We start from the raw sequence: 53,878 nt of genomic DNA on the forward strand, positions 1-53,878 counted from the left end.
TGTGAGATGGAGTATAAAACTGAGATGTGTGAATTAGTGTCGGAATTCATGCCTGATGTTTCATTACTAGATGGAAAATCGGGTGGCGGAAAAGCAAAAAGTGGTATTATTGGGATTGGAGAGGTAAGATTGGTTGGGTGGGAATTTGATCGGTGTAGTGATCCAAGTTGGCGGCTCATCGTGGGCTAAAAAAATTATTATTTTGAGATTGAAAAGCGGTGGTATGGGGTTGTTCAATAATTTGTTCATAAGTATTATCATCTTGTGACTGATGCGTCATTATATGTTGGATGGGACTTTGTGATGTGGTGAGTCGAAAATTTGGATTATGTGTGATTGCTAAATTTCGAAAATTTCGTGGGACTAGGGATAGTGGATGGTTATTTGGTAGGGGCGGTAATTGTGGTGCCGTTGGCGTTGTGTCTACATTGTTATGTTCTTCGTCGTATGTGTTTTGTCGTGTTGCTATTTTTGTATTATATTCTTTTATTTGTGCGTCTAAAAGAATTTTATTTATAGATGTAGAAAAAATTCCAAAAAATCCTGCAAAGAGTATGCGTGCTACACTTGCTTGTCTGTTTACTTGTGTGTGTATAGCACATGTGTTGTAGATTCCTTTTAAAAGTGAGAAAAGAAATCCAATAAAGTTAAACCTTGCGTATAAAATAGTCAATTTTTCTAAGATGTAGTAGGGCCATCCTAGAAAATCAAGGATTTCATTTTTGAGTGTAACAAAGCTAAAAATGTTAATTGGTGATATATCTTGGGGACGGTATTTTTCACCGTTTAGATATATATAATCTTTAATGTCTTTAAAATATCCGCTATAGTCTTGCGTGTAGATATCGGCAAATCCTGCGGTTTCTGCAAGTTTGCGTAGATTTTGGTCAATTGATTGCCTTTGTATAGTGTCCATTTGTGTTAATAATTCTTGAAATTGTTGTGTTCTAATGTGATGTTGAATATCTGATTTTGAATAGATTCCTATTGATTGTAAGTCTATATTTGGGTTTCGAGCAATAGCGCGAATGCTTTCTGGTGAAAATTTCTTGAGTGATTGCATTAGTGTGGGATATGGAGTGAGAAGATAATATTTATTTTCATCAGGATTTAGTTGTACTACATTGTGGCTATTTTCTGATCCACATGGGACTGCGGTATCCCAGAAATAGGTTCTTCGTGAAAGTGTATCCACGAAATGTACTTTATTCTTATAAAAGATAGGGATTCTTTTATAACATCGTTTATCTTCAAAAACGTATAGTGGTGATACTTTTTTAGTGCAAGTATAAAACCATAAGATGTTTCCTTCATAGTCTAAAAAATTTGATCTATTTCCAGATAATAAGTATCCTGCATAGGGTATTTTTAATACTGCTAGTGCAAGTGATTGTAATATTTGTGTTCGTTCTAGTTCGCATAGTTGGTGTAGTGTTTCTAATTCGGAGAGTGACATTTCTTGAAAAATTCGGCTAATTGTATAGTCTAGTTTCATATCTAAATGAATATCATAGTGGATATTACCGAAATATGTAGTATTCATTAGTGATAACTCTTGTAAGCGTGTGCTTCTGTTGTCATAAGGTTTTAGATGTCCACCAGGTTGTCCGCTGCTTTTTTCAAAATTAACTGGTATATATGATGTTCCTTCGTTTGGAGGATGACCTGTGGCATATGGGTCAATTTTTATTTTTCCAGTGGTCATGTCGAATCCTTTTTCGTATTCAACTAATATTTCAGAGTATTGTGTTCTGTGAAGTGGATTCCTGTATTTACATGCAAGTTCTGTTTCTTGATATATTTGAAAACGTGTCAATTTATTTTCTATATTGTGTATGTTTCTAAAATTAGTACTTTGTTTTCGTGATGGATGTACTTGTTCATATGGAATTGATTGTATAAAGTATTTTTCGTGAAATTTTATCATAGGAGCGTGTATTCTTGCTACTTGAAATGTTGTACATGTGTCTTCGGGGAACCAAACAATTGTTGCTTGTGTTCTCGTTGTAGGGTCGCAATAACCTTGATCATTTTTACAAGGTAATCGGATTCCTTGATAGATCATTGTTTTATCTGATAAATCTCGTGTGAGTTGTATTTTTTCGAGTTGTATTTTCCAATCGAAAAACATTATTTCTTGGTATCCTTTATTTTTTGTGTCTGCTTTGCAGTTTGATGGGTCATTTATACCAATGTGTGGTATCCAATGTTTATCGTGTATATCATAGGTTAATCGTCCGTGTGCGCCGTTATATGGGTATTTGTCATCTAGTTTTTTATGTCCTTGGTGTCTTTCAAGTTGTGATTGATGTATAGAGTCTGAAAAAACTTGAAAGTATACTAACTTTCTTTCGGAGTTTTTATTTTGTGTGATGTTTAGTCTAAGTAATTCATTTTTACAATCGTCGGGATTGAGATGTAAAAGTCGTTCTATATTACTCTGATAGAATGATTCATGGTCAAGTCGGTTTTTATTTCCGTTCGAGACTTGTGAACAATGTACTTTCTTTTCGGAAAATGTTGCTGTGAATTTATAACCTGTAACTGTTGTTGCTCGGGCTTTTGAATAGAGTGTTGCTATTACATTTGTGGTTTCTATAGCTTGTGGTTCTGTTTCACATTGTGATAATTGATTTATTGCATATTTGTGTAGTGTTTTTTGTTCATTTTCTTCACAATCGTAATGGGTTACTAATAAATCTTGTGGTCCTGTTCGGGGGGAAGGGTTTATGTTTTGATTTGAGATTACTAGAAAAAAGAGTTGGAGAAAAATTAATAATTTTAGAATATACATGTGTAGGATAATCCTGAGTATGGATTGTAAAATGTAATGTAACCAATTGTGTTTTTGGTATATCTGTCGTATTTATATATTACTTCAGTAATTATAAACGGTGGTGGTAGTGATTGAGCTGTTATTTTAGGTGGGTTTAATGGGTAGGGATGTTGGGTAATATTGTTTAACTTAACTGTGATTTCAAACTTTAATTGTAAACTGTTTTGTTGGAGTATTTGAATATTGTGATCACGGATATCGTTGTGAATATCTTGGCGATATTGTAATCTATTAAGTGCCCAGTTATGGAGGCGGTTACTTTCTTGATGTTGTCCAAATAATGGTGGAGGTGCTGTAAATGTATTCCAATCTAATCTTAAAGGAATATTTGTTAATGATTGTTCTCGGTATCTTGCGTCGAGATTGTTCGGAAAAGTTAAGTTAAGGGGGGTTGGTGAAATTTGACTAATTGATGGTGTTGATGGGAGTGATAATGTTTCGGGTAGTGATGAAGATGTTGTATCTGTAGAAATGTCTATGGGGTCATTGACTAAATTTGGTTCACCTTGTGTGAATGAATGTGTAGTCCAATATGGAAATCGTGATGTTTGGTTTGTGGGGTTGAAAGGATTTTCACGTATTTGCTCAGATGTTGGTGTTGAACCTAAGTAATCTGAGGGTAGGCTTGAAGTGCTTCGTTGTGAAAAAAGTGTAGGAGTTTCTGGTGTATTACCAGTGGGATTTTCTGGAGTGCTTTGTGGTGGTGATTGAGGTATTTCAAAATGAACTCGGGGAGTTTGAAAATTTCTATTTCGTCGAGGATGTATAATTTGTCTATTTATTTCTGTTGTGTTTTGGTTTTGACTAAGGTGTCGTATTCTACTTAGTTCTTGTGGTAGTGTTGGGTAAAGATTATATGTTGGTTCACTTAGAGATGCTTGTCGTTGAACTGGTTCTAGTGGTTCAGATAAACGAGCGTGCCGTTCTTCAAAAGTGTATGGATTATCTTGAAAAGAAATTCGTGTAGATGTTTGAGGATTTTGAGTAGTTGAAGGTGTTGTTGGATTATCTTGGGATGATGTCGGTGAAGACTGACTTTGTGACTGTTGGGTAGCAATTTTTGATAGATTTTTGAATTATTACTTTAGTGAGAAAATTTATGTTTATTATAATATTCTTCCAAAAAAATAATTAGAAAAATTGTTGCTAGGGCAAATGTGATGATTGCTTTCTTTATACATTTGCATATTGTCAAAATGAGGGATGATAAAAATATTATGAAAATTACAAATAATAAAAAAATATCAGTTCTACTGAAAATTGTTCGTATCATTTAGACAAGTTGTATGAATCGTACCTGTAGATATAATCAAGGGTTTTGGAAAGATGGAGAAATAGTTCGAAGATAGTGTAGAAAATTAAAAAAATGTTACAAAAAATGATTAGGATTATTAGAAAAGATTCAAGTATATCAAAAAGAAATATTATAAAGGTTTCAAGTATTGTAAAAAAATGTTTAAGATTTATGAGTATTTGAGTAACTGTTTGAGAGAAGAGTATTTAAGAAATGATGTCTTGGTCGAATATTTTTTGCTGTTTGGGGCGATTTTCACATGTGGTCGCATTATTTATTATTTTTTTGACAAGTGGGTTGAGTTTTGTAAAAAATTGTTGGGGGCAAATTTTATGGTGATCGGGAGGTCGTCTTTTTCTTTATTTTTGTTTGTCAAATGATCCGGGGTATGGTGAGATTTTTATACTTTAGGCTAATTAAAATGTTCATTTTGTTACTTTAGGCTAAGTTAACAAATTTGTTTTGGGGGTATTCGTGGTCTGAGTTGGGGAAATATTGTTGATCTTTGGGTTATTAGATAAGGGAGGGGTACGGTATTATGGTGATATTTATTTTAGTTGTCAAGTTGGAGTGGTTTGCTTATTTTTGACCTGGAGGTCGTAAAGTTATAGTTATAGATGTGCCTGGAGTTCTATATTATTCGTCTAATTGGTCTTAGTTTGAGTTAGAGAAAGTGACGGATTGGATGAATCCTATTGGTCTATTTTGAACTAGAATTATTGCGTACTTGTCAGCATGTTATTTTGAAAAATGTAAATGAAAAATGTTTCGGAGATTTCAAGATCGTGAAGTATAATGTTAAAATTACTTCTGAAATTCTACTTTCTTTAATATTTTAGATTGGGGAATGAATATTTTATAGTTTTTACGTGGTTGATTTCGGAGTCTTGTTGTTTTTCTATGTTCTGATTTGTCGGTTTCTTCTTGGGGTATTATTTGTTCGGTCATTTTTCTATTTTTTCTTTGTTTTGGAGATTCTTTATGGTTTTGTGTATTGTTTTTGGTGGCGGTTGGTTTTGTTTGATTTTCGGTGGGGTTATCATTTTGTTCTGTGTTTTTCAGATGTGGTTCGTTTTGAATAATTTTTAATCCTGTGAAAGAATATAATTGAGTTAATTCGCGGAGTGCGTATTCTTTTGGGTAATAAGGTAATAGGTTGTTTCGATGCTGAACGATTTCTTTTTTGTTTGAGTCGGTAATTTTATATGTGACATCAGTGGGTCTTGCAATTATTTGGTATGGTCCTTTTCGAAGGGGTTGTAATTTTTTAGAAATTCCTTTTTGAGTATTAAAATTAGGTATCAAAACAAATGTTCCAATTTTTAATTCGGAGGCTGGTGTAAAACGTGAATTGATTTGTTCATTAATGTTTTGTCTTTGTAATAACTTTTTTGTTATTTTCTGATAAATTTCATTGTGTTTCTTATCTCTATTTAGAATCCATTCGGTGTGTGTACCGGAGGCTAGTTTAAGGATTTGTGGGTGATGAAAATGATCTTCATCGTGTGTATGTAAAGGTAGGTTATAACAAATTGAATCTTTATTTGGTTGACAATAACCTTGTGCGTTTTTATGAGAATTTGCTGTAAACATTATTGGTTTGCGTGGCTTTTGGTTAAAAAACATTTCGTATGGTGACATTCCTAGAGTTGTCGTAATTTGTGAATTATATGCTAAGGGAAATAGTTTTACATCTGCTGACCATTCGGTATAATTTGTATCATTTCCGTTGATGATACATCTAAGATATTCCTGTAATGAACGGTTCATACCTTCGACTAAGCCGTTTGTCCAAGGTGCGTGAGATGTACGTGGTTTGTGTTTAATGTTGTATAAATGACATAGTGTGATTATTTCATTATTTATGAATTCTGTACCGTTGTCTGTGACTAAAATTTCTGGTAGTCCAAATTTTGCTATCCAGTGTTCATAAAGTGTTGTATACGCATAATAAGCGTTACAATGTGGTACTGGGTTAAGTGCTACATAGTGTGTGAATGCGTCAACAATTACCATAATGTAGGAGTTTCCTTCTGATGAGGGTGAAATTGGGCCTTTAGTATCAAATGAGATACGGTGGTTAAAGTACAAGCTTTGTCCTTTAAAATCTTGTTTTTGTGCTATTTGTTTTTGATTTGGGTAAGGTTTATTTAGTTGACATACTATACAATCATTGCATAGTACTTTTATCCAAATTGGTGCATTTGGGAAGTAAAAATTTTGTATAAAGTTTGAATATGTTTTTTCTGATCCAGAATGTCCTTTAATATTTTGTGTATGTGAGATATTAAAAGCTATGAGAATCATACTTAAAGGAAGACAAGGGACTGTAGATTCGTTTAAGTTATACTCTAAAAGCTCTGTGGTTTCATTAATTGTTGTGTTATTAAACTTGCGAAAATATCGGAGGAGTGTCTTGTTGCCTAGAATGGTTGAATCTGCTTTGATAGGTTTAGTTTTATATTTATGCCATGATTTTAGTTGTCGAATTATTGGGTCAAGATTTTGATATTGTTTTAGTGTTGAAATTGTAATTGTTTCTGTTGGAGGGAGAAAAATGTTTTCAATTTCGAATTTAGATAAGGGTATTGTATCTAATGGGTCATGAAGGTCGAAAACTTGATTTATTGTGTATTTCGAATCGTTTGTTTGTGGTCCTGATAAATTTATTTTATCAGTTAAATTTTCTTTTTCAATTAGTGGAAAATGGTCTTTTTTAGTTTGGTGTTGTTTTGTTCGTTTTTGTTGGGTGTTATTTTTTATCCATTGAGAATATGGGATTGGTTTGAAAGTTGATGTTCCAAGTAGATCAACTTCATAATGATTATTTTGACAATCTAAATAAAGTGGGAAATGTTGTAAACTATTTATTTGTGATTGTTCAATATCAGTTTTTACTGCATATTTGCATTCTAATCGGGGTGATGTTTCGTTTTCTGCAAGGTAGAATTTTATGTTTTTGGGTATTTCAACTGTTGTTTTTCGTGTAAGTAATTCAGGTGGTGTATTTCGACTTAAGGTGTCTGGTAATGCAAGATTTTTTCCTGCAGTCCAAACTATATGTAAGTTTGGAAATTTCATTAGAATTAGTTGAAATCTGTAAACTCGGTGGTTTGGGTTAGATTTCTGTGTAAAGAGAAAGATGATTGGTTTATGGTCTGTGAATAAAACTGTGGGGTGTTTTGATCCAAGTATCAGAAATTCATATTCTGTCAGTGTATATATTATGGCTGTACATTCTCTCATTAGAGTTGAGAGTCGTAGCTCTGCTTGAGTGAATAATCGGGAATTTGCTGATATCAGGTTCATTTTATTTGTACCATTATGTGATTGTAATAGTGCTGCGCCGATGCCAAAGTTCGAAGCATCGCACATTGCATAAAATGGTTGATCAGGGTCTGGAATTGTGTTTGATATTTGTTCAGTTAAAAGTTTCTTTATTTCTTCGAATCGTGCTTGATGATCTGTATTCCATTCAAAATTATTTTGTTGTCTAAGGATGTTATAAAATGGTCGTAGATATAATTGCATTTTATAAACATATTTACTTAAAAAGTTTAACATTCCAAGAAATTCTTGGATTTTCTTTTTATTTGTTGGTGGTTGAAGTTTTTGAATAGCGTCAATGCGTGATTTCAATGGAGTGATTGTTTTTCTTTCTATATTATGTCCTAAGAATTTAACTCTTGTCAAAAAGAAGTGTGATTTATCGGGGGCGGCCTTCAGATTTTCGTTCTGAAGTATTTGGTGATATTTTTCTAAAACATTGATTATTTCGTCTTTTGTTTGTGATTGCATAAAAACATCGTCTAAATAGGTGATTGCGTTTTTCTTGAGTATTAGTGGTCTAAAAATTTTGCTCATAAAAGCTGAAAATGCTGCTGGTCCTATGGATATTCCATAGAATAAGCGGTTGAATTCATATTGTTGGTTTCCGATAACAAATTGTGTTAAACGTCGTGATTGTTCATCTAGTGGCATTTGATTGTATGCACTATTCATATCGGCGGTTGTAAAGTATTTGCCGTTTATTTTTGTTAAAATAACTTGTATTGGTTCAATGGGCCAATTACATTTTGATTCATCTATGAGTGAATTGAGGTATCTAGCATCGAGAACGATTTTCAATGATTCTCCTTTAGCTAGAATGATAACGGGGTTGATAAATGTGTTGCCTTTTGGTTGTTCTTCTTTATTAACTGGTGATATAATATTGTACTGTTCTAAAATATCGAGTAATCTGTTTACTTTATCATGTAAGTGAATTGGTACTTTACTTGCTCTTTGTTTTTTGAAAACTGCGTCTGGTTTTAACGGGAGATGTAGTAATGAACTGATTTTGCCAACATCGAATTTTGATGTTGCATAGACTGATGAATATTTAATTAGCTGTTTTGCTAACTTTTCGAATTCGTCTTGTGTTATTTGTGAATGTTGGAAATTAAACATTGTTAAAAATTTCTGTTGGTCCTTTGTGTAGTTACTTATGTTGAATGTAGGTTTGAAATATGGAGTTTTTGTGAAATAATCCGTATTTCTGTTTTCGTTACTTATTATGTTATTTATAGATAATTCTTCATTAAGAATTGTAGATTGGCAAATATCTAGTAATTGGAGTATATTATTTACGCGATAGGCTTTTTCGTGTATTGGTGATATTGTAGCGTTGGTTTCACAATATCCTAAAAGTCCTAAAGGTAATGTTACTTGGTAAGGTGTGTTGTTATAGACATGTAAGGAAATGATATCTGAATTCGAATTTTTCAAATATTTTATTGAAGAAATTGTGATTTTGAAAAATTTATGAATAGGTTTGAATTCAAAATCTGACATGTAAAATTTTTGTTTGTTTTGTTCCTTATCATATTGGTGAACTTGTTTTATTGAAAAGTTATAGATGTTTCCAGATAGTGGTTTCAAGTGTTTTCTTTGTTGGTTAAATATCGGGTAGAATTTTGAAAAGAATGGTGGTTGTTTATTTAATCTCTGAAAAAATGTTAAGGATGTTTCTTTTGTTTTTGTATATTTATCTTTGATTAATATTTTACTATTTAGTATGTTAATTGTTGGTATATACTTTGAAATAAATGGTATTCCAATGATATTATATTTAATATCAGTGATATGGAATATTTGTTTAAATGGCTTATTTAAAATTTTGCTTTGCTCCATTGTTCTGGTGGGGAGGAGAAATAATTGGATTTTTCCGTAGTTTATCAATGTTGATCCCTGTGCTGTTGCTAGCTTACTGGAGGTTTCAAGAGGTGTTAGCTTTGGGTGTAAAGTTTTTATTTCATTCCATGTGGGAATGTTTATTATGTTTGATTCTGCTCCTGAATCAATTAAAAAATCGATTTCAAGGTCTGGTGGTTGAAATTCTTTGTTTATTGGGCTTTCTAAAAGAAATGGTATTGTCCAAATTTTTTCTTTGGGTTGTTCTTTTTGTATATTTTGATAGATGTGGTTTGTATTCAAGCATTTTGTTTTGATATTTTTATTGGGTTGATTTGTAGTGGTAATTGCATTCGTTTCTTGCGTCGTTGGTGTGGAATTTATGGGTGTAGTGTAATAATTTTGAAGAAATTCTGATTGATTTTCATATATGTGTGATGAAAAAGGTTGTTCATATATGACAGATTCATAGTCATTTTCGACTTTTATCATATTGATAGAAAGAGTGTTTTCTGGGTCGCTTTCTGAATCTGATGATGTACAGTTTATTTGATTGAGTTGTAACGTATCAGTTACTGTGTCATCAATACCTGGAGGGTCTGATGTTGTTTCTGGATTAGACTGTACTTGATTGATTTGTCTTTGATGTTTAGGTGTACTACTTCTGTGACGATTATTAGAGTTATTATAGTGATTATTATTCCGGTGTGGTGATTGGGAATAATTTCTATAACGATTATTATAACTTGAATGTCGATTTTGTGAATTATTTCGCGATCTATTTTGATAATTGCTGTTTGGTCTGTTATATGAGTTATTTCTTGATCGGTTATTTTGATAATATGGACTTCGATTGTTTGAATAACTTCTATTTCGATTATTGGAATAGTTTCTATTTCTATTGTATGATGAGTTTCGTGATTGATTGTTTTGATAGTATCTATTTCGTGATTGGGAATTAGATTTAGAAGCAAACTGTGTTGTGTTTGAATTAGATCTGGAGTAGTTATTTCTACTATTTGGTCTATTGTAGTGATTTTGTGATGAATTTTGTGTGTTTCTTCGTTCTGGCGATCTTCCTCTATAACTTGAGTTATATGGGGATTGATTTCTTGTATAGCTTGTATTGTTCGGAAGTGGTTTTCCGGAACTATTGTTGCTATATACATTTTTGTTTGGTAGATTTTGATCTTTTTTCATATATTGATAAAATGACTTATTTGGTTCTTTGTATTTTTGAGGTTTATTTTGACTATCTTGCTGTTTTTGTCTACATTCGGAAATACTATGTCCGCATCGTCGGCAATAATTACACCATTTTTTGAAAGATGGTTTGCCTTTAAAGTTCGGGTTCTTTTCATAAATATTGAGTATTTCAGTGATTTTTTCAACGAGGTCTGTATCTGATTCCTGTATATTGTTTATGTTTGTGGAAGTTGTTTCAATTCTGTTAACGTATTGTAATTTCAGATTTTCCGTTTCTTCTAGTTTCATTGTGATTTCTGCTTGTTCTAATTTGTCTACTAGTTTTCGAAAATCTAAATCGGGTTCTCGAATTGAAGAAGGATGGGATGCTCTCTTTTTTATTGCTATTTTCCTTAATTGTGGTGTTAAGGTCATCATTAAGATTTCTGTCATCTTTGTGTTTTTATAGTCGTGTGTATTTAGTGAATATGCTTTTCGAACTAGTGTTTCGATTCTTACTGCTAATTGCTTGATGGTTTCGTTTGGTAATCTGCGAACTTCATTGCATAAAACTCTTTGTTGTTGTTTGTTTCTTTCGGAGTCAAACATTTTTGAAAATTCCTGTGTAAACCTTTTCCAGTTTGATTTTATTTCTAGAGGTAGTACTGAAAACCATTTTTGGGCTGCGCCATCTAAGGTTGTTTGTATCAACGCTGTGCGTCGATGTATCCAGTTTTGATGTAGTGGCGTATTAATTGGTTCAGGTCCAATGTTTAAAATTAGGTTTGCTGTTACTGCATTTAAATAATCTTCTACAGAGTATTCAGGGTCTGTTCCTGTGAAAACCATTAAAGGTTTGTTTGATGTTATTGATGATCCACCCATAAGGTATGGATTCATTGTCATTTGTAATGATTCTGCTGCATTTGGCATTTGAGAAAAATTTGAAAGTTGGTTTCTTGTTATTTCATGTTGTTGGAGATAATATGGGAGTGGTATTTCATTTTGCGTTTGTGATGGTTGATACGAGTTTGTCATCATTGGATTTTGTTGTTGAATTGGTTGAAAAGATTGTGTATTAATTAGATTTTGTTGTTGAATTGGTTGTTGATGTTGTGCATCTATCGGTTGTGGAGAAAAATTCCTATGATTTGTACGTGTTTTCTGTATTCCTTGTCCACGATATTCTTGAGTATATGGTGCAAATATGTCTGGTTGTAAGAAATCATCATCTGAGGATAAATAATCCATTTGATAAGATGTTTGTTTTTTATTTTTATTTTGTTGAAAAAATGGGTAATTTTCACTGTGATCCTGTGGAGGATTTGTTTGGAAATTTATTGAATTAGGTTGGGCCATTGGGTTATCCCAGTTTCGAGATCTTGTATATTGGTTAAAATTTCTTCGTGGTTGGTAATTTGTTTTTGATGGATGTGTATAATTATAATTATGGTCTGCAAAGTTATTTCTAGTGAATGTTTTGCGTGTTTTTGATGGTATTGTCATGGGTCTGTATGTTTGGTAATCCATATGTGAATATTTTGGAGCAACCGAAGGTTTAACGGTTGATTGTAAGGTTACTTGTGTTTGTGAAGGATTTGTATTTCTTGGTGTTGTTAAATTTGGGCGTATTGGTGAAATACTTTGTTGTGTAGTTGTTGTGTGTACAATTTCTTCATTTATGAAGTGTGATGGTGTCTGGATATCTTGTTGAGTAAGATTCCTAGTTCCATTGAGGTTTTCGTTGTGTATGACTGTAGAGTTTAAACTATTATTTTGTGTATCGGGCAAAAATGTATTATAGTTTAATGGTGTTGCATCAATGGTGAATGGTATTACTTTTACATAATCTCTTATGTAAGATATTGTACTTATTGCTTGAATTGATATTGATTGTGGGAAGCTTATAAATGCGGGATGAGACCATTCGGGGTCCCAAACATAATCTGATTGTTCTGTAATAGCGGTATCATCGTTCGAATTTTGGGGTCTAAAATTTTTTCTTGCTTGTGCAATTAAATCAATATTGTGTGTGAAATAATCTATTATGAACCATGCCAAAATTTTTTGTAGATCGTGTTTTGTATGTTGTGAAACGTCGTCTTTCGTGAAAATTTCTTTAATAATGTTTAAATAACTAGAGAGTAGTGTTATTTCATGTCGTACTCTTAAATGTTTAGATGTTTCTGTCGGTGAGACATTTGTTATTGGGATTTCGTTTTCTAATATCGAAATATAACTATATATTATTGCGAAAACTTCATTAGTGAAAATGGAGTTTGCTCTTTGTGAGTTATGGTATTGGATGCTTTTTATATATTCTGAAAAAACTTTTGAAAATTCTAAATCAAGATCGTCTGTTTGAATTGTATATTTCCTATGATTATGGTTTGGTGAGGTGAATTCTATGGAGTAGATTTCATACTGTTGTGTTATGTTGCATATATCTTTTAGGTAGTGGTCTATGATTTGTCTTTTGATTTTTACATCTGGGAACTCTGTTTTACATGGACTGATTCCGGGTTCAAATAAATTTAAAAGTAAATTTTTACAAAATATGTGTTGTCCTCTATCAGTAGTTGCATCTACTATAAAAGGAAAGATTTCATCATCATCTGGAGTTTTGTCACCTGGGGTGTGCGTTGAGCTCATTTTTTCGTTCGATGACTGTTAATATGTAATTATTAATGTGTCGAATTGGTTAATTCCAATTGTATAAATGTACTGGTTTGTGTTTATACTGCTTTTTTATTCTTCTTTTTCCTCTTTGTGATGAATTTGAAGTTGTTTCCGAGTCAGAGAAATATAATTGATCGTGAATTGGGCAATTTTTATCTATTGATTCTTTTAGTTTGTAAAGTTCGTCTAGACTGTTGGTTTCTGATTCTGAAAATGCGTTTCGATTTTTTGAAAATCTTTTTCGTGTTATTTGTCTTTGTTTCGTTATTATTTTTCTTTTTAGTGTTTGTCGTTTTGTTCGAATGTATCCTACTGTTTGTGTATGAGGTGTGATTACAAGGTCGTATTTTTTGTTATCTATTTCACAATTGTGTAAAACGATTGTTTGTTTATTTCCTAGGTTTTTAAATGACATAAGGTTTAGGATGACGGATGCAAAAAGGTGTTAAGTGAATTCTAATTGCTTAAACTGTTAGTCCTTACGATTTTTTGGTTAGCTTAACCTGGGTCTATTTGTTCAGGGTTGAAGAGAAAAGTATATCTATTCCGGAGAATGATTTTTACTTTCTCGTGACTAATATAAGCTAAGGTGTTAACTTACTTAATCTTACTTAGGGGTAGTGATTGTGTTCAAGGGTTGGAGAATAGTAAATCGATCCACAAGGTTCAGGTATAATTAGAACGCGAGTAGTTCGTTAGATACTATTTTAAACTTACTAAGTCTAAGATTTATCCTGGGTCTGGTAAGAGGGGGGGTCAAGTGAAGGATGAATAACCGAAGTTCTTCACTGTTTATCCTAATTTGAATGATTAGTTTTGTTCAAAAATTTCTATTAGTCTTGGGTGTTTAGAAAGGGTTGGATAGTGGATCGACGTTTGAGGTCGTTAGACACTAATTAAGTGGGTGGGGGAGAACAAAGTTGTTCTGTTTGATCCAAGGATAAGCCTTGATGATCAAGTTTGAAATTTATTTAAGTAGAAAATGATTTAAGATCCAAGGATAAGCCTTGATGATCTGATTTTAAAATTAAGTGAATTTAAGTTTTAATAAAATTTTAAATTTGTGTAAAGGAAAGATTTAGTGTTTTATGATATTAGTGGGTTTATGATTGCTGTTATGTTTTAGGTGATGAAGCTGGAACAACAGGATGATTTATGATTACTAACCATTTATTGTCATGCTACTAATTTTTTTTTTTTCCAATAAATATTTTTCAAACATGTTTTGTATAATACTGCAGAATTTAGGAAAACGATCTGAGATCTTTTTATCAATCGTTATTGTATATTATTAATTTTGTTTAGCGCTTGTTATGATTTTGAAGATTAACTTCAAGGTTTTATGTTTGCAAATGGAAATCTAAATTCCTTGCGGGTAGTATTCTAAATATAAAAAATTGTTCTGGCTTTTGCCGAACTATCATATAACTATATGGCAAGTTTCTACTTTGTCGTAAGTCGTCTCTGGTTCGAGGTCTTCTTCCAATTCCGGGTAGTTCTGTTATGGTTCGGAATATTGGCTCTGATCTATTGAGTCGTAGAGACATTTCGATTAAATTATTGTCGTATAACATTTTGTAAATGTTTTTGTCTAATTTCTAATCTATTTTGGTTAATTCTAAGCTATTAAGGTCTTGTTCGAGACTTATGGTCGCACCAGATGAGTTATGACTGGAGTGTATAACTCATAGAGTAATTTCGGATAGGGTACACCGTCTGCTCGTCACGCTATCTTATTTTCGGCCGGATAGATTCGTGCAACTTCTTAGTCTAATACCGATCCTAATCTTACTCTTATACTATCTAGTCTCAGGTTGTTTAACTAGTCTCTGCTAGGCTCAATAGATCTAGGGTATACTGGTTTATTGCGGCTGCTGAAGTACTCGGGAGAGTCCAACTAATTTCTAAGTTAAATTCAAATCTCTCTGGTGCTGAAATTACAAGTAACTTCAGCACTTACAAATAAGTGGGTTGTTAGTTAGATGGATCATGATTGGTTAATATTAAATACTTTACATTGGTAAAACATTTAATTTATCCAATCATAATATATAGTTTAGATCAGGTTCCAGTATGCCTGTTTTCTCGGTTTTTTTTTGCAGTAACCTCAGTACGCTTAAATCGGAGTATCAAAAACAAGAAACTGCATAAATGTAATGAAACAATATAAGTTCAAACTAAGATTCAAAACCACATTGGTAAAAACTAATGAGAAACTTTTTTGCAGAAAATTGTTATCTGGTATTACTTAGTCTCACCGGTAAGCCAATTGTTCATTTATTCATAGCTCTTTTTGATTTTTTTTTTCGAATGGCTTACATGTTTTTCTTCAGATTTTTCCAGCAAATGATGAGCACTGGAGTTTCATGGATAGCAATCGATCATGTGGTTATTTTATTATTGGCATTCTTTATGAAATTACAAAATAACCTACTTTAAGCCAGCAAAAACGGATTACAATGTTAATATTTGGAGCCTCCCTTCGGCACGCAACTGGATATCTATTTTCAAACCTAAATTTTATCAAAAACTGCATTTTGCGCCAAGATATACTAAAATTTTGGGTAACCCCGCGTCGAAACAACGCATTTGCTTAGTCAAAACCTTCCGAAAAGTGCCCAAAACTAACAAATACTTTCAATTGTTTTTTTTTCGAAAATCTGCGCCCTCGAGAAAGCTCTAAATCCGCTCCTGACCGGAAGTATAAACCTAAAAAACATCAAATAGATTTTCATTGCATAAACTGAAAGGGGTTAAATTGCGCTCAAAAATATTTTTTCTACCATTTTAAAATTCTGCGCGTTTTTTTTTCGACTACTTCCGAAGAAATTGACAAAATAATTGTGCTCGGGATAGTTTTTTCTCCTTACTTTGACTTTTTAACTAGCCGTTTTTGACGGATTTTTGTCAAATATTTTTGTCAGATATAATTCAAAAAGCATTGTTTTCTTGAGCTCAAAATTAGACAAGACTGCTCGTATCAGGGCGAAGCCCTGAATGTTCCAACTGCCTTTTAAGGTTTATGGAGCAGCAGTAAAAACATTAAAAAATTAAATGAAAAAAAAATAAAATAAAAATTGAATTTTTATGAAAATTATCCCCCCACACGCCATATTAAGTACGAAAGGATAGATTTCGCTCCTTGTAACAAATGAATTATGGCAAACAAGCTTCGTTCAATCAATTTGGAACGATTTATAAGACGGATTAAATCTCCGCTCACGCGTTAATAGCGCGAATTATATCACGCGTTAATTGTCCCAAATTGGTCAAAATGGCAGTCTTTAAACCCTCATTATTTTACGAAAAATGATCACAAGTAAAATATCTTTTCAAATTTTAGCTCAGGACAACAATACCTTTTGAATGATTTTTAAAAATTTTGTCAAAAATGGCTAGTTAAAAAGTCGAAATTTGTCTGAAGAAAAAAAACCCACCCGAGCCGAAATATTCCGTTACTTTCGTATCGAAAGTCGGAACAAAAACTTTTTCACCTGGGATCATTTTTCTGAAACTATGTGGGTTTTAAGATTTCCAATACGACCAGTTTGAGACAATTAACGCACGATCTATAAATGGTGATTTTTTTAAACTGATAAAACGGCGTTTTTTTATTTTTGGTCCCCACTCAATGTCGTCTCGGGAAACTTCGACTATTTAGGCCCAATATATCCCTTCTATAATGTCCGCTAAGTCCCTTCCCTAAATACCAGAACCAGCAAAGTGGTGAGCTATGATCCGGTATTTGGCGACAATTCCTTCGTTTGAAAGGTTGAATTTGGTGGTCGATCGATGTACTACATGGGTTGCGTCCCCTTTACTCAATTGCTCTCGACTGTTCTCTTCCTCGGAAAGAATCGCAAGAAACTGGATAGTAATTGAATTCAGAAATAAATATTAGAATTGCTGAGTATAAGGGCCGCTAAGTGGCCTGAATACAATTTATTAAGTATCAATGAATTTATTCTGCGATAAGTTCCAGTTAACTGCTTCTTGCAGTTCACTTTACAAACAATTCTAAACAACTCTTCAACTTGCTTCACAAAGCTTCACTAAAATCTCGCGTCGAGAACTCACTTTAAAAATTTCACGAGTCACTCTCAGGACCTGTCTGAATTCTATAAGTCTCAATCTTGTTCTCTAACTCTCTGAGAACCCACTACTCTCAATCGTAGTTATCACTGTTCTCTAACTCTGACCGAGAACCAACTACTCTCAATCGTAGTTATCACTGTTCTGTTTAGTTCGGTGGTTGTACCCTAATCGCGTATCGTTATCTTTAATTACTTTCGGTTCGGTCAGAGGCGTACCGTTCCCTATCCCTACTAACATTCAATTAACTAGCTGCCAATCAGTACTTATCAGCTGAATCAACCATTAGGTCAGCTTTAATTAAACATCGGGGTTGCACTTAGTTAATCAGGACATACTGAGGAAACATTGAGTTCAACTACAAAATCAGCTCCCAATCGTATTTGACAAATGACCCCTTGCGTGATTTTATTTTAGTTCTTCCTAACTTCTCCCCTTTCCTATGAATTGGGTATATCTCACACAACCGGGAGTTTAACTTCCGTGATACTTGAAAAGTTTCCATTTTTGGTCATTTTTAGTTTTAATCCTCTAAGTCCAAGGGCTGGGTAATTCCCTTCCCCGTGTCGGTTTTGATCCGAAAAAACACAGCAAGAATTCATTTAATGTGCTAGGGCTGTTTATAAAATCTTCATCCCGAATTTCCCATTTCCCCCCATAGATGTTCCCAATTTTTGTCCTGGGGCTGTATTTTTACTTGTTTGTCGTTCTTATCGAAAGTCCAAGTGGAGTGGGTTAAGCTGACCCCAATGTTTGCTAATTACAGAAAATCACTTTCGCTCGGGTACAAAATTCAAAACTAATCATTCTCGATTTAGGGGCCTCCCCTTACCTCCCCAGGTGAGTATATACCCCTTACGGGTCCTTACAATGCTAAAATATTGCTTTTCAAGGGTTCCGGGGGTCTTGGGTTCAAAAATGCCAAATGACCTCTTAGAGTTCATCCGAGGTCAAATGAAGTCAAACGCGTCCAAACGTCTTATTTTCGATGGGAGATTATTCCCACAAAGTTTCATTCATATCGGACCATCCCTTCCCATATTTTCGGAAAATTTGGGTCAATTAACATTTTCCCCTAAAACTGCCATTTTCACCCCATAGGAAGTTCAGGAGAGCATTGGATCAAAGGGGTCCCCCTACTGGGTTGGGCCCCCCTTCACTTTGGTGCATTGAAATCACAAGTCAATTATCGTTATCAGGTGTTAATAGCCTAATTCATTTTCAAGTGCTAATAGCTTCCGACGTAGCCGTCGCATTGGGTCTAAACATAAACACATTATAGGTCTTCTCCCAACCTACCATCCCCCAAATTTCAACCTCTTAGCATTATCAGGGGTCGAGAAATAACAAAAAGTGGGTTTTGTTTACATAGGGCGTAAGACCGAAAGTAATAACCGGATGCGTTCAAACTTCCGGTGGTGAACTTCCCTCGCCTATTGCTACAACATATTGCAATATGAAGTCAGTCTGACCATTAGTTACCGGTTTACAAAAAGTGCTAAGTGCATTTTCGGAAATCCTTATCCCTCGCCCCCTAGGGTCCCAGGGGTCTGGAAATTTGCATGCCCGCCTTAAATCATCTCCATTAGTCACCACTAATTTTCATAAAGATCGGACTAGTGGTTCCTAATCCGGGGGGGGGGGGGGGGGATTTCCAGAATTTGCGCGCTTTTCCAATTCTTCGCCCTAGAGGTCAAATTCAAGCTTCAAAGTCCGGTTACGATTGTTTGCTCTCAAACTAAGCTTATCTATCACTGAATTTCATTGCTACAAGTTCATACAGTCGGTTTACGTTAAAATCAAATTTCGAAATTTTCAACCATTTTCATCATGAATTACCAATCCTAGGCTCAGGTTACCATAGCATGTAATACAGTAGAATCACCAATACTACAGTCTTCCCTTCTAGTCTATTATTCTCCCGAATAATGCTACTAACAATGATTAAGTCACCGTTTTGCTATTAAGACAAATAACCAATCTAACAACTCAACTCGACTCTTTGTGTAATATCTAATCCCTCTTTTAACACCATTTTTTTCTAAACTCGACTCGTTTTTTGCTGCTATACTACACCGCCTTGAACTACTCTCCAGTTTTCGACACAACTTAAATGCACCATCGTTTACGTGTTACGACGCAGTGAACCGCGGGCTTCAGTTTCCATAGACTATTACGTAATCAATTTACCTATGTTAGCACCAAGGGTTGCTTCCTTGAGTGAAGCAACTAAGAGTCTAAGAAAGATTTGAAACGCGTTGTGAAATACCTCCACCATTCTATCGAAACAATGAATTATACTACCAAGATTTTCACTGAGTTTCTATCAGTCGTACTGGTGGAGATGTTTCTAAAGCACTTATAAATATCGCAAATGAGATTAGAATGTGAGATAGGGAGAAAGAATTTTTTAGTTTTACTCACTGAAATGAACTGAACCCCGTACTATTTCACCGATCTCTTGTTTACGAGGTGCCGTCTGTCTACGAGGTGCCGGTAGTCCTGCTGCGGCACAGTCCAGTTATCCGACTCCCCCATAGCATCTGGAGGACGCCAACACTGCTTCGGGACCTCGCCCTACAATGCGGCCGAGCCCTGGTCAACTTCATCTTCACCGAACAAAGACAGCTTTTTCTATCGATCGATCAAATTGTGGAAGTAGGCGGACTTTACATCTCTAGGCCCCACTTCCCTTCTACCGCCAAGCCACTCTCGGTCATCCTTTGATCGGAATCGCTTGGATGACCTGAACGATCTGCTACTCGTAAGCAGACTTTGAAGTTCGTCCCATCGATTCGCGTCGTTGTCGACTACTTCGTCCATCTCTGTCTCTGGAACCACTGCAACTCTCTCTGTTCGGCCTCCTCCGCGAGGTCGTCTCAAAGCTTCATCTAATGAAACAGGCTTTGGGCATCCGTACCTTTCGTATTCCTCCACTTTTGTTTCTTGAACCACATTTATGCTGTGATCGTCATAAGTCGTCGGCCACCCTTCCAAGATTTTGTCGGGAGACTCCACTGCCGCTGTTATCTTCGCAATCAAGCTCTTCCGCATGTCTGATCTTGGAAAATGATTTCCTTTAATCTGTCCGCCCGGTTCATATGGCAGAGAGGGCATCCGTTCCGGAGAAGGCCTATGAGTCAAGTGCCGTATGGGTACCATTGAACCTTCACTCGCCCCTGTCCACAAGAAATCTTCTCCATGACTGAAAACCAAAGAGCACTGATACTCTTTCATCGATGTTAGTCCTAGGACCATCTCAGCTTTCAGTTTCGGGACCACAAGCGCTTCGATTTCTTCGGCAATGTCACCAAACTTGAAGCGAGTTCTGACAACTCCGTCGACAGCCATTATTTTTTCGTCTGCTGTCTCCAGTCGACCTACATAGCGTTCCATTGTCGGTGCGTCAACCATTCTCCGCGCAACATCTGTCCTTATGAGATCGGTGGTGGCTCCGGTATGAAGCAGCACCTCAACATGGGTTCCGCCTACGCAAGCATTAACGACTGCTCCGCGTGGATCGCTGACATCATGACTGATCCAACACGCTCAATGCGCGTCCGCGAATTCTGTTTCGTTTCCAACTTTGGGTCGCTCTCTTTGATCCTTGGTAGTCGCTTCAATATCGATAGAACTTGTTCCTGCTCCAATATCTTCTCGCTCTGCCCTTCTCCATCATTATTTGCTTTTGTATCGTAACGCTGGCAAGATTGAGTTCCTGTAGCTTGCGCTCGCCTTTCTGCCTGCTGTTTCTTAAATTCGGCCGGGACAAATCCTCCTTCGAACTCGCCTACTGTCCCGGCCCTTGGTAGTTTAAATGGTTCGCGCTTCTTTGGGGACATCCGTTTGCAATGTGGCCCACGTGTCCGCAATTAAAACAACCACCTTGGGTCCATGGGTTGTTTCCACTGTGTCGCCCAATTGGGTTCTCACAGTCGCGTTGCTGATTCTCTCCCCGTCGGGTGTGACTCTCTGGCTTGGGGTTACAAGGATCAACGAACCTACCTAACATTGTCGTTAAGCTCTGCATCTGGGCCATCATTTGAGCCACCAGATCGTTCTGGCGTGATTCCTGCATCAGCATCTGCAATCTCACATCATCATACCTCGAACTCTGGATATCAATCTGCTTCGCCAGGTTATTCTGAGCCTTCATCATTTAGTCCAGCCTCTGGTCAGTGTGCGTCTGCAATCTAGTCAGCTCCGTCCGTATCTGTTGAGTCTCGGCAGTCAGCGTACTGTCTCCGCCAGCCTCAGTCGTCAGGTCTTGAACATCGTGCACCGACCGAACGTGATTTGGCCGTCTCCGACACTTCATCCTGACTGTTTTGCGTGCCATATCTAGAGCCTGTGCTCGGGCTACCGCCTGGTTGAAATTTTCGAAGTCTTCTCGCAGAAACAATTCCTGAAGCTCGAAATCACACAATCCATCAGTGAATTGTTTGCGGTTCATGTCGTCTCGGGCTTGAGCTCCCAGGTTTGTATTTGCAACTTCACCCAAGGATGGCATTCGTCTTGCAAATTCTCTCAAGCCCTCGCCTTCCTCCTGCATGAGGTTCTTGAAATCAGCCCTCGCAGCTGATTGTGTCTGAAAAGGCATCATCCTCTGATCGAGTTCCGCGAGCATTCTGCCTAGCGTCGGTTCCTCGAACCCGACAACTTCCTCTCTAAAGTGAGCTGGCATACTCGTGAACTCATCCAATGCCCAGCCTGTCAGACAAGTCGGCAGCACCATCCTGGCCTGTTCATTGTCCCATCGATTGGCGTCTGCTATCCAGGCAAAGTGTTTCCTCCAGTCTCGCCAGTTCTGATAACTGCTCGAGGGGAACCGAGCTGGTCGTATCGTACCAAATCCGAACACTCCCTGTTGTCAATCGAGAGCATTGGCCGCTGCCACTGCAGCCTCTGCAATCAGCTGTCTGTCTTGATCGTTCATCGCCATCGCAATTGTTTCGTCGATCGTTGATCAAACGTATCGTCTCACGCAACTGTAGTCCAAAGAGTGCCCATCCAGGAGCGCCAATGTCGTCTTGGGGAATTTTGACTATTTAGACCCAATATATCCCTTCTATATTGTCCCTATCCCTACTAACTTTCACTTAACTAGCTGCCACTCAGGACTTATCAGCTGAATCAACCATTAGGTCAGCTTTAATTAAACATCGGGGTTACACTTAGTTAATCAGGACATACTGAGCAAACATTGGGTTCAACTACAAAATCAGCTTCCAATCGTCTTTGACAAATGACCCCTTGCGTGATTTTATTTTAGTTCTTCCTAACTTTTTCCCTTTCCTATGAGTTGGGTAGGTCTGACACAACCGGGAATTTAACTTCCGTGATACTTGAAAAGTTTCTATTTTTGGTCATTTTTAGTTTTATTCCTCTAAGTCCAAGGGCTGGGTAATTCCCTTACCCGTGTCCGTTTTGATCCGAAAAAAACACCGCAACAATTCATTTAAAATGCTAGGGCTGTTATAAAATCTTCATCCCGAATTTCCCATTTTCCCCCCATAGATGTTCCCAATTTTTGTCCCGGGGCTGTATTTTTACTTGTTTGTCGTTCTTATCGAAAGTCCAAGTGGAGTGGGTTAAGCTGACCCCAATGTTTGCTAATTACAGAAAATCACTTTCGCTCGGGTACAAAATTCAAAACTAAAAATTCTCGATTTAGGGGCCTCCCCTTACCTCTCCAGGTGGGTAGGTACCCCTTACGGGTCCTTACAATGCTAAAATATTGCTTTTCAAGGGTTCCGGGGGTCTTGGGTTCAAAAATGCCAAATGACCTCTTAGAGTTCATCCAAGGTCAAATGAGGTCAAACGCGTCCAAACGTCTTTTTTTCGATGGGAGATCATTCCCACAAAGTTTCATTCATGTCGGACCATCCCTTCCCATATTTTCGGAAAATTTGGGTCAATTAACATTTTTCCCTAAAACTGCCACTTCCACCCCATAGGAAGTTCCGGAGAGGATTGGATCAAAGGGGTCCCCCTACTGGGTTGGGCCCCCCTTCACTTTGGTGCATTGAAATCACAAGTCAATTATCGTTATCAGGTGTTAATAGCCTAATTCATTTTCAAGTGCTAATAGCTTCCGACGTAGCCGTCGCATTGGGTCTAAACATAAACACATTATAGGTCTTCTCCCAACCTAAAATCCCCCCAAGTTTCAACCTCCTAGCATTATCAGGGGCCGAGAAATAACAAAAAGTGGGTTTTGTTTACATAGGGCGTAAAACCGGAACTAATAACCGGATGCGTTCAAATTTCCGGTGGTGAACTTCCCTCGCCTAGGGCTACAACATATTGCAATATGAAGTCATTTTGACCATTAGTTACCGGTTTACAAAAAGTGCTAATTGCCTTTTCGGAAATCATTATCCCTCGCCCAGGGGTCCTAGGGGTCTGGAAACTTGCATGCCCGCCTAAAATCTTCTCCATTTGTCACCCACCAATTTTCATAAAGATCGGACCAGTGGTTCCCAATCCGGGGGGGGGGGGGGGGGGTTCCAGAATTTGCGCGCTTTTCCAATTCTTCGCCCTAGAGGTCAAATTCAAGTTTCAAAGTCCGGTTACGATTGTTTGCTCTCAAACTAAGCTTATCTATCACTGAATTTCATTGCTATAAGTTCATACAGTCGGTTTACGTTAAAATCAAATTTCGAAATTTTCAACCATTTTCATCATGAATTACCAATCCTTAGGCTCAGGTTACCATAGCATGTAATACAGTAGAATCACCAAGTCTCTAAATTTTGTAAAAACAAGCAATACTCCGTAGACCATAAAACGCAGTCGGAACACTCTGCGTTTCTCCCTGATATGAGCAATTTTGTTTATGTATAGGTTACAGCACCAGTGCAATACAGTGCGAGCCTTCAGACATGAGCTACAATGTTGAAGACGAGTCAGTGTGTTTCATTGCACGCGAACCGTTGAAGACTAATGTACAGTGGATCAAGTATAACCTCACGCACGCATCAGCAGTCAGTGGGGAAAGAACTGAACCCGATGTGAGTATGTTTTGAAACAGTGTTCAATTCTCATGAGTATTTAACCCTAGTTTGATTTTTTTTCTCTGGACCAATTTCGACTTTTTAACTGGCCATTTTTGAGCTATTTTTATTACGTGAAAGCCTATGATAATCTGGGCTCAACTATACAAGAAAATTTGTTCTGTGATTTTTTTTGAAAAGTTATAGTGGTTTGAAAGTTAGGCTTATTTGAGACAATCAGCGCTTGAGGTATTTTGTGATATTAATGAGCAAGCGGCTATTCAATCCGTTCTTTTTTTAAATTTATTTTGAAAAGTATTGTTGTATAGAGCTCAAATTTAAAAGATAATCTACCATTGAGTTTTTTTAGTAAATTAATCGGTGTTTAATTGTTTAAATTTAGTTTTTTTTTCGATTTTTTTCTCAATTTTTGACAACAGAAAATTTCATTGACTTTGAACGGCAGTCGGCCTAATAAAAGCAGTCTTCTTTCGATTTTTGGAGATTTTGTGAAGTGGAATTAGGTAGTGATCATGCCACAAAAATTGCAATCTTATAAGTAATTAACCTAGTTAAAATTAGAAATCATTTTTTCGGCTTGAATTTAATGCTGCATCGAGTTAGCACTCTTGGCGATATCTCTTTTTAATATTTGTTCAACATGACTGAAAATTAGATTTAATCTAAAAACAAATAGTTTTGTTTTGAAGCATTTACAGTGCGGCTAATTTGAATTGAAATATTTTTGCAGAATGTTTTTGTTTTGGTTTAGAGCATAAATGAACCAGCTGAACCATCGAATTTGTTTAGCTGCCAGAAAAAACACAGTTTTTTCTCTTCGTGGAACATCCTTTACAGTATTGGCAGACGGCCTGAAATGATTACGGTCGGATTAGTCTGTACTTTTCTCGTGACCAATGGAGTTTTCACTATCTACCAAGGATTCAAGTGCCCGGAACATTACACAGTTGTGGATGCTTTTCAAGCTGCGCATATTGTGTATAAGCCACTGAGCGACTGTTTTTTTGACCTGACGGTCGGAAGCGTGTGGTTGGTTGTGGCATTGCTGTTGGCTGCTTATAGCATAAAAGGAGGTACGCTTTTCGGCCCTATTGAGAAATGTGACCAAAATACGAAATATGATGGTAGAAAAGAAAACGTGGGAAAAGAAATTGATACCGAAAATCCACGAAATCAGACTGATACGCAAAACCTAGAAAACACTGATGAGACTTCGTGCTTACTGCTTGCATGAAAAATCCGATGCGAAACACCAGTCATACTGAAAAACATTATAATTTATATTTGATGTTGATTTTATATATTTTTTGGAAAGTTAAACTGGAACAATGCACCCGGGTTGAGTTTACATTGAAAATTAGCGACGAAAAAATGAAAAAAGAACAGCAATGGATACCATTGATGAATTATCGATAAACATTGCTACAATAGCAACTTTTATCGATTGAACATGCAATGATTTTACTGATTTGTGCATCTTAAGCTCATTATTAGTGGGTAGAAAAATGAGCGAATATATGACTTCCTTGAATCCCATCTTTTTGGTCTTATTATAAGCCTACTTGCTCCTTTTTTCGCTCGAAATAAAACCTGAAGTCAAAAACTCCAAACGCTTCTTCTCGACAGTCAAAAAAGTTTGTGAATATTTTTGATTATCAATCGAGTGAAGACTGAACGAGCTTTAATTTGATATAATACTCGATCCATTCCAATGATTATTTGTGGCCCATGATTCTGCTAGGAAAAACACGCTAAAACAAAGTAATTCCCCAGATTCAATAATTGCATGAAAAGTGATTCCACTTCAGTAAGAAACAAGTCACTTTGACAAATCTCTCCGTTTTAAAGTGCTGCACTGCACAACCAAATAGAAAGACTGACAGCTTCTGAACATAGTCTTAGAAAAGTACAAAAAAAAAGTTTTTTTGTTCCGACCATTTGCAAAATTGGGAGAAAATTTTTATTCGGGTGTGTTTTCGTTTTTTTTTTGTTATCCACGGAACGTCAGGTACCACAAATACTTACCGGACTTGGTTGAGTGATATATCATTTTAAATCCCTTTCAGTCATGATTGGAACCACATTTAAAAATTTTGCGATTCGAACCACATTAACACCACGTTAAAAAAGCCTAGAAATTTAGTTTTAAGCAAGTAAATTTAATTTTTGGGGTCCGTTCTGCCAAAAAGTTTGAATTGACTTTTCTGTTTTTCTAGTCCTTTTTCTAAAAAATATCCAATTGGCCTATTTTACTATGACTTTCGAATATGCCTAAATTATGCTTGTACGTCAGATCCCTTTATTACACCACGCAGAAAAAAACTACACTAATTAAAAAAAAACTTTGTAGTTTTTTAAAGACTATGGTGGGAACATTAAGTGCTACTTGCACAGCAACCGGCTATCGTTGTTTCAAAATTGTCGTTTGTTCTGCGTGGTGTGATAAAAAAAATTTGAATGAAAAACTAGAAAATTTGGAATTTCTAATGTCACGATTGAAAGGGCTTTAATATGATATATCACTCGACCCATTGCGGTAATTATTTGTGTTACCTAGTTTTGTACGAAAAAAACTAAAACACACCCGAATACACAGTTCCTCCCCATTTTTCAAATGGTCAGAACAATAAGCTAATGTAAGCCTGCCCCCTGTCTTTCTCGCTCGAAGTAGATGAAAAAACAAAATTTTCGAACTGGTTTTCACGACACTGGAGAAAATGTTTGAAAAATTGTTAATGTCATTACAAATTTTCTCCTCATTTTCAATGGTCGGAACGAATTTTCAAACTGCTATTTCTCGACACATGGCAATTATTTTGTAAATTTTTCCTTGCAGCCTGAATCGTGACTGACGTGAAACGTAACAAGTTAGAACATTCATTTGGCTATATCCATCTGATTATTGTTTTTCTTACTTGATGTTGTTGTTGAAAACTTTTGTGATTGAAATCTGCGAAGTACCAAATAAAAAATTCCAGAGAAATATGATAAAAAAAACTAAAAAAAAAACGTATGTTCCTAGATTTCTGAACAAAAAAAAATTGTAAACTGCAAAAGTGTAGAAAAACTAATAAGAACAATTGAAACTAATTTATTCTTTTCGCAGTTTTGGTTAAGAAATTTTAAATCCAACAATTTCTAATTTCTTTGTTAGGTTTTGTTTCGGTATTTTGTCGAAGTTTCAGTCTTTGATCTCAATTGATTTTTTGACAACAAAAAAAAGAAAATTCATTAAATTTATTGAAAAAAAATTATAAATTACCAATGATAAAATGAAAAATATTGTAAGGGTCGAACGGGTTTTCAACCGGAGGAAGCCACGGATCGTCGTTTCTTTGTCGGTACCCGGGGAAATATAGGCGGAAGGGAAACTCCGAGGTGTCATAATGCGGACGATACATACTAGGACTTACGGGCTGCATCGTTCGGCGGATGAACGGTGAAAAATGAGTAACTTTCGCAAAATAGCTTCCATCATTACATTGGTTCTGGCAATCTTTGAACGTCTGCTTGCTTTCAAAGTAAGTCGCCACTCCGTATAAGCAAACAGGAAGGCTGCCTTGCGTACAAGGGTCAATTAAGTATAAAGGGTTTCCGTAGTCTTTGAAACAAATATTTGACCCCTGTGAGACCCTATATGTACAAACTACATCTTCGCGACACTTTTTCACCTGTTTCAAACCCATGTTGCGAATCGAAAATGGTTTGTCAAGTTTACTTTCGAGAAAGTGCGCCTCTTGAAGTGTTTTCGGGTAATTTGGGTCGGTGTTGCCGGAAGTTGAGCCCATTCCGCATGTTGCTAGCGTCGTGCCGTGATCCACTTCCTCGTTGCAAATTGGCAGGGTTCGATTTCGTTCTCGGATGGGTTTGAAGAGTTGCAGTAAGACAATATTGTTACCAGGCTTAGGACGATAATATGCCCTGAAAAAAAAACTAACAAGGCTAACTTCTGCTTAAATAAAACTTCATTTGGCATTGGAAAAATAATACTCAAAGACTGCAGGCCAATATTTTGCAAAATTCAGCTAAAACTGTCCTTTTTTGGATCGTTTTGAATTTAAATTTTGAATTTTCGATGCGCTTCCCCCTTGTCTCAAAATTAGTGTACGCTGCTTGACCTTCCACTCGTCTTTAGAAACTTTTAGGGTTGTTCGACCAAAAACGGTTAAGTTATTTTTATAAACGTTGTTTACAAAAAGACTTTACGTCTTTTTAAAAAGTTGCTACTTTCGGTAACATGATTCATGATTACATAGCAGTGGATGGACCAAGGAAGTGAAAGCGAGGTCCCCCCCTCAAAAAAACCACCGTTAATGACCACCTCATTTGGTAGCCCAGATCCAAACGACTGGGATCAGCAGCCTTAAGATCTTTACATAATTACAAGAGAAATGAAAAGTGCATTTTTGGATAATTGCTTGCAAAAATTTGGTCATATTTAAGCAGGCCCATCTTCAGACCAAATCAGACCCACAGTTTTTCCTTAAGTGATCTGAGTTCCAGTTCTAGTATAAATTGGCTTTGAGAAGAAGCCCAGTTTATCGGTCAAAACCAAAAGATTTCAAAACTGCAGAATATAAATATTTTTCTACTAATTTGTCTACGGAGATTGTTTGGATATCGCGGAAATTAATTTGGATTGACCAAAAAATAAATAAAATGGTGAAAATTGAGCCGCCTCTGATTGCGAAACTTGTATCGAAAAAGTTAAATTACTCACGCAGACGGTTCATAGACGTTTTTGACGAAGTACTTGAATCACTATTGACCTCGGTCCCAAATCTAAAACACCAAAGCTAAATATAGGCCAGTGGTTGCGTCTTCGTCATTCAATCAAAAGGTCAGATGTTCGAGGCGTTATATAATCTGTGCTCGTTGCTAAAGGGTGAGAAAATGATGCACAGCACAGAAAAATACCCAAAACTTTGCATGTAGTTCTAAGCGAGGGGCACAGCAGCGTTTCGTCCCTCTTTGAAGGGGAGAATAAGCCAAAAAACGCAATTAATTGGTCAAAACTTTCCAAAAAAGTCCCAAAACTGCATTTATACATGTTTTTTTTTTCAAAAGTTTGCCTGCGGTGCACAAAATTTTGTCAAAATAGGATTTTTATAGTGTTCTGAAAGCGCTCGGAAAATAACATTGATCGATCTAACAAAGACAAAAATTCCCGAAATATATTTTTTTGACAAATCCGCACCCCTCCCCCGCTCGTCTTAGGTCTTTATAGGCTTTTAGGGGAGATCAAAAACTCAAATTTATCATCCTGAAAAGTTCGTCAAACCACGCCGCTTGAAGATTTTTGCGCACAAAAATCGATTAAGAAAAAGTAAATGGGCTAACTTGATATACAACGGGCAGCCGTGATGATAAAATATTGCTGTATAATTGTTCCTCCACAGATGAAATCATTCGTTACTGAGTCATGAATTTCCACGTAAAAAGGTCTGTCAACAGCCGGCAGTCCATTGATTATATTTGAAACTATAGGTTCTTTTCTTGGAAGCTTAGAGTTAGGAGCAATTTCCCCGTTACAATTTCGGCGAATGCATATAAATAGTACAAGGAATAGAAAAAGATTTGAACTTTGAACAATCATGATGACCATAAAATATATCGAAACTTTTGAAAAATTATTAGGTTTATATTTTTTGAAGGATTACTAGATTATAATTTCAATGTAATTTATAATATTTCTTTTAAACACAGGTGAACAGATTTTGATCGATCTTGAAACAAACAAGCAAATAAAAATTGACCTCGAAAGTTGTTGATTCCAACAATGATCTGTTTTTAAGACAAGGATCATCTCATGCATTGTTTTTTTTTCTGAAATTAATATTGCATTCGTATATATATAAGAAATCTCCTGCTATAACCAATTAACTTATCACATACTTTTCCTCAAAACGCATTTTGTTAATTGGATATACAGCGAGTAATTCGAATGGGCAAAACTTGAAAATTTCAAATAACCATTTTTGATAAACGATTGGAGAAAATCTATGTTTCAAAAGTGCCATAATGTTTTCCGAAGTTGTTTAAGGTGCTTCCCAGCGCTGATTCATCGATGAAACATCGCTAATGCTTCTCTGAAGCAACATTGTTCTGTAGTTTTTTCTAGCTACCAATGGCAATATCCAAATGTAACATTATAGGATCTTCGATGGAAATATGTTCAAATTGGAGTTTCAAAGACTCAGCGGTGCAACAGTTTGCCTGTCAGATTGTTATTTTCCGGCGATGATTCAGGGTCCGGTAGATGTTCACCAGTGTACCTTATGTGGTCTAAAAAAAATTTTAAGAATTAAGCCTAGATAATTCCAGAATTTGATGATCAAACAGCAGTAAGCAATTAATAAACAATTAATTACGCGGGACATTTCGATTACTTTTGGTAGGTTGTGCGGTTTGAAAACATACGAAATTGGCGATTAGAGCCATCAATTGTGCACCATATTTTCATCAAATATGCATTTATCCAACTCAAAACTTTAAAAACGACCCCTTTTTGTCATTGGAAGTAAGTTACCATCAATATTCATTCCGATAACAAAATTTTAAAAAATTCGGGTCAAAAAAGTGGTCTGAATAATCCAGTCTTTATCTGGACTCAAGATCTACGAAACAAAGATGAAACTGAATCTTCACTTACAGTATATTTATCTTTTCCTAATTGATGGAAATGGCTCATTTTGTTTCTTAACTTTTTTTGCATTCCAAACAGATAAACTTACTTTACAGTATTTTAATTTGATCTTGACCATCTGATTTTTGCTCAAGAAAACAGAAAAACAAAACACAAAGGGATACATACAAAATAAAAACTTTCTTTTATTTTTGAAGTTTTACGCAATTTTTCAAACGATATGAATTTATAAACTTGATGAATTTTTCGAACTTTTATGTGATATGAATGTGATACAAAATTTTGAAAATGTGTCCCTTTTTAACTAATTTTGCAACTGTTCAACCAACAACGGATGTGATTACAAAACAAACCAATTGGGCACATTTTGGATAGATTAGGAAGTCTTTGGCTTGGCAGAGACGTTTTTTAAAGAAAAAAAGTAGAAAAAAATGATCTTTTTCAGATTGTTGAGGTTTTCCAGCCTAATTGTTGTGATAAACGTTTAAATGGTTTCAGATGCAAAATGAAGATTGACTACTTTTTCAAATCTTGCCGCACCAAAGAGATCAGAGAGGTACTTTGCTGAAAAAAAACTTGAAAGGGAGATGATGAAATATCGAAATTACAGGACACAGTTGCTCAACTTTGGGTCGATTTCGAAATCAGAAACATTTTTCTCCAAAGGTGCTTTTCAATTTGATAACGCACCCATCACAAACGGCAATAATCATCCACAAGAGCTACAATTGTGGGACTTTCTAAAGAAATACTTTTAACAGAATTTGTTTTTTTTTTAATTTTAAAACGTATCATCTTTTTAGAGCGTGGTAAGATGGTGTATGCCAAGATGCGATTATCAGGTGCGTATATTTTTGAAAAAAAAGGGGAAAAAAGCAAAAATCCTCATTAGCCAGACTTCACCAACTATACAAAAACGATATTTTCATTGAGGAACGGTGGTCAGAAGTTGATCTGGCTCTGAATCTATATGCTGAATTGCATTGGCTGACTAGTATCATTGGGAACTCACAGGTTTGAGTCTGCCAAAAAAATCCCAAAACTTTTGCACATTGCCATTTTAACGACTTTTTTCAGCGCTTTCGTTTTCGTATCATCAATAATTTTTTGGTTGTTCACATCTACATTGTTCTAAACCAGATATTTCAGCTGATATGAGATACTTGGATGAGTTTTGTTACAAAAACGAACTATCGTTCAATTCAACTAAGTTAAAAGCTTCTGTATTTTGGCAAACATGGCGTATGATAGTTTTCTTTTGGGTAAGTCTAACACTACGCCTGACGATAATTACAAAAAATAGGAGTTTTGGTCGACCCAAAGCTTAATTTACAAGAGCATAAACGTTCTGTTCGCAAAACACTAGCTAGGTTTGTTAATAAAAGCTATGAGGGACGTTGAATTTTCTCAAAATTTTACTTTTTGATTTTTACATTGCTTATGCTGCACCAATTGTTTCAAACAGACTGCTTGTTTATGGTCGTACCAACAAAAAAAACTTGATCATATCGCTGTTTTGCTGAAAATGGCTTTCAAAAAATGTACGATCTTTTCTTAGTCAGTTACTAAGGGAAAGAATTTCGTAAATTTAGCAAGAATCCCCAATATTTTTTCTAAACTCTGCGCAAATTAGTTTAGTTTATAATAATACTAGATAAAGAGCCCGTAATATGATACCGCCCCGTTTTCACAGCTCAAACATATGATTTCCTATAAAATCTCAAAAGCTACAGTTTTGTGATATGAAAGAGTTTGATACCAGCTGGTTAAATGAAATCAAGCCCAAATCAAAAAACTTTTGTAAAGTCTTGAAATGAAAATATTCCACTGACAGATCAGAACTGATCGATATGTTCATTTGATCATCACGTTTAAAACCCATGTGTTTTTGCTTAAAAACGTTTCAACCTAAGGTGCGTTATTTTTAAAACACCACTGCAAGTTAGGCTGTTAAAGCCCGTATAGTGACCCTGATATAGTTGTTATTCTACTCAATTTGTGTGCTATTGAAATACAATTTATCCTTCTATATCGAATATACATTTAGTTTCTATAATCCTCTTAAACTTTTTTAAAAACATAATGCACATTTACTGAAAGTAAACTAACTTGTGTAAACTAACTAAATTACCATTTCAAAATTTTCTACGAAAACAACACATCACCAATACAATAGAATAGACAATTTATAGAATAAAATAGGCAGTTTAAAGTCGCCCAATAGTTTTCATTAGAATGTAATTTGCATTAGTCAACAATTAGGCAAATTTAAAGCACTAAAACGGAACAAGTTCGTGTGAGAAGAGTAGCCATCGATTCAGATTTGCGTCCAAATTGCAGATTATGTATCGGTTGTACCACCTGAAATAAAAAGAATACCACTTTAAAAACTATACTATTTATGTTTAGGTTATCAAGATAGCTGATAGCAGATATAAGGGAACATCTAACCATTTACAACTCCAATGAAACTATAAGAAAATATATTATGTAATATATATCAATTTTAGAGATGAATTTTCATGTAACTGGTTTCAGGGGTGCCAAAATTTTTTTCAGAGACCAAATCTAGACTTACTTTGTCAAAAAAAGAGAAATTTTTACCAGCTTGCAAAAAAAGACTGGTTTTTATCTTAATGGTTTGTTTCAAAAAAGCAAAATCTCCCGCATATTGCAGATAAAAAAACAACGAAAAAGATCGCAGATGAAGCATAAAGTTAGCCTTACAATAAAAATGAGTTTATATGGTTGATATTTACCTAATTTGATGAGATGGATTCACTTGGCATCGTGGCATTTGGGAGGCCATACCAGATCCCATTGGACAGGTACCCACAATCCAGCAGAGTCACGTAATAGTGTCCATGACTATGGCCATTTTGTAGTGACCGTTGCAGCGCCTCATGATTCGTCTCCGGGCTGGAAACTCTGACCACTCTCCCGCTTTTTCTAGACTCAGTGTCCAGGTCGACGTCTTTCTCTCTTTTCAGCAGACTCAAAATTAGTTTCAGAAATATGATGCCGACGACAATCACAGCACATGTAATCAGAGCTGAGTATACCAAAAGATCGGACATTTTTGAATTCAGATTATGATCCGTTTTTGTCAGTTTTTTTATTTAATTCAGGCGTGACAATTCTAGTTTTTTTTTGTTCAAGTTTTTGCAAAAGGAAAGCAGGAATATGTGACAACTGAAACTTGAAAAGACCGCAGGGAAAATGAGAGAAGTTGAAATTTATGAAAAATGAAGTTTCCCTGATTTTAATGACGATAGCGGAGACTAATTAGTCGCCCTAATTTTTGAAACTGCAACGCGATGACAATTGGCAGCATGGTTTGTTAGGCCGAAATAAAGCTTGAAAAAACTGCGGATGGGTAAGAAGACTCAATCAATGAATTGGCGAACGATCATTTTCTTTCGATTGCCCTTTTCTTTTTTTTGCCGAAAGGGTACTAGAATTGTACATGATCTCTAGGAGATGGGGGGATAGTTTTATAGGCGCTTGCGGAATGGAATAGTTTTGAATGAGATGAAAATAGGTTTTCTAAGTCTATAAAACATGCACATAAAGCCGAGATTTTTGTCTTAAATAAAAAAAAAGATATTGCGAACAGTATTAAGGTGCCGCAGATGTTCAGATACAAGGGCAACTTGCTTTCCTCGAGGCAGTGGTCGCCCAATCAAAAATCTCACACATTTATTATGATTTTGGCTTTTCAAAAAAATTTTCGACACTGATATAAAATAAATTTCAGTCAATCAATGAATACATCAATCAACTGCTAAGGTTTGCTAACGTCATTTTTGTAGCGTTTTATTGCTTTTGCTTGGGGGGGGGGGGGGGGGTAGCACAATTGGTCATTACGGGGGGAGGGTTTATTGATTGCTCAATTGATCATGAAGAATGGTAGAATGTAACTTTCTATGAACAAACTATCAACTTGATTTAGCAAATGATAAATAAAATAAGTGCGTTAGTGTATTCAAACTGGTTGGTACGCACAGATTCGGTTAATTGCGATAAAAAATTATTTCGACCACTTGAAGTTCGCCTTGTAAAACAGACGTAAAACAGACTTCAAAATTGCTAAGTTACTAATGCGTTCGCACAAAAGACACGCCATCTAATTTTCGCCGATGAAAAAACTTCTAGTTTTAATCAAAAATCATTTGTTTAAATTACAAAAAAAAACAATTCCTAATTAAACGCGAGCATTCAGCTAATGCAGTCTCACAAACAAAACATGGCCATTTATGTATATTGTCCTTATATGTCAGAGAAGAAGTTTTGGCCTTAATCAAATTCAGTGTGAATTGAGTGGCAGATCATAAAGTGTAGAATTTCAAACGTGATAAAAATTGTTAAAAAAATTGCGTTAATTACCCGTTATTACGTCTCAGCGGTTTGAGAGTCCTAATTGGGAGCATTCCTCATCTGCATCCGGGCGAGGTGCTACTTGCGACATAAAATCCGAGGTCAAAAAGCAACTTCGAGCCGCGCTCAAAGTCAAAGTTTCGACCCTTGGACCTCAACCTTTTTTTTCTGTTATACAGTCCAGAATTACCAAGACGCTGTTGTATTGCATATTCTACACTAACTTAGTCCTTTTGGGATCCTAACAAAGTACATAGAACTTTAATCGAATAACGCAGTAACAAAATGCCCTGATCTTTGACTTATTGATTTTTAAGAGAAAAACAAAAAAATTGCAAATAACCAATTCATCAAGAGCTTGAAAATAGGGGTAAAACGAAGTTTGAAGTCTAGACGGCAGGTGCAGGATGAGTTTTCTCGGCCAAAGAATTGAGAAATAAATCAAATTAAAACTTCAGAATTTTTTAATACTTTTTTAATACCGAGTTGAATAATTTTTCTTTTTTATTAATTAACACTTATCTTCTTTACAAAAATAAAAACTTTTGAAAAATAAAGCGTTTTGAACTGACATAGTTAAAACTCCTGTGTTTTCTTTCAACTTATTTTTTTATAAAACTTAGCTTACGTGTAGTGCACTGCACCTAGTTTGCCATTTAAAACAGTTGTTCACCCATTTATATTTCAATCATACTTATTTAATCAACCCTCTTAATTCACCTGTTATTTAAATTTCATTTTAACTATTGGATCTGATCGATTATTGTCTATGATAACATCTAGTTTGAGACTTAGGTTATAATTTATTTAGTAAGAGAAACAGCAGGATCTACCAACAATCTCTTTGTTTCTTTTATTAAAATTCGTGCAAATTGAGCCGAGATCTACCCTTTGAACTAAACAAATTCTGAACAACAAAAAGATAATTTGAAATATTAGGAAACGTGCTTCTGTTAGTTAGTTTCCAACTTCAAAAAAATTAGATACAGAGGTTGTCTAGCTTTAGGGCCCGCAATTTAATTGACCGCACTATTGCCAGATAGCCCTTGATAGATTTAAATTATCAATATCTTCTCTTTCTCTCATTAGTGTATGACAATTTTGTGCTAATATTATCTCAAAAATTTTTAATTCATTTTTTTATAACTACAAAAAACTAAACATAGAGAGACGTTCTCTGAACAAATGCGTTAGTTTGAACAAATACTTTAGACAATTAAAAACATTTTCAAGTAAAATAGCTTTACTAGCATACGTTTACCAAATTATTTATATTTTATCCATTCATCAAATGTTCCGAAAGTGTTCAAAAGCTTATGTTTTTCTTATGTTTATTATCAAAAAGAAGGCGAGGGGTCCTATATTCAATTTAAAAGTAATACGAACGATTGATAAATTGTGAAACCGTGCTTTTAAGTTATTTTCACCATTTTAATACACTCATTAGGAAAGGAATTCTCAAGTGTGTTTTTTCCAATTATTGTTTTTTGACGACCTGCGCTAAAAGAATTTCACTGAACGTATGTTAATTTTAGATTAAAATTACGCTAAAATTTTACTTGTAAAAAATGTTTCAGAAAAAATTTTACTAAAACGTTACAAAATTTAACTAAAACTAAAAACGTAAAAATAAAATTATCGTCAGAACAACCCCGATGAAGATAACTAAACCTCCAGCTAAAACAAAACTTGCTCAAATTGTTCAAAATAAGCCTAATTAAGGTAGATAAAACTCAGAACTAAACAAATTTTGCCCAATGTTGTTCAAAGTAACACAAAAAAGCAGGAAACCAAATTTTACCAAAAATTAACCAAAATAGGCCAAACGAACTAAACTAGGATTGACAAAGTCCCAGTTATTTTAAAGTTCACTCAAATTTGATTATAATCCTCGCCCAATCAATCAATGAAAAATCAATAGTTTCACTAAAAATTTAGCAAAATTTGATAAAACTCAAATCCGTTAAAATAGGTAAATTCAAATTGAAGTGAAAATAGTCCAGTTTTGTATGAAAAAGTTTTCACAATTGTTTGAAAACGACAACGGAAAAATGATCTAAAAACAAGTCCAATTCAGTTAACCAAAACAAACTCATTCTAAACTTGATGAAAACTCTGTCAAATTAAGCTCCTGAAAGATAACTGTAAATAAATTTTAACTACATTTAGTCTAAAATTTGTCAAATTAGACTACTCTAAAGCAAACAGATGCTTAACCCAGAAAACAATTTTTAAAAATTTTTGACAATTTGAACTGATTCAACGTTAATAATTTAAACTAAATTTAAATAAAACCAAGTCTCAGGTTATACTTTTAGATACTGATCTATGTCAAATTGGGCTCCCTTTATGTACAATAAAATTGATCCAAGCTAAAACTAGACCAAATTTGCTCAGCAAAAATACTATTAAGTAAAACAAATGCAGTTTTTATCAAAACTTATTTCAATTTTTGTCTAATTGATCACAAAAGTTAAAGTAAAGTTAAGCAACCAACCAATGAGAAACTTCTTTTGGCACAATTGAGTTAGAAAGAAGTTCAAAAGCTCCTAAAAACTGAAATTAATTTAAGTTTGATAGCAAAATAACGAATAAGACAACAATATTTAAATCATGTTTCCACTTTGAAACCCCCACTTAAAGTAGCAATTCAAGTAATTAACTTTAACGGTACAAAACTAGTACTGAAAAGGCTCATACAGCTACAAATGGTTTTAGTTTTGCAGTAGGCAGTAAATTTACTGGAGCATTGTTAAGAAGTTAGAAATATTTGAAAAACAGATCAATTAAGGAATGAACTAGTTTTTTGAAAGATTTAATTTAATTGCAACATATTACTCAGTTGAGCACTATATCGCTCACTACGATAACAAGTTGTGACCCAGGTAGGTCAAAATTTTTTGTTTCAAAGCTTGAGCGATTCACCAAAATTCTCCACCAAGTTTTCTATAATTTTCAAATTATTACATTTTATTAAGACCATTAATTTTAAAATATCCACATTTTTTGTTTGTTTTGCGTTTCTCTTGGTAATTTTTTTAAATTACCTGGAACAATTCAAATTTGGGTGAGCAGATATACCTGAAAAATACAAAACCAAAAAATTCATTTCCTGTATTTTTCTAAATCATAATTCAATCAACGGAAGTTGTAGCGCTAGCTTACTACAAATTATTTGCGATGAAATAATCAAAGTTAAACTGTGAAAGGCCAGGAATTCAAATCGAATTAGGTTTTGAGTTATTTTAATTTCTAATTTTTTTTTGACTTAATTGACTTAATTGACTGGACTTAAATGGCAATTGTTTGACATAAAAATTCAGCACCGAGTTCGCAGAAAAATGTTTTTCCCAATTGCGCTAAAAAAAGCACCACAAATTTGGTTTGAAATCTTTGATGTATCAACTAACTTGCCAACGTAAAATGCAGCCAGTCATTTGAGGCAATAAGTTTTCTGGTCGTTGGCTTCTTCTTAGTACACATAAAGGAACTAATAGGTTGATTTTGAAACTCGCTTAGGCACAAAACTTCAAACAACAAACTAGCAAATTAACCTTTAAAAGGAAAATTTAATCTCCCAAAAATTTTCAAAATGCTTCAATCAAACATTAGTTTGGTTAAAAAATTGAGCAAACTATATTTTGATCCAACACACCGTAAGCTTTTTTGTCTTTTTTTGTTGATGCTATTTGTAGCTTTAATAAATGGTACCATTAACTAACGAACAACTAAAACAAATAAGTGCATGTATTTTTCAAGACTCTAATGATACTTGCTCCTCAGCAAGGCGGACTAATTCATTATTTTTCCGCAAATGGTTATGAACGTGCATATACGTCAATTCAAATAATAAAAATTTTGGATTTAATTGACTATTAAGCTTTCATCTTTTACTCTGCTTAAATACTTGCAAATTTGATAATGTTTAATTTAATCGAAAATCACCGAAACTTACTGAAATTGCTTTAAAAAATTTAAAAATTAATTATAATAAACATTTATTCTCCGATAATAAAAAAACACTTGCTATCAGTGCTACAAATCATTTCATTACTATAGGATAAACTTCATCGTAATGGCTGCCAAGGTTATCATTCAGAAGCTAAAATTGATAGCTCATTAAAGTGACACATACCGAGAAGTATTCGAAATACTTTTTGCTTGGGATAATGCTTTGCCTGGTAAAGTATTTCAGTTTCGTTCTTGATTAAAACATCCAAATCGGAGTCGATTGAGTGTTTGTTAGTGTTAACATGATTTATACTTTCTCCGATCAATAAAAAAGCTTCTTAGTTAAAAAAAACTGCCGGTTTCAATAGAAGATCAACCATTATTGAAAACACAAGTTCTCAATTCTCTCAAATCAACAATGTTTTTTTTTTGAATCTGCATAACACAATGAAAATCACTTCGAGTCCCTGATAAAAAACCTAATTTTCTTTTCAAGGTGACAGCATGGCACACGAAATGATTAAATGATTATCCGGAAATCATTTAACAAACAGGACACAAAAGTAACCAATTTTGGACCAATTTAGTTATACAAAAAAAACAAATAATTCATTTGTGTACGACACAAATTTATGTTTTATTTATGTGAATTTGTATGACAAGAAAAAAAGCAATTGTTTAAATGATTTTTATTGATGGAGTGGAAACCGGTAATAAATTGAAAGCTCTTATTTAAAGTACACAATAACGGAGTCAACACAAAAGTGAGCAGGAAAAGTTTCATTGCCTTTATGGCTATCAGGACGAATACGAGCAAAGCTCAAGCAACATGATGCAATCCAGGTTCAATGATGACCTATACCACAAACACCCGTACAGGGAGTATTACGATAAACTTAAAAGGACGTTTAAGGAAACGAATGAAAGGAAAATGAGTGAAAGAAACGTACAAAAAAAACGAAAATGAGAGGAAGAACAAGTTTACAAAGGAAAAATTCATTATAGTTTTTCAATTTTAAGTATCATTTCATCATTAATTCTTCAATCCAAATGCAAGAAAATGTTTAAGTAAATAAACTCTTAACAATGTAAATTTGCTGAACAAAAAATTATCTATCTAAAAAGCGGAGAGTTATAATATTGCAAATTTTACTCAAACCTACGGCCTGAACTAAATTTGTAGTTTTTTAAAACACCTATCTGATAAAATTTATTCTTTCAAGATCGAAATCACTTTTCTGTTGCTTTTAAACTGTATGTTGAAAACAAATATGTCGCTTTTTAGACGGACTGGCTTACTGAAACGCAGATAGCGCGGCGACCAAACGTCCAATAATTTTGCGATCCTAACAAAGTACTTGGAATTTTGATTTCAATTAGGCAGGCGCAAATCTGATAAAATGCCCAATCTTTTGATTTATTGGAAAATTATACGTTAAAAAATCATTAAGCTGCAAATATCATCTTCATCAAGAGCATGGAAGAAGGAGAAAATGATGCTGAAAATGTTGACTGCAGCCGCTGATTTATCTCAGACTACGAAATGAGACGCAAATCAACCTAAGACTTCTTAACGATTAATTTCCCCACTCGCTCAGTCCAATCGAATCTTTTTTGTTTTAATAATGTTTATAACTAAAAAGCTGACAAAGGTAAGAGTTTAATGTTTTTCTCAATACCTAAGTTTTTGTACGTTAAAAAAGCTTCTTAGTTAAAAAGAACTGCTGGTTTCAATAGAAGATCAACCATTATTGAAAACACAAGTTCTCAATTCTCTCAAATCAACAATGTTTTTTTTTGAATCTGCATAACACAATGAAAATCACTTCGAGTCCCTGATAAAAAACCTAATTTTCCTTTCAAGGTGACAGTTTTTTAAGATAATTATGCATTCTCCTTTTTAAATTTCATATCAGCAAAGCGCAACATAGTCTTAAAGACTTGTCTAGCAATGACACTACCTGCACAGAGAAAAAATTTTTGCAAATTGTGGCTGCTTTAATATCATTAATTTAATTTAAAAAATTCACAGTAGCGCATGGCAAACGAAATGATTAAATGATTATCCGGAAATCATTTAACAAACAGGACACAAAAGTAACCAATTTTGGACTAATTTAGTTATACAAAAAAAAACAAATAATTCATTTGTGTACGACACAAATTTATGTTTTATTTATGTGAATTTGTATGACAAGAAAAAAAGCAATTGTTTAAATGATTTTTATTGATGGAGTGGAAACCGGTAATAAATTGAAAGCTCTTATTTAAAGTACACAATAACGGAGTCAACACAAAAGTGAGCAGGAAAAGTTTCATTGCCTTTATGGCTATCAGGACGAATACGAGCAAAGCTCAAGCAACATGATGCAATCCAGGTTCAATGATGACCTATACCACAAACACCCGTACAGGGAGTATTACGATAAAATTAAAAGGACGTTTAAGGAAACGAATGAAAGGAAAATGAGTGAAAGAAACGTACAAAAAAAACGAAAATGAGAGGAAGAACAAGTTTACAAAGAAAAAATTCATTATATTTTTTCAATTTTAAGTATCATTTCATCATTAATTCTTCAACCCAAATGCAAGAAAATGTTTAAGTAAATAAACTCTTAACAATGTAAATTTGCTGAACAAAAAATTATCTATCTAAAAAGCGGAGAGTTATAATATTGCAAATTTTACTCAAACCTACGGCCTGAACTAAATTTCTAGTTTTTTAAAATACCTCTCTGATAAAATTTATTCTTTCAAGATTGAAATCACTTTTCTGTTGCTTTTAAACTGTATGTTGAAAACAAATATGTCGCTTTTTAGACGGACTGGCTTACTGAAACGCAGATAGCGCGGCGACCAAACGTCCAATAATTTTGCGATCCTAACAAAGTACTTGGAATTTTGATTTCAATTAGGCAGGCGCAAATCTGATAAAATGCCCAATCTTTTGATTTATTGGAAAATTTTACGTTAAAAAATCATTAAGCTGCAAATATCATCTTCATCAAGAGCATGGAAGAAGGAGAAAATGATGCTGAAAATGTTGACTGCAGGCGCTGATTTGTCTCAGACTACGAAATGAGACGCAAATCAACCTAAGACTTCTTAACGATTACTTTCCCCACTCGCTCAGTCCAATCGAATCTTTTTTGTTTTAATAATGTTTATAACTAAAAAGCTGACAAAGGTAAGAGTTTAATGTTTTTCTCAATACCTAAGTTTTTTTACGTTAAAAAAGCTTCTTAGTTAAAAAGAACTGCTGGTTTCAATAGAAGATCAACCATTATTGAAAACACAAGTTCTCAATTCTCTCAAATCAACAATGTTTTTTTTTGAATCTGCATAACACAATGAAAATCACTTCGAGTCCCTGATAAAAAAAACCTAATTTTCCTTTCAAGGTGACAGTTTTTTAAGATAATTATGCATTCTCCTTTTTAAATTTCATATCAGCAAAGCGCAACATAGTCTTAAAGACTTGTCTAGCAATGACACTACCTGCACAGAGAAAAAATTTTTGCAAATTGTGGCTGCTTTAATATCATTAATTTAATTTAAAAAATTCACAGTAGCGCATGGCAAACGAAATGATTAAATGGTTATCCGGAAATCATTTAACAAACAGGACACAAAAGTAACCAATTTTGGACTAATTTAGTTATACAAAAAAAAACAAATAATTCATTTGTGTACGACACAAATTTATGTTTTATTTATGTGAATTTGTATGACAAGAAAAAAAGCAATTGTTTAAATGATTTTTATTGATGGAGTGGAAACCGGTAATAAATTGAAAGCTCTTATTTAAAGTACACAATAACGGAGTCAACACAAAAGTGAGCAGGAAAAGTTTCATTGCCTTTATGGCTATCAGGACGAATACGAGCAAAGCTCAAGCAACATGATGCAATCCAGGTTCAATGATGACCTATACCACAAACACCCGTACAGGGAGTATTACGATAAAATTAAAAGGACGTTTAAGGAAACGAATGAAAGGAAAATGGGTGAAAGAAACGTACAAAAAAAACGAAAATGAGAGGAAGAACAAGTTTACAAAGGAAAAATTCATTATATTTATCAATTTTAAGTATCATTTCATCATTAATTCTTCAATCCAAATGCAAAAAAATGTTTAAGTAAATAAACTCTTAACAATGTAAATTTGCTGAACAAAAAATTATCTATCTAAAAAGCGGAGAGTTATAATATTGCAAATTTTACTCAAACCTACGGCCTGAACTAAATTTCTAGTTTTTTAAAATACCTCTCTGATAAAATTTATTCTTTCAAGATTGAAATCACTTTTCTGTTGCTTTTAAACTGTATATTGAAAACAAATATGTCGCCTTTAAGACGGACTGGCTTACTGAAACGCAGATAACGCGGCGACCAAACGTCCAATAATTTTGCGATCCTAACAAAGTACTTGGAATTTTGATTTCAATTAGGTAGGCGCAAATCTGATAAAACGCCCAATTTTTTGATTTATTGGAAAATTTTACGTTAAAAAATCATTAAGCTGCAAATATCATCTTCATCAAGAGCATGGAAGAAGGAGAAAATGATGCTGAAAATGTTGACTGCAGGCGCTGATTTGTCTCAGACTACGAAATGAGACGCAAATCAACCTAAGACTTCTTAACGATTAATTTCCCCACTCGCTCAGTCCAATCGAATCATTTTTGTTTTAATATTGTTTATAACTAAAAAGCTGACAAAGGTAAGAGTTTAATGTTTTTCTCAATACCTAAGTTTTTGTAAGTTAATCTTTTTATCACAAACCTATTTGGCTTTTAAGACAGTTTTTCATCCATTTATAATTTATTTATACTCATTCAATCAACCCTTTTATTTTGTCGGTTTTTGTAAAGATCAATTGAACCGCAGAACCAGGTTCTCCATGATATATGATTTTATTTAGCTTGAGACCTCTGCTTTATATTAGTTAATACGAGAATAAAAATGATTTTAAAGCGACCTCACTGTTTCTTTTAGTGAAACTTAAAACTAAAAATGGAAAACATGCAGCATCAGAGTTAATTTTAGAGGTGTACAAACTACAGCATTAAATCTCATTGTCCTTTAAATAGTTTTGCATAAACCGTAATTCGCGAAGAGGCTAGGAGTTTATTGCGTTTCATTGAAATGTTTAATTGACACAGACTTTTCTGCTTGAAGTTAAAAAGCTGCAGAGATTGTCATTTAGGTAAGTCTTTTTCCCATGAAATAACCAACATAGAATTTCCCTTTTTTGTTGAGTGTTCAGATACCTAATTAAAATTTAAAAATCATTTAATTAAATCAAATTTTAAAATCAAAAATCAAGTTTTCAAAATTTAAAAATCATTTATTTAAAATCAAATATTGGTTTATTCTCCTTTCGGTACAACATTCGAGTATGTTGTAGTTCTAATAAATATTCCGACTTACACAGCCCGAAAGAATGGCTGAAAAACAAAATGAGCTTGAAAGACGAAACTCTCATCACAACAAAGGTACAACGTTATCATTATCTTAATCTTGGCAAAAAGCAAAGATTTTGCAGATTGTCACAGGGTTTTATTCACGGATACCGGGGTTTTATTTACCATCAGCGATGAGAAATTGAATACCCGAAAATTCATTCGAAAATGAAGTTTTATTTTCTTTTATAAAAAAGCAGAAAATTAGACTTACAAAAGTCAATTGATGAAAATGAGATGTATACGACTAGCTGTGACACTGATCACGTTTTGGAAGAGATCACAAGAAAAAAAGAAGAAACAAAAACAGAAGATTAAAAAAAAGAATCATAAGAAGACTAAGATGAAGAAGAAGAATGAAAAAATATAGAAGAACAATAATAAGAAGAAGACTAAAAAGAATAAGAAGAAGAACAAGAAGAAAAAAACAAAAAAGAGGAAAAGTTAATGGTTTTCTCCCATACCATTCAGATTTGTTCTGGTTAATTTATATAAAAACTAGAAATAGTTCAGTACTATTTTTTCATGATTACTACTACGGTTATTATAACAAACAATTTGATAATATTTTAGAATCTAATATAATTTTGGAAAAACTTTTTTGAAAAAAAAAAGAAAAAAAAAAGGTCTCAGATTGCATTCGATGCATGTTAATAGGTGGCGTGTTAAGCAGAACTAGATACACAGGTTGATACTACCAATTGCAATAGTTTTCGATTTTTTGCTAGGTTTTGACTTCCTACAAAAAAAATTAGGACTCTCCTACGCAGTCACCTACGCAGTTTGGTCATAATCTGAAAGCTCACAAAAATTGAAAGGAAAATAAAAGAATTAACAGTCTCACGTGATAATTTTTTTAATGAAGTTTTTTAATGTCACTCTTTTTTTGCGACAACTTTGAAGAGTTTCTGGAAGCAACCGATAACCTTTCGAATATAGGAATTGTTTTATTTTCATGCTTTTTTTTGAAAAAGTGATAAATTTCGTAGTTCGCCCGGAAAGTGACAGCAGCTAGTAATTTGCATTTCTTGGAGTGTTTTCAAAAAGTTTGAAATCCAGAAAAGTTGGTGCAATAACCTAATTGAAAACGACACGCAGTCGAGCCCAGGCTCAAAGAGAAGATTCGGACTCTAATCGTATACGAGCAGTTTTTTAGCAGTTCTTTTAAGTTTTAGGGAACAGAGCTTTTTGATTGAACACTGATCTTAGCATTCAGTACAAGGGTCGGAGTTTCTAAAAAGATTCATGGATTGAAATTATGTTTCAGAAAACCTATTTGTCCAGTTTTTTTTCGTTTTTGCATATAACGGAAGAAATGAACTCAAATTGTTGAAACATCGTAACAAAATTCTTCAAATACATGCCATCAAAAAACTTAGTTTGATTTTGCACATCGAGTTTGGGAGTGTATAAGAACAATCATATGACTTTCACACTTAAATTGTAATTCAGTGATAAATATTTCAAAATTTGGGTAACTAATTTTTCAACTTCATTTTTTAGCAAAGCTGCTGGATCCAGTGAGTAACTTCTTCCCTAAATCAAATCAGGGAGGAGAGCGTTCACTTGGTTAAAAGCAACTTATTTCAGCAATTTGGTTAAAAAATTTAGCGTGCTGGCCTTTTTTCTTTGAATTGCATTTGGGAAATTTTTTTCGTGATATGCAAAATCATAAAAAATTGACAACCAATTAAACTCCGAAGTTGAATATAGAATTAGTGTGTTAAATTAGCAGCAAAAAATTTTTTATGACAAGAAATTCATTCTTATTGGATAAAAAAACGAATTGGAATAGTTACTCGCATCAATGCAGGATGAAAAACAGTTATTTTGAAAATTTAAAAAAATTAAGAAAAAATGGAGAGTATAATTCGACTAAAATCAACCTGATCTAGTTAGCAATCCTTCACATTTGCGATAATGCAAATCAAAATTTGATTCACCTTTCGCTGATGAAACCTCAATTCTTGACAAAATGGCTGGTATAAATTCAAAAAATTAAAAGCCACATGAAATGTTCCAATGTTGCTGAACAGGAATTTTGACATATCACAACCCAACTTGTTTTCGTTTGAACCAAAATTTCAAAAATATTTTTTAAATTATTACTTCAGAATTGCGAAGTTTGGAAAATTGAATCCCAATAAAACTCAAATCACAGGGCCAGCAATTGTCTTAATGTTTTTAAAAAATATGTATAACTGTGCAACTAAAACGGCGGCATCACTCATTTCTGGAAGGATGAATCGAAAATACTAGCCATTGACAAGCTACAATTTAGTTAAATATACAAGTCTTTAATCCTTTTGTGTTCATCAAATGACGTTCCGAAAAAAAACAAATTTGGTGTTTTTAAATCGGGGAAACAATTGGCTCGATTAATAAGTTGAAAACTGAAATTCTGAAGATTTACTTTTAATTACCAAATTGCTTTCACTATGTTGAAAAATAATCCACAAGATCCTTTCGCTGAATCTGACTGAAATTCCTGTCTTCTGAAATTCCTGTCTGATCAATCATCACAATTGATGAAAAACAAGACTGTCTTGCAGCTTTTTCACTAGCTGAAATCTACAGGAATCAGCGAACAGTCCTTGTCAACAATTTACTAAAAAAAAATTCTCCAAAATTTACTATTTAATTGATGATAATAACAGTGTTTGAACGGGGAGTTTAATTAAAAACCAAAACTTTTGTTCCATTGTCAATACAAAACGAATCAGATAGCTTGTAGCAAATTCTTGGAAAAACTCTGGCGCATCAAAGCTAGGTCAAGGACTTTGGTATATTTATTTAGGGACACCTCAAATACCAACGAAGTATCTTCAATTCTTTCACACAGTTAGTTGTTTCTGGTACGCCGCAAGTCATTTTTTATCTTGCTCAAAACGCAGCAGAAATATAGAAAAGTGCGACTATGCTTGAGGGTGAAGCAACATTACCCAGCCCAGAAAAATAACCAAAAAAATTGCATGTAGTTCTTAAAACAGGGGCACAACAGCGGTTCGCCGTGATGAGCTGTACAGCTCTTGTGTTGGTCCTTTCCCCCGTGGATAAATGATCTTAAACTATAAGCGTCAGAATACTGGAATCAGTCAAGTGGAATCAGTGCTCGTTGCTTGAGGGTGAAGCAACATTACCCAGCCCAGAAAAATAACCAAAAAAATTGCATGTAGTTCTTAAAACAGGGGCACAACAGCGGTTCGCCGTGATGAGCTGTACAGCTCTTGTGTTGGTCCTATCCCTCGTGGATAAATGATCTTAAACTATAAGCGTCAGAATACTGGAATCAGTCAAAGATTGACCTCAAAAAGCTGAATTGGTTCTGTAAACCTACTTTGAAATGTGATTTGCCGATACGGCGGTATAGATTAGAACAGGTTATCTTAAGTGTGCTGAGAGCTTCTGTTACCATTTTTTGCAGCAAAGGAATTACTGATGCCGCCGATAAACCATTTACAGCCGATTCGATTACCCGTTTTTGAAAATAGACTGCTTAACAAACTTAGTCATGAAAAAACAATATACAGAAAATAGAGTCAAACGCAAACATTAAACTATTAAGACTTAACTGGCCAGAAACAGTTTTTGGCTGAATAAGACCAGTTTGTGCGACTCGTTTATCTAGCGTTAAAGAAAGTTGATTTCTTTTGTAACAACAGCCATTCAGAATGAATGGTTTTTGGCGCCAGTATGATGCCGCCGAGTGTCATTTATAGCCGATGCGATGGCTTGCGAGAATATTGTTGAAATGGGTTGCGAGAATGTTGTTGAAATGGGTCGTTTGCCAGAATATTGTTGAAACCAACTTCATTCTATTTAGTCTCTAAAGTGACCTGGATTGAAGATTACAATCTGGAAATAGCGTTCAATTGCTGGATCAAGATTGGTTAATTTCAAAAAATACAATAAAATGTTCATATCTAAACATACAAAAATTAGACGCGGGGAAGCTGTGTTTGGACTAATTTCATTTTGGTTTTCTGCTTTTAATCTTTCACTCTGGATTCTTGATAGAAACAGAACAAACAACACTATTCATGATTGTAAAAAGGCCTGGCAGAGTTAAAATGTTGATTGTCTTTGATTGTCAGAAGTTATCAAGCAAACTCAATACATGCTCTGAAAATGAAACTCAAAACACGCTTTTGCTTATTTTTCAGAAAATTATAAGATGAAAACTTATAAGTACAAACGTTTATGGTTTTATAAGTAAAAACCATCTGAAGCATACCAAAAGATTGTGTACGCTCAAAAACTAATGAGACTTTTAAAAACCGTTTTTTTTTTGAGTTTCAATAGAAGGTTGTATAAAATTTACAGTTCTTTTACCGAAACAAGTTGGTGCTTTGTAGCTTGCAGCCTGCAATTTTGTAATCGCAAACTCGTGCTCGTCAGTTTTGCGCTTTTGCATTATTCTCGAAAAAAGTGTTTGCTTGTGTCAGAAACTTTTATTAAAGCTACGAGATCATTAAGAAAAAGAACCCGTCGCGCCTAGTTTTGCGACACCGTTAAACAGATCGTACTTAGCAACAAGAATTGATACAACAGCCAAAAACAGCAAAAATCAAGAAATTTGCAGGCAAAATGGCAGCAGCTGGAAACCTGAAACTTGAGATAAGAGACGCCTTCAACATGATTAACCCTCCAGATGATTCAATGAAGACTTTTCTTGGACTTTCAAAGCTAGTTGAAATACTCAAGCAATCAGACGATAGCTCAAGAAAACTTTTCTCTTCAGAAATCGTTAGTTTGGTCTTCGCTAGGTTAGCATTTCAATACATTGGCAATGTTCGGTCACTTCAGCATATCCAATTGGTCTTAAGCGTTGTTCATAACATAACCGACTTTAGCAGGGAATTTAGCAAAAGCGCCGTTGATAACCGAATTCATGATGTGTGTGCAGGAACTCTCATGTATAACTGCGCATTCAGCGTGGAAAATATGAACAAAAAGCCTAAACACGAGCTTGCTCATGAATTCGGCTCATCTCTTTTGGGCATTCTGAACAATATTATGAGGAGTTATCCTGATTGCAAACTATTCCTCCGGAAACCTAACATCAAAAACGCTATAAGAAAGCTGATTAATGTTGACGACGTGTTGTTTAAATCATTAGCTGCTCTCTGCCTAGCATATATTGCGAGTGTTGACGATAAAGTTGACCAACAGTTGATAGCACTGGATAAAGGCCACCTTGAGTTTCTTGTGCAGCGGGTACTCCCGGTTACCCCTCATGTTAAACTGGACAGTGATGTTGATAGCGATCCTTCCGCCTTCCCAGAATCTTTATGCTTCAGAACGGAGGACATCTTGGAACCTTTCGCTATACTAGTTACAAACTGGAAAAGTAGTCTGGAACTTGTGAAGCTAGGCATCATTTCAATATGCCAGTCTGTCCTGATCAAAGCCACTCAGACTCGGCTTACCAGTAGCTTGTCCTCAGCTGTTGAATGGTCCTTGGTTATCTTATATCGGCTGAGCAAGCGCCCAACAATCTGTCAGCTGTTCAATTTCGAAGAATTAATAGCTGAGTTTTCACATCACCCTAAAGACGATATAGCTGAGATAGCGAATGGTATAATTTCAGCGATGAAGGCTTCAAAAGACAAAAACATTGATGATTCAGCTCAGCGTGAAAACTTGAATGATGCAAACTTGATCCCGGGAATCAAAAGTGAGCTGGCTGCTGGTAGTTCTACAGGAAAAGAAAAAAGAGGAGACGTTAAGAACGCTGGAGCAACGTTCCAGATCGAAAAGCAGCAGCAACTGATTCAAATTGAATTCGAGGACAAGCCTCAAATCAAAAAGGGCGAAGAACATGTCATGATTAGCTATAGTCATGTGCAGAAAAAAACAGTCGAAAAGCTGGTAAGCGAGCTGCGGCGAAATGGCATTACCAATCTATGGATAGATACTGAAAATATGCACAAATTTGAAGGACTGGTGAAAGCGATGGTGCATGCTGTTGATAATTCTAGTTCCGTGATTTGCTGCATTTCAAAAGCATATTCAGAGAGCGAAAACTGCATGGGAGAATTGGTCTATGCCCGCGACAAAAAGAAAACTATCATCCCAGTGGTGGTGGAGGAAAATTTTGTGCCGGATGGAGAGCTGCTTTTTTGTATTAAAGCGGACAAACTTCGCTTCAATATTTCATCTGACAATGATTTCAATTCAAATTTGAAGCTACTGCTGCAAAAAATAGCTCCGGGTCAACAAAATTCAGCGTGATTGGGAAACAAAGAACTAACAATTTCTAGAAATTTCTGTTGATATATCTTTTCTATCGCTTAAAAAGAAAGCTAAATTTTTATATCTAGTTTCTCAAATGTACAAACGATTTGTATTTTTTATTGGCCAAGATAATCTGGATTTAAATTTGTATTACACAATATTGTTCATACGTTGCTATATTGAGTAATTGTTTTAAAAACTTGATCATAAGACATTTAATTTTTAAATTATGTCTAAGAAGTCAGAAGAGTCCTCGAATCTTGTTACCGTGCCTTTAAAAAAGTAGAGTCAACCGCAAGCTTATGTCATTTTCATTAAGATAGTTAAAATTATAATTTTTAACTTGTGCAAAAAAAGCCGGATTGCTAATAAGAGTGTGCAAATACCACTGGTAACTATTCTAACTAAACTAAGTTAAAAAGACTAAAATAAGGTATCGAATTAAAACTGACCGATGTCTTGAAAGAGCAACTAGTGACGCGAAGTCCACTGGACTTCGAAGAGTAAACATTGGCTGGTACATAAATAACACATAGAGGTCAAGGTTAAAACATAACTAAAGTACTAAATCACAACAATTGCTACTTGATTTCAATGTTTCAATGATTATTAGTTTAGTCTGCTAGTGTCACACAGACACAAAAAAGATGGCCTGTAAAAATGCATTGTTGTTTCTGTGGAAAATCGTCTGCGTATTCGCCAGAATAAGGAATCTCATGAAAAATTTTCTTTTTCAGCTATTGCGTTTGCTTTGAAACAAACTCGGCTTCAATAAAAATTTCTGTCCGTTCCGTTCCTAACTGTATTTTATTTTTGAGTGGCCAAACCACTCAAAAATAAAATTTCTTTAAACGGGGCGTCATATCGGCTGTGAATGATATATTTGGTAGCATCAGTAGTTCCTTCAAAAAAAATGGCAATGGCAGCGCATTCAAAGGTAACCTAAGCTTATTTTTATTGCTGTATCGACAATATCAATTTTGAAATGATTGATGGAACGACTCTAATTTTTCTGATCTCTCTATGACGCAGTGCAGCTGTTCGCGCTCAAATTAATGACGTCATTATAGCGCAAAAGTGAAAAGGCTAAAATTAGATTTTATTAGACAAAAGGCCTTGAAACTACTGGTTTGTCCGATTAAGGTCAGTTTGCCATCAAAAATGTTTACAGATTTTTAGACTGTTAAGAAACGTTTTGATAACATGTTAACCGGAAGATGTTTGCCTTGTTTTTTTCGGATACTATTTTTTGTCATATTATCTGTTTAAATTGCCGATAATTTACAGATGTTGAAGCAGGTTTTCTAGATCTTACAGGATACGAGAGTGCACCACAGCAGCATTCTTACGTTTAATGTAACATTGAAACGTTCCTGCATTTGTGAATTTTCAGTTGTGCTTTTTGATTAACAATACGAGTTGCAGTGCAGCATGTTAGAAAAAAACTGCGCTCCAGTAATTAAGATATTGCGTTGCCATTTGAAGTTTTCATATATAAACAAACCAAGGTCTCTTTCCTGATTTTTATGCATGACCTGTTTCCCAAGAAATTGTCTGAAGTTGTCTACCGTACTAATTCAACCTGTAAACCTTTGGATAACTACATAACGACCAACCAATCTTCTCAGGAAAGCAGACCGCAACTCTGTGAGAGCAGCAATCTCACTTCGAAACTGATCAACTACAACATCAGCTCCTTCAATCAATAGCTTCCAACCTACAAGTACGTAGCCAAATCAACACGTTAAGCTGAGACCCTCGCCTCGACGATGCTTAGGATACGACTACGTAACACCACGCCTCAATCCTTCCTAATTGCCTTTTGTGATTTTGAAACATGCCAGCTGTACAGTGCACTATTCGATGCACAGAAAACAGCTGACAGACAGCAGTTCATATACAAATTGGCCTCAAAAAACATACATCGACCAGAAAATACACTATTTTATCTATTATTAAGGCTAATAGAAATTAACTGACTTAAATTCTTGAAAACAAAAAATGGTAAACCTGTTTTTAGTCTTGTGACAAAACAAAGAAACTAAACCAAAGAACATCACGGAAAAATGACAAAAATCCTACATATTGAGTTTGTATGGCTTCCAGACGAGCCGTACTCATAAATGTTTGTAAGATTTTATGCTCAACATCGATTTAACCTGCAAAATTGCGCTGCCCGCAGATGTTTGATAACGACCAGAACCGACTAAAGTTTGTCAAAAACCGAGATTTTTAGATAGAATTTGACCTAAGTTTTAAAATCGAAATCTGATAAACTTGTTTTTAGCTATTAGCTTTTGTAACAAAAAAAGGAAACTGAATCAATAGAAAAGCTCGAAAAAGTAACTTGGTCTCAACAGAAAAAAATTAGTCAAATTACTTAAAATGAGGCTTAATTAACCCATTGGGTCGAAAGGCAATTGAATGGGGGGGTCGAATTCAGTCAAAAGAGAAGCAATTTTAGACAAAACATTCGAATTGTGGTCTAATTGATCAAAGTTGGACAATAGATAGGTTGAAAGTTGTTGGCAGCCTTTTTTGCGACTTATTGATACCCTTTTTCTGTCCTCTCCTAATTTAATGGATGAAATTTTGGACGCAATTTTTTGTTTAGGCAAATTAAAAATCGCTAGTTATTGACATTGTGTCGGTCGCCATGAACAAGCAGCAATGTAGAGACGCAGGGTTGAAAATTAGGGTGAAAAGCGAACGCCAAGAAAATTAAATTTTCACATTAAAAACCTTCGAAGAACGCCAACAATAGTTTTTCGTCTGTTTAAAAAAAAATAGAATATTTAATCAGAATGGGGTTCTGATCTTGATTTGGGATGCTTCGGAAAATCATAAATGTCGACTTCAAAAATAGGTCGACAAAGTCTCCCTCTTTCCCTCTCTCTCTCTCTCTCTCTCTCTCTCTCTCTCTCTTCT

The 53,878-nt window shown here is 34.7% G+C and overlaps 1 long non-coding RNA gene across 1 annotated transcript; it reads left to right on the top strand.

The window, feature by feature from the left end:
• Positions 1 to 15,275: 15,275 nt before the first annotated feature.
• On the top strand, positions 15,276 to 25,603 carry LOC134855904 (uncharacterized). The gene is made up of 3 exons (XR_010164693.1): positions 15,276 to 15,426; positions 24,105 to 24,271; positions 25,026 to 25,603. It is a non-coding gene; the product is annotated as an uncharacterized LOC134855904 (long non-coding RNA).
• Positions 25,604 to 53,878: the final 28,275 nt, after the last annotated feature.

The sequence above is a fragment of the Symsagittifera roscoffensis genome, unplaced genomic scaffold (genome assembly GCF_963678635.1).
Source record: "Symsagittifera roscoffensis unplaced genomic scaffold, txSymRosc1.1 SCAFFOLD_390, whole genome shotgun sequence".
NCBI lineage: Eukaryota > Metazoa > Xenacoelomorpha > Acoela > Convolutidae > Symsagittifera > Symsagittifera roscoffensis.